Raw genomic sequence first — 71,405 nt, 5'->3', positions numbered from 1 at the left:
AAGTTTCTCAGACTCACAGACTCACATCTCAGCCTTGCCACCTGACATGTTATGACAGGCTTTTAACTTTGGAGCAGCGGTGCGTGGAAACATGTCAGTGGTTTGGAAGGAGGATGGCACAGGCTGCCAGATCCAGCTCCTGCCACAGGGGTGTCAGCCCCTCTGAACCCCACACCTATCCCAGCCATGGCTCCCGGGGAGGGAATGACCTGGGATGCTCCAAATGCCCTAGGCAGACCTGAGGCAAAGGTGTGACCTCCAAGTAAGAGACTGGGAGCTAAGAAGTGAAGCTGGGTGGCATTTTTCAAGGAATAGGTGTTTATAATTTGCAGGACCAAGGCTGTCTAAGAACCCAAAAAGAGGGCTGGAACTGAAAATTTCCGACTGGGATCAGCTAGTTAACAAGGGACAGCATGAGCTCTGCTGGTTTATCTGTGCCTATTGCTCCTGGTGCTGGAGGGGAAATACAAGATGATTCTGGAAAAATCCCAGAGATGAGCCTATGCTTCAGAAGGCTCAGCTGGCAAGAGATAAGGAGCAGGAGCTGGTGCAGATTTCATGGTTTCAATGACTTGTTCTGTGTTTACCCCCTCACTGCTCTTTATCCATTTAGGCACACCTGAGTGACACCAAAAAAAGCTTTCCACAAGGAGCTGTCCCTGCTTTCCCTGCTGTAGGTTTTTTGTGGATGTGTTGAGCTCTGAGGAGATGGTCACTGCTGACAGAGCTGGCTCCTGATCCATCCACTCTGACCCCATCCTGCCATTGCTTCATCACAAGAAGGGATTGAGCAGGTGAAAGCAGCCCTTTAACCAGCTCTGTGACCCCAGGGTGCACCTGGGGGATGACCCACCATGGTCCCTTCCTATTAGTGGCACCACATATTAGTGGTTAATCTTCTTTTTTCTTCTGCCTTCGGTCAGAGTTGGGATAGAAAGCACAAGAGACAGATTTTTGTGTTCCGACTCAGTTGTTTATTAATTCTTATCTATAGAACAGAGAGTTCTGTAGCACTTCTAGCTAACAAGCTAAAAGCGAGAAAATGGAGCTGCATCTTGCTCATTACAAGGTCTTTCAAGGCCTAACTATCCAATTAAAAACTCACACCTATATCATTTATACTTTTGACCCAATAACCAAACACCTGTGAGCCACACTGCAGTACTTTCTAACCAACCAAAAACTACTACCTGAAACCAAGAAGAAGAAGGATCAAGATGGAAGAAAAAGAACATCAAGAAGAAAGGAAGGAGGAAGAAGAAGGAAGAAATAGAACCTCCATCTTGTCCCATACCTATTACTATATTCTTAAACCCCAAATTCCAAACCCTTCACCATGTGATATTGCACACTTCTACTTAAACTACACACGAGTGACTGTAACTCCATCACTCAAATTTGGAAGCCTTCTCCAAGGCCTCAAGTCAAAAGCAATGTTCTCCTGGGGGTCAGTGTCAGCACAGAAATGTCAAAACTCCCAGGCTTCAGGGTTCCAACACCTTCCAACCTGTGGAAGAGACTTTCTTTGGTTCTCTGCATTAATGAGCACCCAGTTCTTCTGAAAAAATGGTATTAATTAGCCTGTTTGACATTTTAAACAACCTTTGCCTCGACCTGAGAGTACAACTCCAGTAATTACAGCAGGGCAGCACTGAGGGCAAGCAGTGTGACCCAGCCAGTGTCCTACAGCTGAGACCTCTTCATCCCTCTGCCACAACTGTCTCACCCCAATCTGAGAGAGCTGTCACAGGCCACATCCAGGCCAGGGTGTGCATTTGGCACAGCACCAGCACTGGATGACCCCCAGACAGGGCTCAGCCCCTGGGCATGGCCAGCACAGACGTGTTCCTGAGGAGCAGGATGGGCTGGGGGGAGCTGGGTGCTGCAAACTCCTCTGTCCGTGTGCAGCATGAGAAGAACTTGGTCATGGCCAAGTTTCAGTGATCAGCCACAGGAAAAACCTCACAGCCTTGTCACTGTCTGGATTTTCAGGAAGGAAGAACCCTTAACCCTGCCTGAAGATTGTTCCTCCTGGCGCAACTCAGAGAATTTCTTGGATGGAGTGAGCTCCAGAGCAGGGTTGATGCCAGCTTGCCTGTTGCTGGACCATTTCATGGGCAGATAAGATGCTGGAAAAATAAGAATTGGCTGAGCTGCCACCATCAGCACTGAGAGCATTGGTTGTCCTGCCCTCCCTGCCCCACTCATGCTCTGTAGGGTCCTTGCTATTCCTTCCCTTAGGAAGCATCCTTCACCTTGCTGGATGGCTCACGTGTCCTTGCATCAGGACAGTGGCTGGTGTTACCCAGGAGAAGAATTCATGCTGACAAAAAGGGGAAAAATGAATTCCTGCTCCTCCCAGTGTTCCCAAATCCATCCTGCAGCAAGGGCTGCATTGCTGCAACACTGCTGGCTTCCTCACAGCCACTGAGTTATCTTCAGGTTTAATTGTATTGTGGGCTTTTCTGTGATCCATTTGTTTTAATTGAATATTCCTTGGCTCTGGTTCAATTCTACACCAACCTCAGTCCCAAGAGAGGCCTTGGAGTCTTATAATGAGGTCAATAAGCTACTGTGAAATTCAGAGCAAATAGGGAAAAAAGAAAGACTCGGGATAGGTCACTCACAATTTTAAAGAGCAGGAGCCATCTCTCCCTGGCAGGCTGCCCTTTTCTCCCTGTAATCTGTCCCACAAATAGGATGGGAGATAACTCAGTGGCAGATTCCTCCCCTGGACTGATAAAAGGGGATTTAATTTGCCAGCGTGGTCTTGGCACTGCAGCACAATATTAGAATGATGACTCCCCTCATGCTCAAGGCACTTTCAAACCTTATTTATAAACTTTGAAAAAAGGACCTGAGGGTTCATTATCCTTTGGATGAAAAAGAAGAAAAACAGCACATATGTCTTGAAGTTTCTCTTATTTAATACCCACAATTAGTTTGTCTGATGCACTATCTTGCATCCAAAAAAAAAAAAAAAAAAGGTGTAATTTTCCTGAGGTTAGCCTCCTATTTTCAGAGGAAAAGAGAAAAGAAAAAGGAAATTATCACCTCTGTAGATGGGAAAGCAAAGGCAGAAAGAGGGCAGGAAAATGTTCTGTGGAGCTGGAAAAAGATCACATCACTGATTATCACAGCAGTAATTTGATCACAAGTCCTGTAACTTTGAGGGCGGACTAGCTAATGATGCAATTAGTAAGGAAAATATTCATATTGCTGCTTGAAATATGCTGGGCAAATCTGTCACTTATTTTGTTATATATCTGTATATCTACAGCAGGAGTCAAGTTCAGAAAATCCTTTTTGTCTACCCATTAAAAAAAAAACAAAAGCAACCTTCACTGGCTCTTTCCTTAAGTCCCAGCATTCAGGGCAGTGAAGGATAATGTTATCATTAGCACAGAAAAAAATTACACATCTTTTAGTCTTATTCCCTGAAAGAAAGCAATTGGCTCTTTATATAAAGGTTGCTCTGCCTCTCTTTTTATCAGATTCTCCTTAAAAACTCCTGCATCCTCTGCCCAGTGTTTACCACATTTGTTGGAAGCATTGAGCTCTCAGCAGTAATTACATCCATGAGTTTTGTGTCCTTTAGTTAGAAATAGGAAAGGAAGGAGACAGACCCTACTGGAAGGAGCAAGCCTTGGGAAAAGCCTTTGGAAATGAGGAAAGGGAGAGGGTCTGGATACATAAAAAAGTCCCAAAGACCTGAAACCAGAATTCCCCAGCACAGGATCCATGGGTGGTTGGTGCCCTGGCAATTGGCTGAGAAGGGTTCACCAGCAATTCCTGGGAATCATCTACTGGTGGGACATAACCTCCTACTTCTCCAACCATACCAATTTGAAGAACCCATTAGTGTTAAAAATTCTTCAAACTGAAAAAAAGACAAACAAAATCAACCTTTGGTGTGATTTTGATAGCTCCAATTTCAGAAATAGAAAGGGAGGGATTTTGTTAGTGTATCAATCTCCTTGAGGTCAGAGAGTTCTTCCTCTCTGTGTCCTGCAGGACAAGTGACTGGAGAGAGGCAAGGAGAGACTTTTATTTGTGATGTTTTGCATTTAACCTCAATTTGGAGGTGCTACAAAGTGAGACCTGAAGGGTGGTGGCTCTTTGGCTGTGACTGAAGCTCTCTGATGGCTCCTAAACCCCTCATCACTGGGGTTGTGAATTGGGTAAACAGGGAAACAAATGCCTGTGTGCTAATCCTGTTAGTGAGTGAGGCTTAGCCTGGGTATCTGTCAGCAGAAACCTCTTCCCCCAGGCCTTGGTAGCCTTGATTTCTTAGCCAAATCTTCCTGCTGTGCATGAATTATCCCATCACAGAATATCCTGAGTTGGAAGAGACTCACAGGGACCATCGAATGGCCCACAGGATCAAACCCACAACCCTGGCTTTATTAGCACCATGTTCCACCCAGCTGAGCCAGTCTCAGGGTCACCACTGAGCCCAGCAGCAGAGCAAGCTGTTCCCATGGTGCTGCCCAGACCAGCTCAAGGCAGTGATGGCACAGGCAGCCTCAGCTCACCGAGGCCACCGTGTCACCTGCCAGCCCAGCAAGGAGGACAGAGCTCACCATGTCCTCACCACAGCCCTGGCTGCCACAGGGGAGCCATGCCCTGCATGCCATGGTCTGCATGGCACAGAGAGGATGTGAAAACCCACGAGGAAACTGCCAGCTCCTCCCTGGAGTCTTCCCTGGAAGCCGGGCTGTTGGCAGCCAGACCTTGGGAATTTTCATTTGCTGCCCATCAGTTGCACTGTGTCATGCAGGAATTTAAATATACCTGTTTTGGGTTGATCCTGAGCAGAATCAGCAGGAGGAAAGGGAGAAGCCTGTGCTGCAGGGCAGCTGGTTCCAGGCAAAGCTGAATTGGTGAGCAGGCTTGTCTAACAGCATTTCATTTTCCACTGCTAGAGCTGCACGTCGACAGATTTTCCAATATCTTCCTAAATCCCAGTAGCCTGCTTGAAAGTGTTGTTTCTTTATCAGACCATTTATGGCCCTTCTGAAATGTGAGTTTCATTGGCTGCATCCAAACCTTGTGCTTGGAGAACATTCCTAATTAAAGCACATTGGGCCTTTGGGGAAGGAGGGGCTGCAAAGCATTTCCTAAATCACTTTCTACTGGAATTTCATTGTGAGAAAATACACCTGAAGGATGGTGCAGGGATTAAGATTGAGACAAATGTGAGTTTGGTGGGTCAGTTATACTTTGAGAGTATCAGAAACACGGGAAGCCCAAGTGATGAGCCCAGAGGGTTTGACATAGAGGTTTCACTCTCCCAGAAATACAAGTGCCTTAAAACTGCTGTTAATTTACTGACATCTTTTTATTTTAGAAATGCCTTAGAGCTGTTTTCTTCAATCATTTTGGAATGTGAGCTGAAACAAAGCCATCCAGGCTGAACCAGAGGGATAAACTTGCCATTTCCCCAGTGTAATAAACACCAGTTTATTACAGAAATGAAACCATCTCTCATCAGACAGGTCCTACAGATGTTGTGCCATAGACTTTCTGCTGCCTCCCACGCAAGAAACCATCAGGCAGGAAATAAGGACATGAAAAACAGGTTTCTGCAGCAGTAAAGCAGAGCTGGTTTGATGGCTGATGCAGGATGACGTGAGCACTGAGCTCCAAGGAGGAGAGTGTAGATGGATCTGAGTCACCTTCCTCCTGGCACCACCAGCCTTAGCTTAAACACAAAATACTTTGCAGTTGTTGTTTCTGCTGCTAAACTTCTTTCTCTGCAAAGATCTGAGCACGTTTGGTTTGTAAATGGTACCAGCTGGGTTTGGGCTGCTGCTGGGGAAGCAGTCCGGGTTCCTTGCCCAGGTGTGGGGAGAGGGCCTTGGCTCCATGAAATAATTGTGCAGTGCCCTGGAGCACCCTCTCCTGTGGAAAAGAAGTGTTGATAAAGCAACTCTGATCTCACTGGGCCAGCAGTGAAAGCCTGCCAGGAGGCTGGCTGTGGGAGCAGGGAGAGGATGAGGATGGGGACTGAAATATTCCCGTGTCTGCATCAATTTACCTGAAAAATGGGAGGGGCTCATACAGATGAGCTGCCCTGAGTGTTGGTGAGGTCTAGTTCAGGCTGAGTGCAGAACAGAGAGATAGCTGGAAGCCTTCTTGAATGGTCATTAGGGTTTAAAAACTCCCCAAGCCTCTCAGTTTGGTTGTTCAAATGTAGAGAATTTGCTGGGCAACACAAAGTTACAGGTTTATTGTGGTTTTGGATGAATTGAGTGACTAAAGTTCAAAGCAGGTGGTGTAACAAGGTGGAGGATCTCATGCTTATCTGCACCTGCTGTGCATTTGGCCCACTGCAGTAATGATGAAAAAGATGAAAGATGCTTTTTCCTGCTTTTCCTACCCCTGTGGCTTTGGAATGCTTTAGTAGATGTACAATGAACAGCTGCAAAGCAAAGCATGTTTTTACCTGCCAGCCACAGCAGCAAAGTTGTGAAGTTGATGTTTTATGAATGCCAAATTACCCCAAGCTGGGACAATCTGCAGGAGATACAAAACAGTGTAGAGCAGAAAGAAAAAACCACAAAGCTTGGGGGTGAAAAAAACAGTAATAACTTTTGGAGCCAGTCTGAGTCCTTCTCCAGTTTGTTTCTTAAATCTTGGCTTTCCTGGGATTGCCTGTGCCTCTGGTGACTGTAATGGGATGTATGTGGTGGGAAGGTTGCATTTCTGAAGGCTCCGTTTTATCCAGTTGATGAAAAATAAAAGATGAATCCTAACCAGGGGCAAGGAAAAGTTAATGGGAACGATGTGGTTTGTGTGCTACTCTGCCTGGTGACTGGAACTCCCACCCAGGGCTCTGTGCTGTGGTCACTTTACAGCAGGCACAGCGCTGAGCAGGCTGGTTATAGCCCTTTCTTTTCACAGGAGAGCTTGGCAAAGGATTGCCATCATAAAATGGGTGTTTCATCTCTGCTGAACATATCTGCTGACGAGAGAAAAGCAATGATGTGAGGTATCAACAGTTCTGGCAATGTGCCTCGTGCTTCTCCCATGTGACACCTTCTCCCATGCTTTTCCTCTCAGGAGGATGAAAAATGTGTCTGGGAGAGTATAGTTTTTATTTAGGCTTGAAATATGTGTTTCTGGAGCACATCCTCTTTGACTTCTCAGTTCTCATGAGGCAGAAAACTAAAAGTATCGCTGGCACATCTTCATTGCCTTGGGATTCCCAGCGGGGATCACAGAGCTTAACTGATTTTAAAGCCTAGTGCTTCCCAAAACGACACTTTTGGGCAGCCTTGGTATGGCACAAAGCTGCCAGTGCCATCTCCAGCTCTCAGAAATGAGCAGGCCACATAAATGACCTTTCTTTGCTGGGTCAGGGAGATGAGCTAGCATCTGCTTGAAAAGCTGGAAATGAGATTTCCAGCCTGTTGATATCCCAGCTTGGCCAGCTGCTTTCCAGAAGTCTGTTGGTGGGATATCTCATTTGTGTGCTATAGCTCATAACAGGAGTGAACCTTTCCCAATGTTTCTTTGTGCTGTCTCCTCAGACTCTTTTTGTTCATCTCACTGTTTGTATTTTAATTTCTAGCTCAGGGTTCAGGGGTAAGCAGATTCAGCACCTAATGAGGCAGGTTTGCTTTAGTCTGGTCAAACATCCAAGTACAACATCTTCCTTCCTTCACCCAACCCTAGAATAACAGTCAGGACTCACCAGACCTAAAAAAAAAAAAAATAACAATCTAGTGTCAGCTACCAGACACTTAGCTGGATTCAAGTGTTTGGCAGCATCATGCTCTGGGGATGCAGATCTGTCCCACTCCCTGAGCCCTGTGCCTCTCAGTCTGGCTGTTTGCTCTGGCAAACGTTAAGCTAATAATAAAAAAAAAATCCTTGCTTCTTAACAAGCCAAGAATGTGGCACCTAGATGGAAATTTAATGAGAGGATGTGAGGAGCAAAGCTGACAAAGCAGTGACCTCTCCTGTGAGGTGAGCCAGCCCCAGTCCATCCCGAGGCACTGGGATTAATGAACACCTTGGTTCCAGCCCAAAGCAAATGGGCATTAGTTCTATCACAGGGCTGGTTTATTGGGATGCCAATTTCACAGCACTGAAGTCTGGGCTCAAGAGAAGCCTTGAGCTGAGCCAGCACAAAGAATCATTGAATTATCTGCAACTTCTACCGCAAGCACGTCCCGGGGTCAGGGCTGGAGCGACCTATCTGAGCGTGGGGTTGGCCACCAGATATGATTAACAAATAAATTATTGAAGAGGCATGCGGGGTTTCTGTATTTGGTCTGGTTTAAAATGAAAAGTAATCTGCATAAATTATCCTGGCTGCATCCAAAGCAGTGTGGGCAGCAGGTGGAGGAAGGGGATTCTGGTGAGATCCCATCTGCAGTGCCCCATCCAGCTCTGGGGTCCTCAGCACAGGAAGGATATGCACATGGAGTGAGTGCAGAGCAGGGTGATGAGGGGGCTCAGAGGGATGGAGCACCTCTGCTCTGAAGGCAGGATGGCAGAGCTGGAGCTGTTCAGCCTGGAGAAGAGAAGGATCCAGGGACAACTCAGAACACCTTCCAGTACCTACAGGGGCTACGAAAGAGCTGGGGGGCATGCAGTGATAGGACAAGGAGGAATGACTTTAAACTGACAAAGGAAAGTTATAAATTAGCTTTTAGGAAGAAATTTTTCACTGTGAGTGTGGTGAGGCTCTAGAACATGTTCCTCAGAGAAGTCTGACCTTGGTCTCTGGTGTTCTTGCCTTCTTCTAGCCATTCAGTGGTAGCTGAGACTAACTTCTTAAAATAATGAAAAAACGTGAATCTATGAACTTGTTGCACATTGAATGTCGGCCTTTCAAGCCTACTTTTTTTTTTTTTAATATTAATGTGTAGAGCATGTTTGTCTGGCATTCACTTCCATTCCTAGGACATCCATACCAGAAAGGACCTTGTCAAAGACCTGCCTTTTTAGGGTCAGATGTTCTTAGGAGTTTAAGATTAGACTTTATTTACTGCAGACTGTACAGACCTCGCTGGGAGATGGCAGGAGATCAGACAAGAGTATCAGAACGATTCCCTTTGGCCTATTTGTCTCTTTGTACAAGCAGTGATTATCTTCTCTGTAAGCCCTCCTTGGCTTTAGGAAGGGTTTAAAAAGAAATAAATCTCCCAACATTTAAGTTAATGAAATTAATAATGTATTTAAGAAATAGAATTGCTTGACATAGGGTCAAGTGAGACAATATGGCAGGTCCTGGTGGATGGGGAGGGAGGGAGGCAGTGGGGATGCTCTGGCACTCCTGCCCAGGCAATGCCTGGCCACAACAACTGCTCCAGTATTTCTGAAAGGCACCCAAGTGTGTCCTGTACACAGCTCATGTTCTCAATGCCTAATTAAGCACGAGGTCCAAGGTTGTGTGGAGATGATCTACAGGTCTGTGTCTGAGCTGTACCACGTGCCCATTCCTGTTTTAGTTCCATAAATTAAGTCACTTTAGTTTTATACATGTTAGAGGAGGTAATTTAGGTGCAGCAGGTCTCTCTGGCAGGAGCCAGGGGACGGTTTTGGGTCTTGCAAAGATTAATCTGTTCTCTTTAAGTGCTAATCCTGACATGAGAATCCTAAACACCTTTCTATTACACCCCATTACCCAGATCCATAAATCTGGTCAGGAAAAATCGCCTTCCAGCAGTGGGAAGTGATTCATTTTTGGTGTGAGCAGAGTCCATGCAGGTTTGACATGAGGTTTTAGCAAGGTAGCAGGAATTAAAGGGCACATCTTGAGCTGATGAGACATTTGGTTATCAGGATGTTTAATGTCACAGTGTAAATAATCTCTTACCACTCCATTAAATGAGAGGTTTTCAGGGCATGCAGCTATTGTTAATGACTGCCTCCTAATCCTGACTTTCACAGTGTGCTAACTCAAGGTCTCCCAGTGCTTTTTGCAGAACACAACTATTTTCCAGTTAGGACTGCCCAGGGAAAGGGATGCTGGGCTGAAATGCACAATGAGAGCCCAGCAGGGGCAGTGAATCCTTAAGGCCATTGCTCAGGGGTGCTTATTTACCCAACTTGAAAATAAACCTGCTGCTGGGAGGAGGGGACAAACCTTTTTCCAGGTTTAACCAGAAAGGAAGAGGAATGCACATTGCTAAAAGACAGAAATGATTCCATAATTGACACAAAGCTGAGTCTAGAAGACCTTGACTTTTGGAAATACATTGAAGTGCTCCTCTAACAGCTTAATTTTAGACACTATCAGCACTCACTGTGAGGGTTTTTTTCTGTGGAGGGATTAAATAATTATGCAAAAACAAATTAAACCCAGCAAATATTTGCAGTGCTGTAATTCCTTGGGCAGTGCCACGACAGAAAGCAGTGCAACACTGGAGGAAAGCTGACAAATGATATTAATTTAAACTTACAATGAAAGAAAAACAAAACCCAAGCCCTCTTCATTTGATGCTTGGAAGGACTTCACACAGGGGGTCAAAACTGTCAGCACATCTTGAGGGAATTCTCTGCCATGCAGTGACAATTGTGGGGCCCTCTCTGATGAAAGAAGATGAGAAGTTTATCCCCTCGTTGCACTAAGCTGTGACACTGCTCTTCACCTTTCAACAAGTCCAGCTCTTGCTGATGTGTGATATTAGGGCTGTGAAGGTGACCTCCCCTGGCAGCAGTGCCAGGTGGATGCTCCTGAGCACTGGGCTCTGCAGGTTTGCACAAGAAACTGCTTACTCCTGAGCCTGGTTCCTGGCTGAGAGGTTTTATTTTGGATGTTTGTCAGTTAATTTCTGTGCTTCACGTATTTTAATTACTCAGACGATAAAGTAAATATTTTATGATGTTCTAATGTGAAAGCTAAAATCACTCCTTTAATGCAGAGGTAGCAGTAATTTGCCAGCCCAGTTGCTGAGGTCCATCCTGGGGCTTGTGTCAATGTCCTGTGAGGGGTTTTGTTTGCTGCTGGCCCTGCTGGCACAGAGACCTTGTCCTTTGAGGGGACATTTCAAGGAAAGGGAGGAAGAAGGGCTCAGAGTCCATCTTGGATGAAGGTGCTCTTTCATGGATGCCAAAAGAAAGGGAATTCATCTGCAAAGCCAGAGATTACCAAGGATGGGAAGGGATGATGATGATGATGATGATGATGAATGAAGATACAAACCTGCATATTTTCTGTGCTGTGATCCACAAGGAGTATCCTGGCTGATGCACAAAATGCTCACCAAATACAGAAATGAAGTTTATTCAGGCAGCTGTCTTTCCAGGGTGTCAGTCTGTCCAAAAGCTGTACCAAAGCTGCCTCTACCAACCAGTTATGCATTTTGTGGGGGTTTATAAGTAGAGTTTCCATTAAAGTTCAGCCCAGCATGCCTGGAGTCTGCAGTTCCTGACAGACAAACAGCTGTTCTCTGCTTCCACCACTCTGGCCAGGTCTTGCTTATCCATCCCCAGACACTCTGGAGGATATAAAACCTACATTTGTCTCCATGAAAATGTGCTGAGAGTGGTAAGAGGTTGCACTCCTGTTTTTTTCCAGCACAGGATGCAGAAGTGTCCTTTTGTGCTCTCCATAAACAGCAACAGTTGGAAGCTGCCAGGAGGATCTGGAAGCAACATAGCTGTGTTTGCTCCAGTCTTATTTATTTTCCTGAGGGATCTGCTTTTGGCTTTGCTAGAGATTGGTGTTAGGGCTACATGAATGTTCAAGCAACTTCAGCTCTTACAGCCTTTGGAAAGGATCTGGTTTTGGTAAGGACCTGCCTTGCTACAGCTATGAGCTCTCCATCCTTCCAGAGCAAACAAAATCCTGCTGGTCAGGGACAGACCTAGTGCCTTGTTTGTTCACTAGTGATGAAACAACTCTGCATAAATTCCCAAATCCCTCTGTAAACAGCTCCTTACTGAGGTCCTGTCCTTCAGGCTTTGGCTGTGAAGGGTATGAGAAAAGCAAGCAGCTCTGAAGGAGAAGTGTTGGATAAAGTAAATACACCTTCCAACCCAAACCATTCCATGATTCTTTGACCTGGAAGCAACGGTGCAACCTTTGTTGGAAAGAACAAAAGACACCTGAAGCTACTGAGACCTGTGTTTGTGAAAATGGTGTTTTATAGCAGACACAGGGATTTGATCAGACAAAGAGCAGGACAGCTAATCCAAGGGAAGGCAGCTGGGATAAGGATGTGGACAATCATATCTTATATCACTGGATCAGCAAGGATCTAAAATATAAAATCCACAGCAGTGTCTTACTGATCCCTGCAACTCAGGGGAGCTGAGCTTCCAGTGTGGACCCAACAGGACTTAAAGGGTGGCCTGCTTTTTATCCTAAGGATGTGTAACTCTGCACTGAGCAGGAGGCTGTCAGGACCCATTTCTTGGTGTGTGTGTTTGTTTGGATCAGACTAGAGGTGCCAGCATTGCGTGCCAGGCAGCAGGGATTAAGTTTCCATCCTGTGCTTATAATATATGTGTCAAAACTGGGGGGAAAAAAAAAATAAAAAAATATATATATATAGCTGGGACAAAGCACTGCTGACCAATTTCTCAGCCTTAGTGATGCTCATCTGGAGTGAACAGAAAGTCTAAAATCAATAAAAAGCCTTATTTAGAAAGCTGAGGCCAGATTAGGAAGAGCAAATGCTCTGCAAAAGGCAGAAAGGGGTAGACAGAGCAATTATGGAAGGCAGAAAATTACACTCAACCTTTAGAGACACAAATGGGGTGCTATGTCAGCGTTTTAATCATCCATCCTATTTTCAGCACTGTGTTTGGATTAAAACCTCCCTCAATAGCATGTCCTGGGTAAATAAAGCTAGGTCAGGGCCATATTTTCCTGCTCAGTGACTGAGATAAATATAGAAAGATGTTTTTCACCTTTTGAGGAAGCTTTTCCAAAGGAGGAGGAGTGAGAGCTCTGAGCCTGCTCGCAGGTAGTGTCTGTTGTGCACATTTCTCCCTCTGCCTTTCTTCCTTTCCTTTTTATTTTCCCTCCCCAAAGGATTTTTGAGCTTTTCTGTGTCATATACTCAGATGGGAGGCCTCCTTTCCTCAGGGGCAGGGGCAGGGCTGTGCTGCATCCTCCAGCTCTGGTGACAGGTTGGATAACTCATGGCAGCTCCCAGGAGGAAAAGGTGATGTGAGGCCTGTGGGCTTCTAAAGCCAGCAGCAAAACTCTTCTTCCCTTACCTCACAAAATGCCCTCAGCTTTCCACCTTGATTGAAAATAAATAAATAAATTAAAAAGGCAGAAATGTTCTGCTGTAATGTTGTGCTGTGCATTACAGTCAGGAAAAATATATAGGCTGGGAGAGGAGCCATCACCTTGCTAAAATCTGGTCTGTGCAAGTGAAAAGCAAAGCCCTGCATGTGTCAGTCTGGGTAAACTTCATCTGCTGCCTCAAAGTTTCAGACTGCCATTCCCTGGTTATTAGAGGTGTAAATCAAATAAAAATTGAGGATAGTGTAGAATAGTTTGGGTCAGAAATGAAGTTAAAGATGATCCAATTCCAACTCCCCAGCCATGGGCTGGGACACCTTTCCCTATCCCAGGCTGCTCAGAGCCCCATCCAGCCTGACCTTGAACATTCCCAGGGATGGGGCATCCAACTTCTCCAGGCAGCCTGTGCCAGTGCCTCAGCACCCTCACAGGGAAGAATTTCTTCCTAATATCTGATCTGACCTGGCTCTCTGTCAGTTTAAAGACATTCCCCCTTGTCCTATCACTTGTCAAAAGTCCTTCTTGTAGGCTCCCTTCAGGTACTGGAAGGTCACAGTCAGGTCACCCCTGAGCCTTCTCTTCTCCAGGCTGAACAAGCCCAAATCTCTCAGCCTTTCCCCATAGCAGAGCTGCTCCATCCCTCTGATCATCCTGGTGGCTTCCTCTGGCCTCACTCCAACAGCTCCATGTCCTTCCTGTGCTGGGGACACCAGATCTGGACACAGCACTGCAGGTGGGGTCACACTTGAGTGGGGCAGAGGGGCAGAATCCCCTCCCTCACCTGCTGCCCACAGGGATTTGGGCACAGCCCAAGGCAGAGGAGCTTTCTGGGCTCCCAGTGCCCATTTCCAGGTCATGTTGGGCTTCTCATCAACCAACAGCCCCAAGCCCTTCTCCTCAGGGCTGCTCTCAATCCATCCTCTGCCCAGCCTGTGTTTGTGCTGGGAACAAAGACAGCAGACCCAAATCAGCTGTCAGGGTGTCAAATCACTCTCATTTGCTTAACTGCAAATTAAGCAGTTCAGGGAGAGGTACTTTGGGGTTTAGCTGTGCACTGGGACATTACAGTGCTAAAGCAGTGCCCAGGGAGGGGGAGCAGCACTCCTCAGAGCTGCCTCAGGGAGAGCACCAGCAATGTCACCTCTTGAAAATTGCTTTTTTCTTTCATCTTCTCTAAAGCCCACCTGCATAAGCTCTGCTTACACGCAGTACAGCTGATGGAGCTAACCATGGCAATGCAGTAAAATGGGAAAACACAGCTAAAGCAGAGGACCTTCCTTTTGTAGCCCTCACTGGGGCCCCATCTTGGCATATGCTCTGCCATGTTTTGAGTAGCAAGAGGTTTCATTCAAACATTTATTGCCTACAGTGTAAATTTTCTCTGACTGCTGCAGATATTTTTGAGACAAACAAAATAGAAGAGGATTTTGTTCAAATTAATTCCCCCAAGTGACTCAAGCAGTCACTCAAATCAGGATCAGTTTAATATTTTTATTTAAATGGCCATGAAAACTTTTGAGAAATGAGCATTTAGGAAATGAAGAGCAATTTGTCTTGAATATCTCAAAGTCTAAGTTACAAAATTAGTATCATCCAGTTCTTGATAAGCAGCTGCTAAATGCAGTAAAACCACTGGGACCCAGGACTCCACAGAATCGATTTGTATTTTCTAGTCATCCTCAGCTTCTCTCTGCTTTGTGCAACTCCAGATAAGAACCTTAAGAGTTGTGGTTGTCCAAAGTACATTTTGGGTGCCGTCAGTATTTGAAAGTTTTCTTTTATACATATAAATTCAGATTTTAAAAAACTAAAATTATTGTCTTTTGACCATGTTTTTCTGGAGCCCTGATTCATGAGCTATGTAAGAATTCAGTGTAAAGATGTTCTTCCTGTGCCAGTTTTGGCTGTTTTTTCCCCCCTACAACAGAGTCCACACACTTTGCAGCTGCAACTACAGCCTGTCACATGGTGGTGGCTTTTGGGGACATGGAGAACAGCAGGAACATGAGCAAACAGTGTTCTGATATTGAGAGCCTTTCAGACCAAGTTTCCTCTCCAGCCCCTCAAGGTGAGTTGTGTGGGCACCTGAACAGGTCTGGGACTTATATTTCCTATTTAGGTAGCAAAGGTTAGGCTGAGGTTGGTGGCTTGTCCCCTGGGAAAACCTGTTAAAATTCTTAGAACAGCATCTTCAGCTAATTAATTGTAATTACAATGGAACCAGACCCCTGTCTGCTTTTTAAACCAGGCAGGAGTTCCCAGGAGTGGCTTTGTAGCCACGTGCCTCCTCCTAGCTAGCAATAAACCACATGGCCAGACTTGGAGAAAAATTTGGATTTCTCTTAGCTGAAGAACTGTAGTGTGAAGCTTTCTCTGCCTTCAGGATCCTCCCTGTGTCCTGGTACAGGAATATAACCTTCAGTGAGTCACCTTAGAGAAGGTGAATTGGGCTGATGGACAGAGCAAAGCCTGAGGATGAGACTGGGTCAGGATCAGGGGCAGCAGGTACAAGTCCATTTTGGTGTTAATGCCTTCCTGTCTGGGAGTTTAATGATGAAAGAAATGAAATATTCAGGAAAACTAGTGTGAGCTGTGGTGGACCACTGAAGTGAGCTGTTGCTTTGCTGTCCCACATTGTCAAAGTTAAGGAAACTGAGTCACTGCTGTGCTCCTGAGCAAGGCATTCCCATCCAGCTGACCACTGCAGCACCTTCCTGCCTCCCTGATGCTGCCCAGACAGCACCATCCCACATTCCTGCTCACACCATAATGGGAATTGGGAACTCGCTGTGGGAGGCATCATGTGTTTGCTCATGAGCTGCTTTAGTAACAGTACTTTTATTTTCAGATAATGTGTCCTAAATATTCAGTACACACATTCCTGCCATGAAAGACAACAGCAACAAAAAAATCTGAACAGCTGTTCCTTTGTTGTTCAGCAAAAAAAAAAGAAAACCGAACTACAAAGCAGCACTCCAAGGTCATGTTATTCCTTTACAGGGGGGGAAATGAAGAGGCTTGAAACATTTTAGCGAGCTTGAGAATTTACTGTGGTGAGTTTTGGGATAACTTTGCTGCCTTGAGATGAGAGTCTTGCTGAAGGACATCTAGCTGCACTATTGCTGCTTGAACTTCTCCATAGGAACCCAGGAGCTACAACCTGGTCCTCCAAAATGCAGAATGTCCTACAGTTATAGAGGATCCCAGAGGAGATCCCAGGAAAGGAGGGAACATCCTCTATCCCCTCTCTGGATACAAGAATAAGGCTTGTCTTAATATCACTCCTTTAAAAATCATTCCCAACCTGTTTTTCATACAAAGCAATTCCGCCTCTTTACCTGATCTGTGCTAAGAGGAAAATTCAGCCTCTTGATTATGGGAGCAGTGGTGTGTGCACATTGAGATGTGCCATTCCTCAGACAGATGAGAGGTCCAGAAATGCTTCCCAGGTGCTTTAAAAATCTATCAGCTTTCCAGTTCCAATTCTGAGAGCTGCTGAAGGGAGAAACTGCTCCAAGCAGTAGATCACCAAGGTGACATGTGCAGCTGTGGATTGAGTCAGCTCATCAGATGTTTCCTTGCAGCAGAGTGGGGAAGATGAAATCTGCTGTTTAAGAGGTGACATGCAATCCTTCGATGTCAGTCTGCTCAAGGGAGATGCCCAAGAGGTTCAGTGCCCTGGCATATCTCAGTTTGCTTGACCTGCACCTGCTTCTGGAAGGGAAGGATCCAAGTCTGCTGCTGCTTCTGCAGCAAACAAATGGTGCTCTCCCCAGCTGATAATTTCCTTGCCATAGCTGATTATGTGTCCTGTTGCTTTGTTTTTTCATAAAATTAGGGTATCAGGCTGCTTCTCAATCATTTTTATGCTATGTGCTTGCTGCCAACACTTCTGGCTCATCAGGAAGCCAGCCCTCCTAATACTCATTAGTGACAGGGAGAAAACCTCTCTGCCACTTCAGGCTTCTGTAGTCACCACAGCCAGAGAAAAATATACTAATTATTTGGTTTGGAGGAATCTGAAATTCCCCTTGGGTAGATGAAAAGTTCAGTGGTTTGTTGAGATGAGAGCAAAGGTTGCTTTTGAGGTATAGGCAGCTCTGAAGTTGCAACAAGCTCTGAACTGCAAACCTCAGTGTTTAAAAGAGACATCCCACCAAGTGTGGATGTTGACCATCCAAGGAACATTAAGGGCAAGAGATGTGCTGTGGTTCAATGCAGAAGAATCACAAGACACTGACTTTTGCCCATGTGTTACTTAATAATCTGTCTCCTTTAGGGCTCCTGGGCAGAAGAAGACAAATATATATGGATTTGTAAGAATTTCTGGGTGAAGATTACCCATATATGAACCCAGGAGGCGGGGTCCTCCTTTTTGAGCTTCATTCTCTCTGCTGCCCAAATGGTGACACTTTGCACAGTGGAGCTGTGGTTTGTACAGAGATGGGGTCTCATTTCTGAACCCACTTGGGCAGAGAGGCTCTTGCTGGAGTGGGCCTAATTGCTGAAAAGATCCTCAGGGTTTACATTTGGAACAGTGCCTCGGGAACTGACGGGGATCGGCAGAGCTTCACAGGAAAATCTGCCCAGCACCCGTTTGCATTTGTCTGCCTTCAGCAAAAGCTATCAAGTTAATGCTAATTTAAATTCTCACTTAGGCATCTGTAGGTATAATTGCATAAAGCACTGTGCATTAAATTACATCCACACATGGATTTGGATTCAGAGTCTTCAGCAAGACTGCATATGTTAGCCTATTTCCAAAATGCATTGGCCACTGAAGACCCCATGCTACTATGCACCCCCTTTTTGCTTGGTAATATAATGATCTAACCTTACCCTGGGTTAATTATACCCTGGTACCAGTTCAATTCCCACAGCTCTCCCATGCCATTGGGAAGCATCACCCTTAATATTTTATGAATCTTTTTACTGATGCCTCCCAAGTCCATGGATTGCACAAGTTGGTCAGGGTGGGTAAATAAAAACCACAAATTCAACAGAAGCTTAAATCTCAGTTGCAACATGCTGTAATGAATCACTGCAGCTGTGTAATGCCTGGAACCAGGCAGGATCCTGAAAGCAAAGCCTGCCTGAAACCTGCATGGGAAGCAGAGCTAGAGGGTAAGTCCCACCTTCATATACCTTGCTCATAGGATGCCACAATTTTTGTTTTTTTTTTCTTTAGTTTTATTTCACAAAGTACAATCTTTAAAGTGTGCCTTTAGAGAGAAACAATTCAAAACAATTGGAGCTGCCAGGGAGGACCTGGTGTGAGTGTGTCCCTTGATGGCACCAGCAGCATTCCTGTCCCCCCACCAAGGGGTGAGGAGCCCTGTCCTATGACACGGTTGAGTCTCAGGGGGATTTGTGTCTGCTGGGCCAATTTGCAAGGGGGAAGGTTGCTGTTGTCATTGGAAACTTCACAACTTTGCCCTTGGAAAATTGCTAATACCTAGTTTTGGGTGTCACATAACTTCAGTGGCCTTCTGCTCAGCCTGTGCATGCTGCTCTCAGCGCTGAGCTGTCTTAACACTGCATTAATGTTTTCTCCTCTTTGTGCATGGGTAGAATTGAAATCCCTCTTGGGGAGGAAGCTTATTCCAAATAAATTCCTAAACAATCAGCTGAGAAAAAAAACCTGAAATGTTCTTTCACTTGATTTACTGCTTCCTGCCAAATGCATATGCATGCCAGGTCTTGAGCCTGGTACTGGAGCTGAGCCTTGAAGAAGGAATTGTCTATACAAGGCTTCTCCTTCAGTTTTGGGATCCAGTGCTGATTTCAACCAAGTCTGGTGAAAGAAGTGATCATAAATAGGCCATGTTTCTGTGTGGCTGGTGAGAAATAAAGAGCAGGTTTGGCCCAAGGCAGGTGCTGTGGTCAGATCCTGTCTGCTTGGCATGGAATTTTGGGCTCTCTGGGGACCCTCTTATGTGGGGCAGGAGTTCATGTTGCCAGCATCTCCAGCTGGGCTTCATTCCCAGATCCTCCATTAATGAATTTTGAGGGTTATTGGCTTCACTGGCCAAAGATGCTCTGCTAAGGCACCTTCTCCTTCAATTCTTTCAGGTTCTATCAGGATTCACAGCCTTTTATATTTTTAAACCCTTTGACATTTGAAACTCTGTTTCCCTGCAAGGCCTTCTCCTAAATCCCAGCTCCCTAGAAGGCCCAAGGGGACAGTGCTGGCCAAGGGTGTAGCTGTTCTGGGTTTGTGGGTAGTGTCTTGTAGTGAACAGTGTGTCCAGAGATGCTCTGCTGGTTCTGCCTATCACTTTGATGGGGGAGGAGTGAACTGGGAGTGATAAATCACAATCATCACTTCTAAATGCTGCTTGGGATGTAAACATTGTGTATAAACCCTCCTAAACGATGTTAAATTTGTCTGCTACCTGTCTTCCCTCCCATCCTACTGCTGCTGCTCTAAGTATGATCTCTTAGCAGCTCAGTCTTGTTTTGTGTTTTGTTTGATATTTATGGCCACTTTCCCCAGATCTCTGGGGGTTCTTTTTAAAATTTTGATGTAGATTTTTTTATTGGTTTTAAAAAAAAACCTGAAATACACACACATGCACAAAAAAAAAAAAAAAAGCAGATGACCATGGCTCAGCCCTGAGTGGTAGAGGAAGAGCAACAAGAAGACTGGTTTGTGGTGCTGGAGAAAGTCATTGAAAGATTTAAAGGAGCATCCCATTTTTACAGATGGATTTTCATTTTCTATTTTTTTAATGAGTTAAGATCTGGTCAAGAATTTTTTTAATGGGAGGATCTGGAAAGAGCGCAAGTCCCTCATCCCATCTTGGATGTCTTGTTCTTAAAAATGTATTATTTCAACTCTTGGAGAGTATAGTTCTAGGTTTATCCTCACATTCTCCAGTCTTGGTGGCTCTGTTGTTTTTTTATTTGCCTCCCTTTCTCCTCCCTTTTCCCTGCCCTCACTGCCCTGATGGCTGCAGGGGACACGGTTCAGGCGCTCATCACAGCACTGTGAGCTCTTCACAGAGTTAAAACTGGCCAGGCCTTTCACCCTCCTCTGAGAGCAGTGATGCAGGGCTGGGGTTTTTCTGCTGCTCTGCTTTGATGTTCAGTACACGAGGCAGAACCCCAAGCACTTGCTCACCATGCTCAGCCCAAGCCGCAGTGGAGCGCACTGACAGCGGCCGCGCTGTGACAACCAAAACCAATCTGAGACAAGGAAGGGGTTTAACACCTCCTGCCGCTGAGCTGAGCCCAGCCTGGGCCCAGCTTAATCCCTGATCTGTGTAAAGCCCTGCTCTGTGCTTTCCAGAGCCAGGGACAGCTGGAGAGGTTGCTCTCCACGAGCACAGGATGGCAGCTGTGCGCTAAAACTCGCTGAGCTGCCTCAAGTGATGGGGTGGTGAGGGATTTAAAAGAAAAACCATTACATTGTCTGTGTCAGTCTTCCTGAAATAAATCAGGGCATGCTCATTTAAGCTGGCTGTTGGTGATTTGTGGCTTTTTTTTTTTTTAATAAAAGCCAAATGCTTTCACTTTATAAATAAATATGCTATGGAGAGGGCTTCAAAGGAAAGATGATTAGTTACCATCCAACTGTTGCTAAATTCATCGGTGGATGGTTCATATACTGCATTTTTTAATGTCACTGATACCTGATACAGGCCATTCCCAAGATGTCTGATAATTATTTATCAGCCATCTGCATCAGCAACATCTGCATGACCAATGACAGCCCCAAAAGCAGGAAGGAGAGAAAGGGGTTAAGCTGTAGGCAGGAAAGGGAAGGAGAAACCAAGCAGCAAACAATTGGCACCTGGGCTCCATTGAAGACTAAAAGTGGAAAAAAATGGCTTAATTGAAAAATCTGCCTATTGTGTGTGACTGCAGCCTCCAAGAGGAAACAAACAAACCCATTCAAAGGAAGGGGGGGAAAAAAAAGCAAAGAATTAAAAAATCCTGTGCTGTTGTGCACACTTGGGGGGTTTAACTCTTCCCAGTCTGGGGCAGAAATATTTTTATAACCAAACCATCTCTCTTGTTAAAGCATTTAGTTGGATTGAGTAATTTAAGTCCTCCTAGCATCTTCCATCACTAGCTGGAACTACTGGAGACTCCCAAGGTAATGTTGGATATATTGAAAACCCTGGTTGTGGTGGGATGAGTGGAGGGATGATCCTTGATTTCTATTTGTTTTCATGGGTACCATAAAAATAAGGATCTCAGTTTTTCCTCTCACTTCAGTGTTGTTTGAGAGGCCTCTGTAAGTTTCCTAGACATACTTGCAATATATTTCTACTTTAATTTTAGTCATAACTTCTCTGGAGTTCACTGGCTGCAGTAAGACAATTGGGGCTTTTTTTACCTTCTCAAACCTAGCTTTCTTTATTTTTCATCTCAGCAGTGAGCTGCAGAGAACCCCTGAAAACAGTCTGGGGACTCTCATATATTACTCCTGAACCTGATCCATAATGAGGAGGGCTCACAGCACCAAGCTTGGGGCTCTCTGGTGTGTGGCACACATCCTTTTATTGGATTATCAGTGAGGAATGGCCCCTTATTTACACAGGGTTCACCAGAATTGCTGTTTTGATAAATATTGGGTAAGATGGCCCAGTCCCAGCTTCTCTGGACAAGCAGCTTTTGAACTTTTGTGCCTAATAGTGCTGGGTGGATGCAAGGTGTAATTTTACTGAATTATCATATCCATTCTTATTTTGCTGAGCACACTGGTGCTTCGACCCAATTGTCTGCCATAAGAAATGCCACAGGCACTAAAAAGTGCCTCAAACCCATACCTGTGCCCCAAAAATATATTTACAACTCTGACTAGGGTTGGTGGTGCTTCTGCTAAATCCTTTTGTTAACATAGAACCCCTGCTGGTTTGAGCACTCCCTAGAAGCTCTGGATCTCAGGTTTGATTTATGTTTTGGGTTTTTGAAAATATTTTACACAGTATCATTGTATCTTGGAGCTATCTACAGTGCACCAAAGCTGCAGTACCTTGTGCATATTTTCCTTCTCTTTCTGGTGTAGCAAACCCTTAATTGTGCTATAAAGAATGGCAAAGGTCAAACAGCAGAGTCTTCTCCTACCCCCAATGGTCTGCAGCTTAGGATGGTGACTGGAAGTTCCCCAGGAGGTTTCTGCTGGGGTTTCTCCTGCTCTGGGTGATGTCCTGATGGCTGGGCTGGGTTGCTGGGGCTTTCTGTCCTTTAAGCAGGCTTCTAAAGATGCCCTGCTTGTTTACCTGGAGATGTCCATACCGTTGAGATGCAGGTGTGGGAGCAGGGAATGAGCACAAAGGAGGTCTGGAGAGAGAATAAATACCTTTCCACACAAAGGAGCTTGGCTAACTAGATGAGTGCCCGTTCAGAGAGCTAGTTGCTGGCAGTCCTGTTCCAAGGGGACTTTTTCTCATCTACCTGTAACAGAAGCACAGGCACCAGAAGTTTGACTCACTGCATTACAGAGATAAATCCCTGCAGGTGATCAGAGGGCCCTTTGCAGTCCAGCCCCAGGGCCTGCTCTCACATTAGCATCTTTCATATTGTTAACAAAAATATTAGTGCCAGAGTGTCAGGAGTTCAGCTGTCTGGCTAAAAGCAGCCTGCAGAGCCGTGGTGTATCCCTGCTTTTTTACTTTGAGACTTCCAGAAGCATGGAATCATCAAAGCACAGCCAGCAGAGGTGGCAGAGCAAGGGTGTCATGGAGCTGGTGTCTCCAAAATTGAGGATTTAATGCCCGTTTGTGTCACACACAGAGTGGGCTCAAAATCAGGTCTGTAACTACCTATCTCCATTGTGAAGCTGGTCCATGTCTGAATAATGTGGAAGAATCCTGAGTGTGGGAGTGCAGGAGGGGCAGGGGCTGCAGTGCCTGGGCACAGCTGGGAAGGGGAGAAGGGTTTAGTTGTTGGCTGTAGCATCCACCTTCCCTATGCTTCACTCTGCCTCTACCTTCAGTCCTTTACCAGCCAAGGTTTTACCTTGATCTTCTAGAAAGGCACCCCGTCGGCAGGATGATGGTATTAGAAAAGGCTTTTAGCTAATTATATTTGAGCTTAAAGAGAAAAAGAGCTCCATAAATTCACATCAGCTCTGGCATCAGCCACAGCTCGCCCCTGGTGCCACATCCCGGAGCAGCTCCAGCAGGGAACAGCCACCTCCTCAAGGAATAGAGCAGGAATGAGCTCAGTGTGGAGGCAGCAATGCCAGCACAGCAGCTGATTAATATTTCAGAGGACACAAGTGAGCAGTGACTTGGTGGCAGATTATGCCAGCAGTGTCCTGTGAGCTCCTGTGATATTTGTGCTTCCTTCGCTAATCCTGCTCCTCTCAACACCAAATAAATGGAAAAATATGTCCATTTGCTATCACACTTATTTGCATTAAAAGTAAGGGGTTCTCTGTTACAAGGCAAGGTTAGGCACAGTGTGAGGCCTGAGCATGTACTATTAAATCCATCTATTTGGTTACAGCTCTAGAAAGCAACATGAAGAGAATTAGGGTTGAGCTTATAGGTAAAGCACGCCACAGAGATGCTCCAGCCCCAAGAAAACACACACTCAGGAAGTAGAATTCAAACCTAAATTTAAGCTGCATTTTAAAGAGAAGCCCAAAGTTGTTAAGATGTAAAAATGCAAAAATAAGCACCCAAGCCACCTTAATTCTTCTCTGAATTAATGTTACGAGTGGAAATGTTAATTTGGGATTTTTCTCTTTCATTAGTTAGTCTCCAACCAAATTGACTTAGTCATGGTTACTTGTCTAATTAGTGATGAAGGAAGAATTAGGGCCGTTGGCTTCAATCAGGAAATTAAAATAAAAGTGGTCCCCACCCTGAAATATATGAGAACCAGCTCTCTTTCCAGACTGTGGGCCCTGCTCTCTCTTACTTATTCCTCTCCCCAACATTATATTACCCTTGATGCTCTCTTTCTCTTTTATGATACTTTCTGGCATGCTAGTACTTATTGAAGAAAAAAAATGAAAAATTCATACACAGAGGATTCTGAGACATAAAATTGTTATGGATAACAGTGCAATAGTTGTCTCTTCTTTTTTCCTGCTTCTGGCACTTTTATAGTATGCCTTGGTTTACGGAGCTGTTTTGTCTTTAGCACATAGAGCAGACAGGCAGAAGACTTATGCTGCCTGCATTGCTTCCCAGGGCGTTTCAATTTGCTCTGCTGTCCTCTCAGTGTGAAATGAAGGTCTGTTTGCTCTGCAAGGCCACTGTCTGGAGCGTGTCACGGCAAGGTGACCAGCCCTAGCCCTCCCCAGGCATTCTGCCAGAGGGCCAGGCCATGCTGTCTGCAGTGGAATCAGAGCTGAGGGCAAAGATATTCATTTGGTGGGGCTTAAGAAGCAGGCAAGTCTGCAGTTTCCCATCTGCTGGAGTGAGACAATCGAGCTTCAAAAGCCTTTTGCTTCCCATATTCTCATATTTATATAATTTAAGCTGCTGTGTGAGTAGAACAGCCTCTTGATGGTCAGAGAGCTGATCCGATTGGCTTTTGGACCAGCCACAGTCAAGCACAAGGTGAGTGTTCAAAATTTGCTTGGCACAAGAAAACAGGAGTTTCTTTCTCCCTTGCAGTTCATGCCTATCCCTGGAAGTGCTCAAGGCTAGGTTGGATTGGGATCTGAGCAGCCTGGTCTAGCAGAAGGTGTCCCTGCCCATGGCAGCAGGATTGGAACCAGATGATCTTTCAGGTTCCTTCCAAATCAACCCAGTTCATGGCTCTGTGCTCCCTGCACCGAAGGCAGGAATGCAGCTCTCTTCCCTCAGCCCCAAGAGGTTCATAGCCTAAACTGTTTCACCTTTCTGTCAGCCCTCATGAGATTCCCAAGTGCTTGTGCAGTCTGAGTGCTGCTCCTGAGTCTTAGTGAGCACCTCCTGAGTGCTGGCATCCTTGGGCAGGGAGGTCCTGGCTCTTCTCCCCAGCTCAGCTGTTTGTGGGTCTCCTCCAACTCAGAATATTCTAAAATTCTGAGCTCTCCTCTTGCCTCTTCTTGAATGCAGCTCAATCCAGGGCCATTTAAAAACACTTCCTTTATGCTGGAAGAGGGAGTGAGCAACTGATGTCTTCACCTGCTCTGTGCTGCTCAGGGCTGTGCTCTCCCATTGTAGTTGATAAGGTTTGAGGAACAACTCAGACCTCAGTGCAGGAAAATGGGCAGCCTTTGCCTTTGACCTTTCATTGTTCTCCTCAAGGAGCTAACAGCTGTGGGAATGAACAAGTTGGGCTGTAGTGTTTCGACAGCTGCTGTTGACAGGGCTAATAAATGTGATTTTTAACTGCTTCCTGGGAAAAGCCCAAATGTGTCTCATACAGGAGGTGATGCACAAACTGTGGTTTCCTTGAAAAACCCATGACCATAAGATGGAAGTTAAACTTAACAATGTGATGTGAGACAGAAGAGTTTTATTAGTGGTTTAAGTGCAAAGCTTGGATACAGAATTAAGTAGAGCACTATTAGAGTAGCTCCCTGCAACTGGTTACTGAAATAAAGATACCCAAGAGCAAAAGCAGAAATAGATAATATTTAGGTACTCAATAAGTTCTGAGCAAGAATATAGTGTTTTAATTCTGAAATAAGAAAACTAGTGTCAGTTCATCCTTCTTAAGGTACAAGCTGCTGGAACTATTGGTTTCATGAGACTCTCAGCTTTCCTATTCCTATAGTGTTTTGTTGTTTGTTTTTTTTAAAGACTTGCAAGTTTCAGAATTTGTAGGAAGAAAGCTGCAAATGCAACCCAAACGTATGCTTGGAAGTCTGGAGCATGTCAGAACAAATCAAAGGCAACTCAATTGGTTATTTCCATTTAAGTCGCAGCACTTTCGGAGGCTTGTTTTGGCACAATCAATTAGCTCCTCTGTGCTTTTTCACCTTCCACTGAAGCAGTGGGAGCTTTACAAGTACTGTTTTATAATCCTCAAACAACCTACTAATGCTTTCGTTTCCCATCAATTTGTTGCCAGGCACAAAGGGGTTTAATAACAAAATGATTGATGACTCTATTTAAGCAGCACATTAGCCTAATGACGTATGGAAGTGTAGCAGAGTTGTTAGCTCGTGTACAAATGTGCTCCTCAAAGAGACCAATCTGCTGCTCATGGACAATCATCAGGCACAGGGCAAGCCTTGCTCCATGCCCATGGCCATTCCCAGCATCCTGGGGGACACCTGGAGGGTAGGTGGCAGCGGGATGTCCACATTAAAGGGGATAAACTGCACGTAGCTCACGCTGCCAGGGCAGCCTGGGTTGTTCCTTCCTTCTATAAGAAGCTGCTCCATCTCGCAGCTCATGAGGTTGCACCTTTACTGCCATTACACAAATTATATTGTGATTATTTTTATTTTTTTTCCCCAGAACAGGTGAATCTTTATCTAATCCAGCGGTTTTCTTCAAAGCCACAGTAATTAAGAGGCAAAAGCTCAGTGGAAGCATTTGGGAATCTGGCCAGCACACACTCTCCAGCAAGTGCTGTGCATTCTGTGTGTGACCCAGTGTTTTCACACCACCCAGCTCCTAAGGACTGGGATAAACTGATTTGCTGCAGCTTCATTCTGCTTAAGCCCTGCAGAGCATCCACTTTACATCTAGGAATCAAATCCTGCATTTTTTTTTTTCACTCCCAAAGGCTCAAGCTGGAAATCTCATGAAGGGTGAGCAATACATGAAAACAAAGTGTTGAGACCTAACACCAGCATGACAGCAGCCACAGGGTTTTGCAGTAGGATGTGCTCTGCTCAAGAGCATGGCTTAGTGTTGAGGCTGTGCTTTGCTTGGCAGCACCGTGGACATCTGGCTGTCATAACCATCACCAGGCAGCAGCCATCAGCACATGGCTTCACCCTCCAGGAGGCTTTGCATTTCCTTCTGGTCCCAGGCCCACAGCCATCACCTAGGAAGCAGCAGGACCTTGGTGCCGTCTTTCACCCTTCTCAGAATAGGAGTTGGTTTGATGATCCTTGTGGGTCCCTTCCAGCTCAGGATATTCCTTGATCCTATGGTAACTTCCACAGCAGCAAGTCCTTTAACAAAGGACTTGGCCAACAGGACCATGCCTTTACTGTAGATATATAATGGATTGTCTCAGGGATATCAGGATTTGCATGGCATGCTCAGGCTCATATACAAAGCAACTGGGATGGCAAAGCTGCTGCTGAGCCCTGTGTCTGCTGTCTTTAATGGGAGATGTTTCATTAAAGACTCCCAGCTCTAGTGGAGTTAATCTTCCCCTGAACCAGAACTCACCTGACCTTCACCTGAAACCTCTGGTACTTTTCCATTATCAAGCACTTAGAGAAAATCAGTTTTCTTAGCCAGTGCATTTATTAAGATTATGCAGTCTGCATCTCTATTTTAGAAAAGGTTTTCAATAGACATTTATTTTTCTTCATTCCTTCTAATGAGGATTTGGCCAAGGAAAGCTCCAGCTCCCTTTCAAATGCTCCTTGTCCTTGGGTGACCAGCTAGGAAATACTTCACCAGTGATCTGTCTTCACCCTAAATGCCTCACTGCAGGATGAAAGGGTCCTTCCTGGTACTGATCCCCATGTATCCTGACAGGTCCATCCAGCCTGGATACCTGATGACAAATGAAGTATGACTGATATTCCCTTCATACCCAGCAGCCACTAACCCTGCTGGAGTTGTTCTGTCACACTGAAGACTATGGGAAGGACAGTCTGCAAGTCCTTTATACCTAAAACACAGCTATTTATAGCCTGAATACTGTGCAGGAATGATGGGAAGTGAATCATTAAAGATGTTTTGATTACGTGAATAAAACTCAGTTTCAAGTTTATCCTAACGATGAAAATATTCTTTCCTGGAGATGCACATGCTGTCTACTGCCACACTGGCAGCTGTGTGGAGTAGGGTTTTGCCCTTTTCTGATCTGGCTAATTTAGGAGAAGAAAATTAGTGATCTGGTGGGAGACCTCTAAGCCAAATTTGGCAGGAGGGAGTCACTCTTTACGTCACGGATTTTTCTAGCTGAATTCATAGCAAACCCACATATCTGGCTGTCCAGGGAGGAAGTCAATCCCCAGCTGGCTGGAGTTGTTATCCACAGGCAGAGGCAGATTATAATGGCAAGGCTCCAGCACTTACTTCCCTCAGATCTGCTTTCTGCCCTGCTCCCACCATCTTCTATCATCTTTCACCTCAGTTTCCCACCTGCAGTCTGGACCTGGTGACTGTGCAGCAGATGCACAGCTGATGGTGTTCATTACTATTATTTATTGCACTCCTTGAATTAAATTAATAAGACCCTACTATGACAAGAGACCAAAAATAGGCTGCTTCAACACCTACCAGGACCAATATTTGTGGAGAAATCTTGAAGAAGCAAAAGAGATACATAAGATTGTCAGAGGAGCTTCTCCTTTGCCTACAACCTATAAATAGCCTGACACTGGGAGCTAACAAGGGAGTTTTAATTAAATAGAATTGTTTATAAAATCATCAAGAACATAAGTTTGGGCATGCTGATGCTCTCTGTTATTTTCTGCCGTTATCCTGGATCTCAGTCATCTTTAAGCTGTAAAAATATTAAGATTCTTCTGACAGAAACAAGGAAAGACAGATAACAAATTTTCTCTATGTTCCAGGTGGGAAACACTACATTATGCATATATAGTGGGAAAATAGCTTGAAATGCAGGCCCTGTCATGCCAGGAAAACATTTGTGAGGAGTTATGTCCATCGTGGTTTCAGCTAGGGCAGAGTTAATTTCTTCTCAGGTAGGTCCAAGGTACAAATCAATGGCATTTCTATATATGAGGAAATATTTCTATTGAATATAAGTTTGGGATTTTTTGCCACATTTCTGTGGGGCCAGAGAGTGAGTAGTCCAGTTCCATGCTTAGAAAAGCTGTTCTGGTGGTAACATTCTTCTACCCGCCTGCAAGAAAAAAAAAAATCCATTTTTTATTACTAGGAGAATTGAAAATCAATGTCAGCTTTTACTGTCTGGGGCTCAGCTACAGCAAATGTGGGCCAAAATCTCTGCAGGTGTAAAACAGTACAGCTGCTCCAGCTGAGCCAGATGGGGTTCATTGCTTATTTGATCAAATTAAAGGATATTTGCATCTCACACCAAATCTGACAAAGAGATTTGCAAACAGGAGCACTAAGGATGATAAAAGTAATGCATACACCCACTTATTATTAAATAATAAATAAGGCTTGCATTGTCAGCACAGTACCCCCGGGCTGAAGCTGACCCCAAGACCTGTCCTGCTCCCAGTGAGATAAAATAGAGCTGAAAATTGTGTGATGTGGGCAGTGATCACCCTAAAAACTGAGAAGGGGCCCCATTGTTTGCACCAGTAAAGAGCCTGCCCCATCTCTTCCAGTGGCTTCCAGTCCTGTAAAACCATGGGAGCACACTGACTATGGGGACCAGGCACTGCAAGGGATGGGAGACTGTCCTGACTGAGGAGGGATGTCCCCTGTGGGTACCAGTCCAGCCAGAGACCGTGGGGATCCTTATTCCCACAGTTTCTCATGTACCTGCAGTAAACCAGCTCAATTTCTTCTACTATACCCAGATAAGCAAACTGGACTTTTCATCCTATCCTTGGAACACCAAATAAAAATTGCAATATATCTGTCTGCAGGTGATGAGTGCAATTATATACCCCCTGCTGGTTCTGTGTTTTGTCTTTTTTTTTTTTTTTCCCTCTACAGCAAAAAGCATCTTTCACTGCAGAAAAGCTTGTCCTTCATTTAGGGAAGCCAGCAGCTGTCAGGAGAGGAAAGCTGAAGATTGACAGAGGAAAGACACAGCAAAAGTGCTCCCAGAACATTGTACAAAAAAGATAATCTTAAGATGTTGACCTCTTGCAGAAGTGTGTATAATCAAAGGAAAAAACAGCAATATAATGTCCTGGTTATTCCCTAAATGGAAGAACTGTATACGCTGCAATGTATCCTGTCTGAGAGCCTGCAGTTATATTTTTCTTATGATTTTTCCTTCAGAACAAGAAATCTGGCACGTTTAGAGGTTGGTACCCTTATTTCTGAATCTCCTGCTCTTCTTTACTCTCATCTCCCTGGCTATATTCTGGTCTGATTTTATCAAATTACTTTGGGTTGATAATTTGCAAGGGAATGGTGCAGTTGTATTAAAATTCTGACCATGAGAAACCACACAGGGTATCATTTCAAACCAAATAAATTAAAATAATAATAATTTGTTCCATCTCCTCTCCTTGAGTTCTTATAGTCTTTGAATTGTTCCTCCTTTAATATTCTGTCTATAATCCTGTTTTCTTCCAGACCCTGCTGTTCAGCTGTTACTGAAATTTCGTCTTCAAAAACACCGAGCGGGGAAATGTTGATTTGTTTTGATCTCAGGGGAAATAATGTAACTCGGCGACAAGCCCACCAGCAGCAGCTCTTAATACACAGCAAGACAACTCGCAGAGAAATCACCTTGCTCTTGGGCTGCACACACATATTTAATTGCATTTAATTCTTGAGTGCTGGCGCAACTCGCTTCAGCTCCATAAATAATTGGGAGTTTTGGTTCACTCGCTGAACCAGAGGAGACTGGAGGGGAAAAAAAAAATCCGCATAAACCATTCGGTTTCATTTTCAGCTTTGTTAATCCCCTTTGTTGCGTGGCCTTTTAAAACTAATGTTGTGGGTTTTATTATGAAATGGACAGAAAGGTGGTCACCCTTCTTCCTCCCACATACTGGTGCTGCTATGGCAGGACCATTACCCTCAAAGCATTTCCCATCCAGTGGCTTTCCAAACCAGGAGGAGAGAAGAGAGGAATGGAGAGTGGAGGACAGGTCAGCAGCTTCAGGGACCACGGAGGAGCTTGCTGCAAAATGAGGGCAAGAGGTTAGGATAGAGTTAGGATACTAAAACAAATGATATTAACAGATGAACTCTGTGGTGTGAGAATAAGATAACCAATACAAGAATAAAAATACAATCAAGAAAGACATTGAGGACGTGTTGAGAGTGTTCAGAGAAGGGCAACAAAGTTGGTGAAGGGTTTGGAGCAGAAATCTTGTGAGGAGGAGCTGAGGGAGGTGAGGATGTTCAGACCCTGGAGAAAAGAATGCCCAGGGGAGACCTTATCACTCTCTACAACTGCCTGAAAATGAGTCTGCCTCTTCTCCCAGGTAACAAGAGGAAATGACCTCAGGTTGTACCAGGGGAGGATAAGATTGGATATCAGGAAACATTTCTTCACCAAAAGGTTTGCTAAGCATGGAACACACTACCCAGGGGAGCGGTGGAGCCACCATTCCTGGAGGGATTTAAAAGACATGTAGATGTGGAGCTTGGGAACACAGGTTAGTGGTGGACTTGGCCATTTTAGATTAGTGGCTGGACTTTATGATCATAAAGGTCTTTTCCAACCTAAATGATTCATGATTCTGTGAATAAAAAATGCCTTGCTTTTAATTAACGGTTTTTTTCAAGTAATGCAAAAAATCTTTAAAAATCCATCCTAGATCACCATCTCTTTTTAAATTTTTTTTTAATTAGGAGTTTTTGCTATACTAATCATTGCATTTGTCCATGTCCATCAAATCAAATCAAACTAATGACAGCCAGATGGTCACAGCTCTCAAGATGCCTCACTCAGGGCAAATCCATCCCTCTTGCACAGAATCAAGGAGCAGAGGGAGCCTGTTCTCTTTCTCCAGGCACCAAAAGGATGGGATTAAAAATACACACTCAGCAGGAGGCAAAGCCAGTGAATATCACAGCCACCAGCTCTCCCCATGGAGCTGAAGTTGGACTACCCACCCCATTAATACACTGTCATCAAAAAACACTCAAAGGGATGGATGGGGAAGGGTGAGTGGATATTTCTGCTGGACAAAGAAAGAACATGTGATCTCATGTCACTTTGTAGGAGGTTAAGATTCATCCATGCCCTCTCCCACATGCTGTGTGCACCCTCTTGCACACCCTCTGCTTTCTGCTTGGTTCATAACCTGTGTGTACAAAATTACCAAGGGTGAGATTTCTGTGCGAGCCTTTTGCTCTGCAATAACAGATTTGATCTGTTGTTTCTGGCAGCTCCTGATAATACAGGGGTATTCATAATTACAGCACTGTATTTAAGAAGAGGTGGGTCCAACTTGTTGTGATCACTTTGAATGATACTTGAAAATTATTACAGGGTGTACCCATTGTAAGTTGGGATAATTAAGGCTGCTGCTATTAACACTCTGCCCTTCCCTATTGCTGGTTTAATTTCCTCAAAGAGTTTTACATGCTACTCCTCATCCTGCCTTGAGGTTTTGCAGTAAAATTCAATAATCATTTTCCTTTCTACATTTTCTATTAAGCACCAGCTTATTTCATCATCAGAGCTCAGAAGCAAGTTAAGCCTCCATGGGTTGGACCAGCCAGAAACTGGGGGAACTTGTGCAGCTCTTTCATCACAACCCAAAAAAAAGCTGCTTGCAGAGACCCTCCCAGTGATTAATAATATTTCCCAGGACTTTGAGGCAGGCTTGAACAGCCACAGATTTTGGGAGGTGAAACTCATCAAGGATTGGAGTAGATATTTTAATTCTCTGTGTTCCCAAGGTCAGGGGAGAAACCACATGTGTGCTGCAGCCCACCCATATCTAGAAAACCTCAGGTTCCCATCTTCCCCATTTCGATGGACAATCCTGCTAGAAAGGAAAAAAAAAAAGAAAAAACATGATCACAGATTGTAGTTTCTTAATCGTGGCAACAACAAAAAAAAAGTGTCTGATCTTTTTATTTATATTTTTTACTGATGGAAGCAGAAGCTTGTTCATCTGGCATTCAGATAATGGTGTCTTCTCTAGTTTGGATGGCTGAGACAAAGTTTCAAGTTGGGGGAAGCTTTCCTCCATGCTTTTTAGTCTCTGGGGACATAAAGACTCCCTCTGAGGCAACCTTTGACCTCTGTCTCCAACAAACAATGCTGAAAAGCAGCTTTTTTGGGTCTTGGACCCTTTGACTTTCACTAAACACCTTAGTCTGGCATGTTTGAGAAGTGCAGATTCTCCTGAAACTACTACAGGGACTTTAGCTCTTTCTCAAGCTCTCCAGCTTTGGCTGAAGACAGCAGGACTCAATCTTCATGCTGTCTAAAAACAACTGCCAGCAAGGCTGTGATGGGATTTTCTCTGTGGCCAGACTATGCTGACTATCTCCATTAGCAGCCAGCACTGGGACAGCACCCATCAGGCTTTTTTCCATGTCTGAAACTGTTCCACAAGTCACAGTGGCCAACACTTTCACACCCAAACACCAAAAAAAGTGGCAATGCACTCACCAAAAAGAGAGGCAGCACCTCTGGCTGCCACAGGTATCACCAGCCCTCCTGAGGCAGATGATAAAAGGTCCAAAAGCACCTGGACTGTTGCACCTGGAGCCTAGGGATGACAAATTCCAGCTATAAAGGCTGCAGGAGAAGCACAAGCTCTTATAATGGAGTCTAGGAGCTTGATACAGAAACTGTGTCTGATGGAAAAGGCCTTGTGAGAACTGACTGTGCTGTTGAAAGTAAGTGATTTTTTTGGGGATGGGGAAAGAGCTGAGTGTGTGTAGTGAGAGAGGCTGGACAGTCCTTGATAGGAGATGTCAGCACTCCCATAGGAGTCAACATCCTTCTGCTAATATAACACTTTCCTCCCTTGTGATAGACACTGGTACCCACTTATCCATAGATTTTCATTTTGCAAAGGTTAATGGCCATTTGGTTAAGCCTGAAAGGGTTTCTGCCCCACTCTTGGCAGGAGGGCAAGAGCAGGAAAGATGAGGAAAATCATCTGTGTCAGTACACTAGACTGGAAATCAGCTTCTTCTAGCTGCACTTTCACAGCCTGAGCGGCCTGGCCTTACGAGTCAAGGGGCAGACAAAATTCAACACCACCTGCTATTAGTTAGTCAATACTTAACCAAAAAATTGGGGTCAGCAGCCTCAATGAGCTACAGCTGGAGCTGGAGATAAAGTATTTGGCTTTGAGAGGCACTCAGTGCCTGAATCAACCCAGGGGATGTTATAACCCCACCGGGGATATTTAGGATGCACTGAGCTGATCCCCCTGGCTCTGCTTTATGCAAATATCCAGTGGCCTTGGGATGTTGATGCATCTCCCTCCAGCTGGCCCCAGTTTGGGTGCCCAGTTTCTAGCCCATATAGCTGCAAAACACCTGGGTGCTTTGCCACGTGCTGCAAGGATCTCACCCTGCCTGCCAAAAGCTTCCAGCAGCTGCACAGGCTGATTTTACAAGTCAGGTGTTTGCCTTTGACAGGCAACTTTTCATATCTTTATGACTAGACATTATTATATTGTTCTTTCATTTGATAACTGCTCCAGTAATGGCTTCCATTTGCAGTAAATCTCGTGTGCTGTCTTTTTCCCCACTATTAAACATAAGATGATAACCTTTGTGGCAGGCTGTGCACAGAAATTCAGCGAAGCTTTAAGAGGTTGGGGAGGAGGGGAGATGTGGAGGGGAAACGTGGTCAGCGTTAGCAAAGTGTCTGGTAGGAAGATGCTTTTGGAGGAACTAATTATGCCCTGGAGCACTTGGAAGAACCTACCCAGCATGCAAGTTCAACCGGAAAATGAATATTTAAACGGCTTTTCAAGTTAGCAAGTCTTTGGAAAGCAGTGCTCAATACCTGGAAAATAGACCCGTGGCACAAGAACAGATGAGTCTGAATGTGACTCAGTGCAAATACTTGGCTTTTCTTACCACCACCACGGAGCAGAACTTATCCCAGTTAAATGGCTCTGGAAACACCAGCTAAAACCCTTTAATCAGCTCTCCCCAGCACGCAGCTGGCTGAGTTTTACCAGCCCTTGGTTTGCCATAGGCAATGCTGGATCTTGTCCAGAAACCTGGGCTGGGGCAAGGCAAGACCCCAAAGGTCTTCCCTGCTCCTGGGCTATGGCTCACCTTCCTCAAGACCTGTTTTATACAGGTTCTATAAATACATTCTATATATACAGTCACCCTGGAGGGTGAGAGCACAAGCAGAGATCAAACACTCAGCAGCACCATGAGCTTGGCACTTTCACTCCTCTGTTGGAAGATGGTTTTGGTGTCCTGGTGCTGCAGCTCTGGCCAGGTCTGCCTTATCTGGTGGCTCATTTGCTCTGGAGTTGAGCTGAAACTTGTCAGCAGACCTGGAACTAAAGACACCCCTGAGGTGTGTTTAACCCAGACAGGGTGGTGGTGATGGTAATTCCATGTTGATACTGGTATTAAACCAAGGCCTGGGGCTCTTTGGGGGAAGATAGGTAGTCATGGTCCAAACCACTGGGCACGGCCAGAAAAACAGAAAAAGGGAGGAGCCAATAAAAAAAAAATATTGAGTGGAGCCCCCAGTTTGGGACCCCCTGACTGCCTCTCAGTCAGAAGTGTATGTGCAGAAAAATCATAGAACCACAGAAAGGCTTGAGTTGGAAAGGACCTTAAAGATTATCTGGTTCCATAACTTCACCTTTTAACCCGTGGTGCATGCTGGAATTAAATCCAGAATATGTTTTCCTCTACAGGATTTCAAATTCAGGCTGCAGAATAACCTCCTCTCACCTGGAAGAAAAGGCTTCTCCCCACAACTTGCCCATCTAAATTATCCCCATTGCAAAAGGGCTTTTTAGCTTCAGTCTGCAAAAAGGATGGAAAATTGCAGTGTTTTCCTCCAGCGTGTTTAAGTTCACTTCAGACAACGATTATTTTGTTGGCTTCCCAAGTCCCAATTAAATGATCATTTACACACTGTAATTTAAAGTGTGTTCTTTGCTGGTAAAATCCATAACAGCTATAAAGTGAGTATATGTGTGTGTGTGTGTGTGTGTGTTGCTCTTTGGTTTCTTCTCAGTTTTAATAGCTAAAATATTAAAATGGGAAAAGCAAAGTGCTGATTATCCACAGATAAGCCTAATTTCACATTGTGAAGGTATCTGCTAGAATAATGTGTATATAATATAGGCAATGATTGTTCACGGGAGACTAAAGCTGGAACACAGCACCAATTCCAGAAATAATTGTTTCTTCAGAGAGAAAATAATACAAAAAAACCCCAAACCCAAACTTGCCCTAGAGCTTCAAGCAAAGCCTTTTGCTATGCTTTTAAAAATAAATGCTAGCAATGCATTTTAATTTCCCACGTGGCTACATGCACTAGCATTATGAGAAATACTTTATTTATGAAGCTCCTGGATAATCCTGGGTGCTGATCCTGAAAATGCTCCATCCCTCTTCATTATTTTTTCAGCAGCTCAAAAAAAAAAACCCTGTTTTGGGGTTGGGTTTTTTGGTTGTTTTTTTGTGTTTTGTTTTTTTTAATCTGGCCACCCTATAATCAGCAGGATGGGAACAGCTTCTGCAAGGAAGGATGTATGGCACTAACCTCTTTTTGTGAGGTTATTTGGGGAAAAAACAAATAAACGTGAGGGGGAAAAGGTGGATGTTTCTTCCCTCTGGCTGCCTGAGGAGTTTCTCCTGTAAGCTGTTGGGTTTGGGGGTTGTTTAGTTTTTGTTTTGTTTGTTTGGGGGGTTTTGGTCGGGTTGGGGTTTTTTTTTGGTTTTTTTTTTTTCTTGGAGGTTGTGAATAACAGTGAATGAACAAACCCAAAGATTTGAGCTACCAATTATTTTTCCTTGTAACTTTTAATCTAACAAAGCTGCTCTCTAAAGGGAAGGGTGAGCTCTCTTCTTCAGAAATGTTGAGGCATATACACAAACACATCACTTTTCTTGTCAGAGGGCAAATCCTCAAACAGGCTGGTTGTGATAAGCCATAAATATGCTTGAACTTTAATGCGATTCCCAATTAAAAAAAAATTAATTTGTTTTGTTCTTTAAAAAATGTTGTTAGTATTATTCATTTTCGTGCTGGGCAGTGCTTTGCCTATTAAATAAACAGTTTTTTCCACTTCTCTCTGAAAAAATATTTCCCCGAACCAGTTGAGAGAAGGACTGCTCAAATCTGTTTCCAAGAGGGACCCAATTCAGAAATTTCCTCCCAAATTTTCCCTAAACCAGATCAGTTATCTCCCAGTTTACTTCATCTCATATATGCAGCGTGAATATGCTTCACTTCAGGCACTAACAGAATTTTTAATTAAAAAAAAAAAAAGGGGATTTAGACTTTTTTTTTTTAAAGGTGTAATTAGGTTGTCTCCCAACTTAGCTCGGAGGTGAAATGATAAATCTGGGCTGTATGAATATGCTACAACTTGGGGCAGCAATGTGACTTCTAACAGGGCACAAAACAAAATAAAAAGACAAAAAATAACAATAATTTTCAAAAAAAGGTGTCGTTGGTTTCCCAACTTAATTGGGATCCTGTGGTGGGGTGTGGGGAGTGATTCCAGCCCCCTGGGCACTTCGGGGCCGCATTTTTGGGGACGAACCCGAATCCCGGCGGGGCGGCGCGCGGCGGGGGCGGGGCCGCGAGGAGGGAGGGGGCGGGGCCAGGAGGAGGGAGGGGGCGGGGCCAGGGAGGGGCGGGGCCGTGCCGCGCGCGCGCGCGCCCTTCTGCGGGGCGGGGCCGCGCGCGCGCGCCGGCGCGAGGAGGGGCCGCGCGCGCCGCCCCGGGAGCGCCCTCAGGTCAGTGCGGGGCGGGGGGCGCGCGGGGCCGCCCCGTGAGGGGGGACACCCGTGAGGGGGGACATCTGCGAGGGGACACCTGCGCCTCTCCGGGATGTGGCGGCGGATCCCGCCCCCCTCCCGGGCTGCGGCGGTGCCGGCGGGGAATGGGCTCCCCGCGCCCCGCGGAGGCGCCGCCGTGAGGGGCGGGAGCGGGGCGGAGCGGCCGCACCTGAGCGCCGGCAGCGCCGCGGAGCGCGGGCGGTCCGTGAGGGAGGGGAGCGGAGCGGAGCCCCCCGAGCACGGCCCTTGCCTGGTCGGAGTGGCGGTGCGTGTCCGCAGGCGGGTGTCGGTGTCCCCTCGGTCGCCCTTTGTGCAGCAGCAGCAGCAGAACAGGGGTGGTGGGTTGGCGGCCGTGCCGGTAGTGACCCCATGGAGCTGTGCCCCGGCCGGAGCCTCCACCGGCAGGCAGCCCGAAAGTTGGGCTTTGCGGCTTTTCTCCTGCTTGAAGTAAAGCTTCTTTTGTAAAAGAAGTACTTCAGGCATTAATTCGGCAGAGTTCCCGGAGGCACAATTAATAGTTTCACCTGATTTGGTATAAATTCCTACTCTCTTGCCCACGCTGTTGGCCGAACTTCCTGATGTACCTGTCTCTGAAGGTTCTCTGGTTTCACCTCAACGCCCACACCTTCACAATTCTCCATTTTCCTGTTTGTTTGGAGAAAGCCACCTGTGAACTTGGAGGTTTATAAATTCAATTCGTTGTGGTGCTCCCTGAGTGTTGAAGCATTTTAAAACAGGAGGGAGTAGTGTGATTTTGTGAGTTCGAGGAAAAGTTTGAAGTTTAGATGCTTGAGAGTTCCTAAGCTGTGGTTACTAACATGCCTAATTCAACAGGCTGTCTCATCTGAGAAGTGCTGGTGCAGGTTTTTTGCCTTGTAGTTAGTCCTCACTGTACTTTGTTTTCAGCATATGATGAGTGTGTTACATTTTACTCTGCCCTGGGTTATTTTTTTTTTTTTTTTTTAATTTATTTTTGGTAGAGATGTGGTGCTGGGTTATAAGTTGCTTAAACTTTTATGCCAGAGTTGGGCTCAAAATAGCTTTTATTTTAGTGGGAGAGAATTGGTCTCACCATTTCCTACAGAATGTGTGTGCAGGATGTCACAGTGCATAGTGTCTGGGGTTTACTGCGTAATTTAGCTTTGCAAACCAAATCTCTTGGGGCCTTCGTTTGAAGTAAGTTCTGCAGGATTGCCAAAGTTGAATGTCGACTGCAGTACTTTTTTTTTTTTTTTTCTTTCCCCTTTTAAATCCTTCCAGTAAGTACACTGCAGCTAACTGCACAATAACTTCCCTTGTGTTTCCCTGCCAGTGATCCTCAGCTCTGCCCCAGAGGAAACACCTTCCAGAAGCAACATGGGATTCATTTAGCTTGTCCTTTAAGGCTGGGGGAAAACAATGCAAGTTGCAATAGAAACTTTTGTGTTTTGGCCACTTGCTTGTTAGAGCTTGTGAGCAAATTTTATTTTTTTTTCTAAATTTACCAAACGGTTACAATGAAAGTGGCAGTGCTAGGGTAGGCTCACTTAAAACGGAGGTCTGATGATGGTAGGCCGTGTGTTATGTTGTCAGAAGAGATTTAGATCACCTGTTGTAGAAACTTGTGCAAGTAGGTTTTGCAGCAGAGTATTGTTTATGCCCAGCATTAGCTTTCTCTAATAATTCAAAATGATTCTGCCCCGATACTGTCTCTGATAACTCCTCAGGCTTGGCTGGCTGCTCTGTTTTACAAATGTTCAGGTGCCTGAGCTGGTGTGGAAGCTCTGTTTTGTGAGGCACTTAAATGAGTGGTAAAGCAGCAGTTTCTATCTCAAAGGGCTGATAGATGAGGTAAAAGAGGGAAGTAAGATATGGGAATCTCAGAAGAAAAAGATTACAAGATTATTGTGGGGGAAGTTGTCATTGGTGGTGTTTTCTGCCATGAAGTTGAATTCCAATACCCTGCCTTGGTTACAAAAACACTTTTTATGTGTGTGTCAGGAAACTGGGGGGGGGGAGTTTAAGTAAGACATCACTTCGTACAAATTTGCAAACTTCCCATTTTTGTGGCCTGGCTCATCTGTTCTGTGATCCTGCTGTCCTTTCTGAGTTTGGTATCCCAGCAAGCTGCTGGGAAAACCAAGTGACTGCCACGTCTGGGAAGCGTTTGCATTTTAAAGCACCGGGGAGCTGGTTGGCAGCCTGTGAGTATCTGCTCTCTGTCCTGGCTGTGTGGGGTGAAGACTGGCAACAAACAGATTTGGAAGCTCTCTTGAGACATCACCTTGTCCAGCCCTGTCACCTGTACCCGAAGATTACCTGATATCCTGAATAAATATTTCACTAGAGGATCATGTGCCACTTCAATACCAGGCTGTTGATAACATCCTTTTGTGACAGGATATTTATGTACCGGGTTACACTCCGTAACCACCCCAGCTACGCTTTCTCCTCTTCAGATCCAAAGCAATTTAAAGGAGCAATTTTCTTTCAAAACTACATTCTCTGGAAGCAGAGCTGTCCTGTGTCTATGTTCAGTTGCAAGGGTTTTCTGAGAGTATGAAAAGAAAGCAGCTCTTCAGGCAGGTGCCACGTTTGCTTGTCTGAGAGATGTGAGGATTCCTTAGAGCTCTTTGCCTTTTCCCTTTACATTTCTACGAGACCAAAGTGATACTATCCCATGTATGCCAAGAAAAAGTAAAGGTTTTTTCATCCTATATAAAAGTTCATAATACATAAAACTAATGAGTTTATGCTTATCTTGTACAGTTCTTTAATGATGCTGTTCTGTTTGATTACTTGCCCCTTCCTTAGTTTCTTTCTCTGCTGCAGTTGATGTTTCACAAAGTTACTGTGAGGAAGAACATTTAGAATATCCTAGCACTGATAGACAAATACATCATAAGGCACAAAAATACATTCTGAAAACAGAATTTGAGCAGTATGTATGTGTTTTTCTTGAAAATTCATGGTGGTGCAGTAGCTGCAATTCACTTGTAAAGAGGAGGAGAAGCTGATGGAAATACCGCTGAGGAAGGCAAGTGTGGGTGAACTATTTGCAGCAACAGAAAATAAATCTGATTTTCTAAAGCAGTGGATAGAAAAAATTGGTGGCATCTTTATGTCCATGTGGATTCAAAGAGGCTGTGTGTGCTGGGAGAGCCTGGAATCAGTTAAGGACAAGTAACCAGATCCACGCTTCTAATGTGTGGCAAAGAGAGACTCATTCAGGACAGTGCAGTTTAATGGATGTCATGCCTGGTTCCAGTCCTTGAGCTATTTGGTTTAGGCTCAGGTTAGCAGCAATCGGTCTCATATCTAAAAGTTGGGGTTAATAGACAATTGTAAAATCACTGCAAGAGTTTGTTATTCATTGGTTTTAATTCTCACAAGTGAGAACCTTCCTCTCTGAGGAAGGGCCTGTTTACATTTTTCAGACTTGCTGTGTGTAGGGGAACAAAGGTATTTGGGAACTGCTGATGTGAAGGAGGAGGACCAGGCAGCTTACAGCCTGCCCTTCAGAGAGCCCCTATTAATTTAACTATTCAGTTTGAAAATAATGGTTTGTGAGCCAAGTTAAAATTAGTAAAAGGTTTGTCTACAGAGGCGAGATCTGTCTGCGAGATTGGAAGTTCTGTCTGTAGTCATCTGATCTGACCTCTCCCTTGGTGCAGGCAGCATGTGAGTGCTGATTGTAGTGGTGGTTTTTCTGAAGTGCACTAAGATCACTAGCTTCTTTCTCACAGGGCACTGAAGGATCATTAAATGCTAATGACTTTTGATTACTGTTGACCTTGGTCAATTTAGAATTAGTGACCTAGAGACGAAAACCACTGTATCTCATTACCAATTTCCTGAGCTATCTGATCTTTCATTTGTAAGTCAGTTTTGGTAAGAGGCAGAGTAGAATTAAAGTTGACCTTTGCCTTAGAAAAAGGGTTGAGTGCTTTCAGGTTTGCAATACCATGTTTATAAATAAATTAATAAATAAATAGCAGCCACTAAGAAAGAACTTATTTTTTGACCCCAAAGACTGTCAAGAGTAAAGCTCCTAGTGAAATGAAATGGACAAGCTCGAGTAGCTACGATGGGGAACAAATGCATAATTTGTCTCTTTTAAATTAGTAGCAAAACAGTTTATCTCCTGTAACCTTGAACTGAATTATCATTTCTGTGAGGTTTTCTCTTCACAGAATTCATTTACAATTCTTGGTTTTACTTTGAACTATCAAGAAAAAAGTTAATGCCCATAGAATGCATTGCAAATTTTGCTCTGTAATATTTTCTTCCTGCAGCTCCCAAACTATGATACTGGGGAATATGTCTTAGCAGGTTTATAAAATCATATATTTTATGTTGTAATGAAGCATTTGACATTATTTTGTACCATATGCCCAGGAGAGAATGTCTGCAAGGTAATTCACTGTAATGGGATCAAGTATATTGTTCACTGCAGGTTGTTTAAATGTAGGCTTTCCTTGCTCCAGTTGTGGTTTATATGGACTGTCATTCCTGCAGCGGGCATGGTCTTCAAATCAGAATGAAAACACAAGAAAATTTTGAGCAATTTTTTTTTCTCTGATAGATTAGCTGTATTTATTTTGGTCCGTCAAGGAACAAAACCTTTAAAAGAAAAAACCCAGCACAGCAAAGTGTTTGATGCATAAATATTAGAGTTACTCAACCTCTCACTGAAGTTAAATTGCAGGCTTTAAGCAGCTGAACAAGAAAAGTAACAGGAAAAAATGAATATAGGCAGTGTTGCAGCTCATGTAGGAACAGGTTCATGGAGTGACTTGAAATCCATACAAAGAAAGTGGACATTTATTTGCAAGTGAACAGGAATAGATATTAATCTTAAATGTTTGATTGCTTTGTCTCAAAATGGATATTGCTTAAAAAAAAAAGATATATTTTACAGTTTAATGACATTATAAAGATTTAATAGAAAGGCTGCTTTGGTAGAGAGATTAAAAACAAATGACGTATAGCCTGTATGCTAGCAAATACTACAGGAGCAAAAAATAGTTGTGAATACTCATTCTTTAGGTTTCTATTTTATGTAAGTTGGTGTTTACCTTTTGATTAGGCTGCTCTGGACTTTCTACTTTTGTTTTCTTTAAAGCATTAAGGGCATTTAGGAAAAAAAGTAATAGCTATCTTAGTGGATAATATGCAAAGTGTTTAAATGCTCATAAACACTAAGCAGTTACTATTTAGTAACAAGTATGTTGCTAGTGTAGCATGAGTTCTATAGAAAAATACAATTTAACTATTTTGGGCTTTGTTTTGAAGCTTCTAGTCTTGGTTCAAGGTGTAATTCTACTCTAGTACTATTCTACTCTTTCACAGCTCTTGGCTATTCTGGAATGTAAATGCTATTTCTTTAGCATCTATTTTGGCTTCTTTGAGAGTCTTTACAATTTTGCCTATCTTTCTTCCTGCTTTTGGTTGTCTTTATTTTTTTTTTCCATAGAAGACCTCACAGAGTAAGACTTCATTGCCTGCTTTTCCATGCAGCAGGCAGAAGTAGATGCCATGTTGGTTTCTTCCTGTGCTGCCAATAAGAAACTTAGGAGAGAGGAGATTGGAAGTTTTTTGTCCACTGCAATGCATTTTTTCTCTTGAGGAAATGAAGGGTAGAGCTATCAGTCCCTTCTTCAAATTTGTTTTTACAAACAGAAGGGTTGGAATGGTGACTGGAAAGGACTCTTCCAAGTGACTAAATAATTCATAGATAGGTAAACACAACAAGGCACTGCAGCTGTGTGGGTTGGGTTTATTGAGGTTTTCTGTTTGTTTAGTTACTTTTTGAACATGTGTATTCCATTTTTAAATGAGTGCTTAAAGTTAACTCAAATTCAATGAAAGCTAGCAGTGGACAGACAGGTAGATTTGTTAAACAGTAACATTGTGTATTTATTTTGCTTAATCAAGGTGTGCCATCTGAAATTTGTTTCTTTGTAAAGGGAAAATCAGAATTCAAATAATGTTAATAATGCATAGGCATAGTAACTGCCAAAGAAGACGTTTGGCAACTTTACAGAAAAAGAAATGTATGCATTTCCTCATTGCTTACTGAGAGTTCTTTCCTGTATTCATGATGTGGTTGTAACAATTGGGAATTTTGATAAAAGCTTGGTTTTTTAATAGAAAATGTCTAGCTCATGTTACTACATGAGGAACAGGCCTGTAAATGAGAGATGTACAAAACATCTTAGACCCTTTAACTTGAAATATTTCTCGTCTGACTACTTTGCTTGTAAAATAAAAATTAATGTGCCTTTGAAGAACTGTATTTCCCTTTTTCTCAGTTGTATGTATCAAGTTTGGTTCTGTTAATATATAATTAATGAAGAAAAATGAGACTTGCTGAAGAAGATTAGGAGCATGTTGTAATAAGATTTCAGACGTGGATAGATCTATGGGTGAGAGAAGGCAATTGCCTTGATCCTCTTGTTGGGGACAGACTGATCTAAATTGGAGATTTTGACTGGTCTTTCAACAGGCAGCAGTTCATGGATTGTTTTTACTGACTGTCAGTGTATTGATTTCTAAATTCATTAACAGTGTTTCTATAGTAAAAGAACGAAAGACTCTTATATGAAAATAAATGGAAGCTGCTGCCAAAACAGAAAGAATAGGGAGTGAGACTAGCACTAATTCTTTAGGGGTTGTTTTTCCCATTTCACATCCATCTAATGAGTAGTTTATGAGACTTAGTTCCTGAGGTGATGAGGTGCAGTGAAAGGTGGTGTGAACCTGTAAGAGCTTTGTAGTTTTTCATAGGAATTCTATGAAAATCTAAATCTGTTTGAATTCGGTGGTATTTTCCAATTGGAGCAGACTGAGTTTTGGTGGGTGGCTTAAGAGCAGGCAAAGATGGCAGTTTGGCATTTTATTTACTGGGCCAGATTTTTATCCTATCATGCAGATACTTCTCATCTACTGGGGTCTGTCTCACTTCTGAGTTTGGGCAGAACATGCTTCAGCTGCAGCTTCTCTCTCCTTTCCCAGAAAGCACAACGTGCTGTGCATGTGTGGTGTGTTCCAGAACTCAAAGGTTGGTGGATTCCTGTGGATTCACATTCATGATCTGTCTTTCAAACATTGACTTAACTGGTCAGTCTGTCCCTCGTTGTCTTCATCTCCTGTAGCCTCCCAGTGACCTTATCTGGTCTGTATGTAGAATCTTTGGATTCGTTCTGGTCATTGGTTTTAAGAAATGTGCAGAGACCTTGATTTTTATATACTTGGGGAGTCTATAAAATGGATTTGTGGAGCAACAATCAAATCTCCCAACCCCTGCTCTCTTTTTCCTTCTGCCAACTGCAATGCTGAGAACCAGATTTACTGGAGTCTGTGGTTTTCTGTATCTTTAAGAGGTTTTTTTAAGATTTCTTTGTTTTGAAATGTTTGTCCTGTGCAGTGCAAAAGGATTATTTTTGTAACTGGAAGGGCTGGAAATTTACATAAGGAGAAGAAAAAAAAGCCTTACACAAACTCAACAAAGTCAAATTCTATGCTGGGAATACCTGCTGTGTTCCTGTTATAAACTCAGCTGTGAGCAGTTTTAAGATCCCATCTGTGGGATGAGTTTCTTCTCTTTTACCCCTTCTTTTCCCTCTCTACAGTTCAATATGGTTTAGGTTTTTAGTTTCCCTTTCTAATCAATCTGTTGCAGATAAGAAAGAAAATCGGGGAGGAGAAAGAAAAGGTTGCTAGAAATAATTTCTTTGGAAATTACATAACCTCCCTTCACTGTATTTAGGAACGTGTCTCTGCCTTTCAGGCATAACCCACCACCTTCCTTTAAAGCAGCAGTCAAAGAGATCTTGCACTGAGATGTTGGATTGTGACATGTAGCAGCTGAGGCATGGACACGTCTCCCTCTGTTTTCCCCTTCCACGAGCAGTGCCTGCAGCCAGAGAGGACGGATGTGTCTGGGAATGGCATCATCCCCAAGCACTGCAGCAAAGCTCCAGATGGCCGGGGCGTGCAGTGAGTGCTTCGTGTGGAGCATCTCCCAAGGAGACCTGGTAATCTTCGAGATACCTGCACACTCTCAGCTTCAAGACATTCTGAGTGTGTGTTACCCAAGCAGTTGGGATGGAGGTGGAATAAATAGCCTGAGTAATATTTCTCTTTGAGTCAGTGGCAGATTTCTTCCAGGGGCTTCAACAAAATTTCTTCACCAACCTTTTATCACTTTAATTTCCCTGCTGTACTCTTGTCCAGCAAAACTAATTAAGGCAAAACGTGGCTAAATTAGCTTTGAAAGCAGAGGGGTTTTTTTCCTGTAAAACTGAAAGTAATTATGAAATCATATTTAAATTATCTGCTCCCCAGTATTTTAAGGTGTGATATGTTGACACCTCATACCAAGCGTTTTTTTATTTTCCTGCTTTTGTTTTTAAGTGGCTATGCTTATTTGGTGTTTTTTCTATACGCTTGACCTGTTGTTAAAGAAATTTGATCTAAATTTAAGTTCTGAGTAAACTAATGGCTAAAAATTAGACTTCTTTCCTATTTAAATGGTTTGGTTGGCATAGCTTATATCCTGTTTATTTTAGAAAGTATTTGCGAATAAAATCGGACTGTATTTGCATCTCAGGGAGTGATTTTTGCCCAAGACACTCTAAATCATTCAGACCTTTCCATTTAATGCTTTGAAATATTGATTAAATACATTCATTCCTGTTTGCTTTAATATGATTGCACATCTAGAAGTTTTCTTCTGATGTGGTGCAGCCATGTCTGGTGTAAGCTGGCTTAATTAGCACTGCTTAGTGATTGGAACCCCTGTCAAAGGCTGTTATGTTGTCTGGAAGCAGAAGGAGTTAAAGCTGAAGCTGTGACCTCATCCCTGTTCGTGTTACACGGGAGTAGGAGCTGCGCTGAAGGGGATTGTTTGGCTGCGTCGCTGTCTGTGCTGCTGCTGCTGCTTGATGGCTTTAATTCGGTTCTGCTCTCTGTCGCACGCTCGCTGAACAACTCCTACAGTAGGGATTTGTGGGAATGCTAGAGGCAGAGGAAGCTGTGCTAATATCGAATGCCCGTGGAAACGGCTCCCACGGCAATAGACTCAGATAGATCTTTCTACCCGATTTCAACTTCTTGCTGCTTCGCCTGTGAAAATCGAAGCGGCACCGAGGAGAGCTCACACACGCACGCACACACACAGCACGCACGGAGGAGCACGCACGCACTCCCGGCCAGCCGCGTGTGCCGTGTATTCCCGAATTGCCGCCGGCTGCGTGGGAGCTGCGGGAGCGCTGCTGCGGCTTTAACGTGGGAGCGGCGCAGGCTACAATAGGTGTCACTGTGTGCGAGCCCAATCGCGCTCGGGGGCTGCAGCCATTGGCTCCGGCCGCACGGCTGCCAGTCCCGCTCCGCTCCCATCCCTTCCCTTCCTTTCCCGCACAACTTCGGCTCGCCGGCAGCCTGGCACTGCCACCGTGCGCTCCTCCTGCCCTCTGCCCGCGTGTAGCGCTGCCGGGCGGTTCCTGATCGGGAAAGCTGGAAAGAAAGCAAGCTGGCAGGAATGATGGGGATGTATTTAACGATTCAAGTATTGGATCAAACTTAAAGTCAGTTTCTTACTCGGTGCGCTGGAAAGGTCACCTTGTCTTGCTGGAGAAGGAGCAAACTCTCAGCACTGCTGCTTCCACCTACATTCCTAAATGTTCCTAGCTAGTTAGGCTGTCGGGCTTTACACACGGGTATACTCATGGTAGATGAGAAAGGAAAGAACATGAAATGTCTCACCTTCTTCTTGATGCTTCCAGAGACGGTCAAGAACAGGTCTAAGAAGAGCTCTAAGAAAGGAAATAGCAGCAGCGGTAGCAACAGCAAATTGCCTCCAGTTTGCTATGAAATTATTACCTTGAAGACCAAAAAGAAGAAGAAGATGGCTGCTGATATTTTTCCCCGAAAGAAACCAGCTAACACTAATACCACTGCTGTCCAGCAGTACCATCAGCAAAATCTCAATAACAACAACACTATTCCTGCACCTAATTGGCAAGGACTTTATCCAACCATCAGAGAGAGGTAAGTTCAGGGCAGTTCTTTTGGTGTTTGAATGGAGAGGTGAAAAGTAGCAAAATGTCAAGAATGCATTTATTTGCTGAAGAAAACACAGTTATATTTTATTTGTTTTGGCTTTTTTCCTCCCTCTATGTGTGTGTGAAATAAGAATTTTGGTCATGGAAAAGTATTTTAATATCTCTTTTCCAGTCAGTGCATCTGTTTGAGTTAATAAAAATGTTACTGAAAGCTGCAGCATACCCATAAAGATTTCCTTTTAGATCTCAGTGGGGATTTTTCAGTGATACATGCTCTGGACTTTGATTTCCACTTCTTGGAAAGTTCTCAGAAGTTTGGGGGTTTATTTTATTGCACACACACTTTTTCCTCCTCAGTATTTTCTCTGGGATATTTGTGCAGTGATGTGTAAAGTAGCTCGAAGCAAAGCGTGACCTGCTTCTCTTTGCTAACAAGGAACTTGACGTTGTTAAAAAATCAAATTTCTTGGGTCTGGGGCATGCAGAGAGAGTTCCTGAGTGCCACAAATTAACATGCACTACCTCTGTTTGTAGAAATGCAGTGATGTTCAACAATGACTTGATGGCAGATGTTCATTTTGTGGTCGGGCCACCAGGTGGGACCCAGCGGCTGCCAGGACACAAAGTAAGCAACAGCTGCACGATCCGCTGGGGTGGGGAGAGCTGGGGAGAGCTCCCACGGTTACAGAGGGACAGAGCGTGGGAGGCTCAGCTCTTCTGGGACAGGCAGCAGCCTGTGCTTGAAAAGGCCACATGCAGTGGGATAATCTGCCCCTGGCTCTTCTTCGTGTTTCTGGTTAAGCAGCACATTTGTTGGGCTAAGGCAGTAAAGTTAGGAATACTGCCTTGTGCTGCTGATTAATACTGCTCTTGAGATTTCCTAGAAATAGTTAACTTCTGTGGTGGACATGAGCGTTTTCCAGTAGCTAATGCATCTATGCCCAGGAGAGTAGAATACAAGGAAAACGTGTAATTTGTTCTTAACTTGGACTTCATTTCTTACTGAAGTGTGTCTGTAGAGCCTGTCAGTGCAGCCCAGTACGCTCAGAGTGGCTCTCCCACATTGTTTGTGTTGGCAGTGTTTTCAGTTCAAAGCATGAAATAAGATTTCCCTTTCTCAACAGTATGTCCTGGCTGTTGGGAGCTCTGTATTCCATGCGATGTTTTACGGAGAGCTGGCTGAGGACAAAGATGAAATCCGTATACCAGATGTTGAGCCTGCTGCTTTTCTTGCAATGCTGAAGTAAGCATCGTTCATCTGCTGGATATTTGTTCCTGTCTGATGTATACATATGCTGCCAATGTCACAGCTGAAGTATTAGACTTGCATGTAAACAGAAAGAAAGCAGTCACTTGAAGTGTTCCTCTTTTTGTGTTTTAAACTTTCCCCTCATTTTGCTCTCCCCCCTACTTCCAGGCACACATGAAACTAATGTAGGCAGTTGTAAATAATGACTTTGACAGGGGATCTTTGGGCACATTGTGTACTGTAATGCCTATCGATCTGATTTGTCACTACACGTTACACAAAGGAGTGGAGTTACTAAAAAGATTTGTCAGCTGTAACAAAAAACCCCAAACCAACTGTTCTACTTTGCAAGCATAGAGAAAAGTTAAATATGCATGCACAAAGCCCCCCCCAGACCCAGTAATTTGCTGGGTTTGTAAATAGACATCGTTCCAGCTCTTTTATAAACCTGAAGTATGCAGGTTTTGTCTTAGAAAAATGACCCTAAGTTATTCAGTATAGCCTCTGAAAAATAAATTTCTCCTCATGTATCATATTGATGTGTTTGGAAAGTAATAAAAAGGCTGTTTACGTGAATAGGGGGTTTTATCTAACAAGAAAAACTAGTCAGTTTACATGATCATTATTTTTCTTCCTGCAAACTGCATAAGAAATACTCTGTTTTCCTAAGTGGGCATAATGAAGCAGCTTCCCTGCTGAATTGTCCTTGAATGTATCTATAAACTCTGATTATCAAAGAGAAATGCCCTGTCACAGAAATGCTATAACTTTTGAGATTTTGGGTTTTTTTCCTTCAGCTTAAATAAATGCCACTGCTTTCCTATTCAGAAAATACAGCAGTATCTGATAGTGAACCCTTTAATATGCTGCAGGTTTTCTTGCATGTAATGATATAATCACTAGCTAGCAATTTATTGTATTTCATAGGCTGTTTCGATTAGCTTGTGATTACAGAACAGTTTCTTTTTCATTTTTAACATTTCACTGGCACCATAGATGAACATTCAAAGTTGCATATAGAGTTTTTATAGGTTATCATCAGCATCAGGAATGTTCTGTGCCAATATCCGTAACTGCCAGGAGAGCTCCACAGATGTTCTGTAGACTTGGAATATAAAGTAAGATATGACATTATGTAGGGAGGTGTGTTATGGATCTTTGCTTTGGGGCTTTTTGATTTTGTGGCAGAGCTCAGACTTGTGCTTTAGTTCTATGCTGAATTTTGCAAATCACAAATACAAATTCTTGGATTCTTCTAGCCCTCCTTTCTTTTTGAACAGCTAATCTATTCCACTGTGGCTAAACATTATGTGCCATATAGGAACTGAATGCTTTCTGAATTTATCATTAAGAAATGTGTGCAGAAAGCAAGCCTTAGAAAACAGAGTATCAATACTGACATCTAGGTCTTGTCATATTATTTAGCCCATGGCAATTTAGGAAACTAACTATGAGAGCATGGCCAGAACCATGGGAATCTTCACCTTCTCAGCTTTACTTGAAAAAACCCAAAAGACCTGAAAAAGTTTTTGATCTGTGTGGCTGTTGAGGTCACCTTGCCAGTGCTGCGTTCCCTGATGCAGCGTGCCTGAGGCTGCGGACACCGGCATGGTGCTCAGCAGTGCAGCATCCCCTAATCACAGGATCCACTGCATGGGGAGCTCAGGGGGAGCCACCGTCCCCTTCACTCCTCTCACTCTGGGAAACCATCCCTGTGAGTGCTTCCTGCAACTGCTGTGAGCCATGCATGGATGGCACAAGGCTCGGTTGCTACAGAGGGAAAGACTTTAGCTATGCCAAAGCAGCCTCTCCTTCATACACTGCTTTCTGCATCATAAACTTTGTCAGAAAATACATTTAGCTTGGGTTTTTTGGTTTTTGGCATCTTGCTGGTTTTATTTTTTTCCCCTGGGCCAATGAATTCTGATGGCATAAATGTTTTTTGTGTTTTATTACACAGCAGGCATTCTGACAACAAAAAAGGTATTGCCAGGTATAACATAGGAAATACCACAACTGGTAGATATTAGTTATTCTCCCAGTAAAACTGCTTTGACTGTTCTGTACAGTTTTAAAAACAGGGTTAAACTCATAGTCTGGCTGCCAAACTGAATTGGTGCATTAATGTATTATATCTTATCTCAGTCTCGACTGTTCAAGTTAGAACTGTGATCTCATCTCATCCCAGGCTGAATGTGTTACTAAACCATCAAACCCTGTGGTCTGGCAGAATCCTGTGTTTGAGAACAGGGTGAAACTGGAATATCAATACTTGCAGACCAGAGCTGAGGTGCATTGGCAGAGTGAGAGGTGTGGAGTATTGCTGACAGCCGATCTGTGCTGTGTCTGCTGTACATCAATTATATTAGTTCTGTATTTTCAGGAGTATTAAAATAGCAACTTTTGTACTATTTCGATTTAAAACAGATGTCATCATTCTCTGCTGTACTAGCAGGCAAAGAGAAGTAATAGAGGGGAGGAAAGAGTTGGAGAGCAACAAGAAGAATCATAAAAACAAATTAATTGAAAATGGAATTTTTTGGGCAGTAAGGGAGCTAAGCCTGTTACCATTGATATACAGATGGATTCTTTGGTTTCACAAATAAGCTGAAACCAAGTAGTAAAGCTAAAATAGCCATGGCTCTATGTAAGTTTTCTTTTTCTCTGTAACCTCTTAGGTTTTATATTGCTGGAGCAGTATCTCCTCTGTGCATGTTTTCCAAGTGTTGCATGGAGGATGCTATTTTACAGCTGCAAAAATACAAATAGTTATTTACAACTATAATCAGATCAGTGTAGATACTAGTTCCTCTTTATAGGCACATCTGTTCTGCAGAAAACTCATTGTGTAGGGAAACCTGCTAACTTGAAAATTTTAATTAGTACAGGGTTGCATACAACTTTAGCTTTTCTGGAGGAAGACACTTTTATCAGCCATAACCATCAAGACTTGCTTATCCCTGTGAAGAGTGAAATTGCATTTGGCATGGTTTTAGCACATTGCATTCACCAGCTGCAAATGGGGCCCTGAAGCATGAGATATTGAAAAGAACAAACTGTACAATGCTTCATTTCTCTGAGCAATGAATCCCAGCAGTTTAGTCACATAAATAGAATTTCACCTTCATCTCTTTCACCACACTACCATAGCAGTAAAGCTTTTTTCATCCTTATGCAGTGAGACTGAGTGAAAATGCTGTGCTATTTGAGTTAGGATGTTTTGAGCATTAAAAACCTGAAAATCTTCCATTTCTGATATGCTTTGTCACCCTTTGAAAAAACCAACCAAGAACACGAGCCCAAGCGAAAAAGCCACCTCCAAAAAAACCCCAACCCAGTAGTTACAGAAGTGGATAGCAGCTGATATAGTTGAATAGCATTTCTCCTCTTAGATTGCTTAGTTACTCTCTACAAACTTGTTGCCGTTCCTGTGTTTGTGCATTCACCACAGTTGATAAGTAAGCCGTGGTTCATCATCAGGGGACAGGCAGTCCAGGGACTCTTGATAACACGTGGTCCAGACTCCTGTGGTAGCTGAATGAGGCAGCCCTGCAGGAGCTCCTGCCTGACAGCCAAGGCCTCGGTGGAAGGAGCACAGAGCTGCAGGGGCCACGGTTTTTAACCTTTTTTGTCTCGTAGCATGCATTCCAAATGGAAAGTTGAATTCACCTTAAGTTTAAGCTCATTGTCTTCCCTGGTCTTAACATAAGTGCTGAATTATTTTTGTACTTTCTTTCTGGGCTTAATCAATACTCCCCAAAGCGCTGCTTGGTTTCAATGTGGAGCCATTTAAATATTCTTTGCTTATGATTTTGGATGAGTTTGTTGTTGCATTAAATAGCAGTGTTACCCCCGTGTGCTTTGTTTCAGGTACATCTATTGTGACGAGATCGATCTGGCTGCGGACACCGTCCTGGCCACTCTTTATGCTGCCAAGAAGTACATTGTCCCTCACCTGGCCCGCGCCTGCGTCAACTTCCTCGAGACAAGCCTGAGTGCAAAGAATGCCTGCGTGCTGCTCTCCCAGAGCTGCTTGTTCGAGGAACCTGACCTGACCCAGCGCTGCTGGGAAGTGATTGATGCCCAAGCCGAGCTCGCTTTGAAGTCTGAGGGCTTCTGTGACATTGATTTTCAGACACTTGAAAGCATTCTCCGAAGGGAGACTCTGAATGCCAAAGAAATTGTTGTTTTCGAGGCAGCTCTGAACTGGGCTGAAGTGGAGTGCCAGCGACAGGAGCTGACGGCCACCATAGAGAACAAGCGCAAGGTGCTGGGCAAGGCTCTCTACCTGATCCGCATCCCCACCATGGCCCTCGACGACTTCGCCAACGGCGCCGCCCAGTCCGGGATCCTGACCCTCAACGAAACCAACGACATCTTCCTGTGGTACACGGCCGCCAAAAAGCCGGAGCTGCAGTTTGTCAGCAAGCCCCGGAAGGGCCTGGTCCCGCAGCGCTGCCACCGCTTCCAGTCGTGCGCCTACCGCAGCAACCAGTGGCGCTACCGGGGCCGCTGCGACAGCATCCAGTTCGCTGTCGACAAGAGAGTGTTCATTGCCGGCTTCGGCCTCTACGGCTCCAGCTGCGGCTCGGCAGAGTACAGCGCCAAGATTGAACTGAAGAGACAAGGAGTTATCCTGGGCCAGAACTTGAGTAAATACTTCTCGGATGGGTCTAGTAACACTTTCCCCGTGTGGTTTGAATACCCGGTGCAGATCGAGCCTGACACCTTTTACACAGCGAGCGTGATCCTGGATGGCAACGAACTCAGCTATTTTGGACAAGAAGGAATGACAGAAGTTCAGTGTGGGAAGGTGACTGTGCAGTTTCAGTGCTCCTCGGACAGTACAAATGGCACAGGGGTACAGGGAGGACAAATTCCTGAACTCATATTTTACGCTTGAATGGGAGTGTGTGGATACATTTTGCTCTGAAGAGCCTGTCTGGCTCAGGCCTACTGACACTTAGCTTTTTATCTGCAGATATGTGATCAGTACAGGGAATATGTAACTAAACTCTGTGGGCGAGTTCCTCGCTTGCTGTACTTGTAGCATCGTTGGTGATTAAGTGTAATATTTAAACTGGAAGCTCTTAGAAACAAGTGAGTTTTAAAGGCTTTGTAAGAGGGGTGCCTGTTTGCTGGTGATGCTGACCCTTTCTTTGATGCACTTGTGAATCACCAGAGGACGTCTCCCTCTTGTATCTCACTAAACGCTGTCTTCGTTGATCCATTTTCTCTTTCTCCATTTTCTGCTTTCTGCTTGTATTGGGGAGGTAGGGATAGAAAATGAAGAGCCTTGTTTTATAGCGCTGTCTGCTCTGCAAACTTTAGAGATTCCAGTAAACCAAGCTGCTTTTGACTGTGGGGGCTGAAACAAGTCCTTCAGTTATAAGCAGAAAAAGCTCAAGTTTAACCCTTCATCCTGTGAGATTCTCCTGCAGCCAACTGTTTGGGATGGCTCCAGGGGAAGATGGGGAGAAGGAAGCATCTTTCAGGAAACTCCACGGCATACTGACCACATCCCTAGTGCATGGATGTGTTCACAGTGAGGAAGGGATGTGGGCTTGGCAAATTAACCTTGGAGTTCATTTTCTAGGAATCTCACCTTGAAGGCAAGGAAGTACTTGCACGTGTTCAAATTGTGTATGCAGCTCTTGAAACTCTACTCCTGTGGCCCAGGTTTTGCTACATTAGAGTTGATCTGCTCTTTAAATGCTATTTCTTTGAACCCGTGCTAAATAAATGGGAATCATCTGATGCAGGATAAATTTTTGTTTGCTTTGGGTAGGTTTTTTCTTCTTCCTAAACGTGGTAGAGGCAGATTTTAGAGGAACAAAAGAATGTATCAATCTTGAGTTGTTTTTTTTTTCTGTTATACAAGTTTTTTTTCCTTTTTATTACCAGTTGAAATTTAGACAAAGACAGAAGATTCCCAGCTGGGATCATATTACACTTAGTGTATACCATCAGATAGCAGTGAGGGGGAGGAGGTCTCCTCTGATGGGTTATTGTTGGAGCTCTTGCAACTGCTTATGGCTACACATCAGTCAGAGGATGATGTGGTAAAGAACCCTTTCCTTGCCTGAGTTTTTTCCCCCAAAACTTCCTATTGCATGTCTGTATCATTGTTGCAAAAGTATGAGGGATACTCCTTGTATCAGGGAAGGAAACCAGTGTAAGTGAGAACTACAGGTACTATTGAAACGTGAGAAAATCCTTCATGACTGCACTGGGACAATTGTTCCTCAAAGGCTGCACTGCCCATTGTAGAGCATCTCATTCTTGCTTCACCTCCGAAGTGGGTTCAGTTTGTTGCGTACCTTTTAACAAAATGAGAGGACCAAATGATTCTTTAGACTGGCTGAAGATTAATGTTACAGTGTATTAACACATTAGTGTAGCATAACCCTAAATTCACTTGTCACTTCTGTAATAAAAATGTTTTTCTCATATGATTTCTTACCAGTTTAATACTGTTACTCTAAGTGATGCTTGATGGTTGGAATCCTGGCCACTGGCCATCGGAAATTGCCAAAATACATCTTTGCAGTGTCCAAAATACCACCTGAAGTAAGGAAAACTGGAGTGTAGTCATCAAACAATTCATAGCCAAAACCCAAATCTTCTCTCTAGGTAATAAAAAGAGATCCAGGTAGAAAAGTACCCTGCAGGATTTATGCCTTTTATCCATCTTAGCGTTTAATGTTTTGTATACATGCATACATGTGTGTGTAAGCAGCACTCTTTCTGAAATGTAAATACCCTCAAAATACATAGAAAAATGTTTTGTTTTTTGTAACAGATGTACATAATCCAGACTGTTCGTGAAATCTAAACAGAATGCTCCATGGAAAACTCCCAGGGAGAGATTTAAAAAAACCTGCAGTTATTTATATTTGGATCTGCAGCTGAAAATAGACAAGAGTATAAATGGAGTGGAGAAAGAGTTGCTGAAGGATCATAAAAATGAATCTGAGATTGTGATGAGGTAACGGTCACTTACTTATAGACAACATCTAAGCAGCAGTTCCATTTATTTAGATACATTTCAAAGCAGAGAAAGATGCTAATCAGCTGATTAAGTTTTCATACAGCAAGTGGCTGATGCAGATGTAATTACTCCAAGTGATGAACAGATTGACAGGTTGTTTGTGGCAGCGAGCTGCATTCTGATTTGTTTGGTAAAAAAAACATGTGCCACAGCTGGTGGGACAAGTCAGAGAGTACTGCATTGGTTTAACCAGTCTGGGGCTCTCACTTTTAATTTATTATTTTTTTTTACTTACCTGCAAATAAAGGTGATTTATCTGCTGCATTCACTGGCTGGAAGAGTTGTACAGAGATCAGAACACTCTGTAGATGTAATATGTAGAAAATGAGCTGTTACTTAGTTATTGTTCTTATTTGATTCTTTTGTGAAGCCTTTTTGACGAAGTAGGATGAAAGCAATCTCTAGCTTAATTCCTCTGAGTCCATTCCAGGTTTTAGGAGCTGGTGCAGGGAAAGGTTTCCAGTGCAGGTGATCAAACAGAGGCACCCAAAACACCTTTTGATGCTCACAGCACAACTTGCTTCTGAGCACTTCGTGATGCTAACGAGTACCAGGATGTAAGAATGTGACCAATGCCACTCACCTTGGGACATCAGGGCACTTCAGTAGATGTCTGAATGTGGATTTGGTTGGTTTAGCAGCAGCACCCAAACCTGAATACATTGATTGACGTTTTGCAAGCATCAGCCATTTCAGCCTGGAATGTAAACATAATGTCGATAGAGATCACCTCGCAGATTCTGTCTAAACTGTTCCTGGCTGTCTCTGCTACTTGTACCGTTGATTTGCTGGTGAGAGGAATCTGTGATAAGAGAGTATAATGTAATATACTTTCTGCATATCTAAAATAGTATTTAAGTAAACATTTTAATTTCTACACACTTATTGCACTGAACTGTTTTGGGTTTTGGTTTTTTGGTTTTTTTTTTTTGTTGTGATAAACTCGGCTCACTTCAGGTCCCAGCACCCATTTGTGCTGAAGCAGTGTTTGACCTTAGCAGGCTTACAGCATTATTTATAAAGGACAGATATATATAAATATATGAAGTACCTCATGTTGAATGTTATTGTACTGTATCTTTAATGTCACAGTGCAGATCTTGTTGGACTCATGAATGTGTATAATCACGTTAAACATAAAAATAAAAATGATTCTTAAATGGTTGTTTCCTGCAGCATCTTTGAAGCATGAGATGTGAAAGCCCTTACTTAGTTATCTCTTTTAACAGTTCCTATTGTTGTACAGTTGTGCAGGGATATTTGTTGAGCTTATGCATTCAGAGATCTTTTGATCCCCAAAGAAGCAAAAGTCTAAGGAAAAAACAAGGAAGAACAATGAAAATGTTAATCAGTTACATTGTAAAAAGGTTGACGATTAAGCTAATGAGCTAGAGTGAATGAATTCATTTATGTGCTTTATGAAAGACCTTGTCTACTAGCATTAATATTTTCATGTTCTATTAATATTATTAAGCATGTGGAGATGAAGGGGGAGGGTCTCTTGTTTATTCTAAAAGACAGTTGGCACAGGAAAGGCCATGCTTTTCAGTCTCTGATGTATCAGAAAGGACATGGTTAGTGCCAAGAGGCTGTTCTCTGCTGAAAAGTTAATTACATAATATTATTCAGAATTCTGAGTATTAACAATTTTCTTCCAGGAGATTTAAGACTTCATTTTAAATGACTTCACTGACTTTTAAGGTCAGTCAAGCTGAAGCCTCACTTCCATGATGTCCACCTCCAAGATCTTCATATATTACTGGCTAATAATAAAAAATACACTCAGAGATATGGAAATTTGAGGTAGTCTACCCCAGAAAAAAATCAATACCTTCCGAGTTCATCCAAAATTCTGATTGAAGCTTGTTTACAGGCATCAAATTTGCCTCTTTGGGTAAGTTGTCTTTCTAGAATTCTTACTTCAGTACTTGGCACCACACTGCTCCATTCTTGATCCAAGTTCTCTTACGTGCCCAGCACTTCTCATTAGGAGCTGTCCTATGCCCTGTGCTGTACTAGTGACACCAGCTCTTAAATGTGTGGTAGATATCAGTGTGATACCACACTGGCAGCAGCAGCCTGCTTTGGTGCAGCAGAGGAGATTGGTGCTGCTGGCAGCCTCGGATGCTTTGGTAAACAGCCCAGAACTAAGTGGAAAAGATGAATAAAGGATGGGCTATCTCATCCAAAGGACATTCTCCTTTGCCTCTGCCTGAAATATGACAGGAATGATAGGACACTTGCTTTGGAAATTGATTTTAGGGAGAGCAGTGTCAGTCTACCGCACCGTGTTTAGTGAGGCAGAGAATCACGTGTGTATTTGTGCCAGCAAAAAAAAAAAAAAAAAAAAGTCTGAAGAGGAAGGAAAAAGTGCTAGGATGTTTCTGGGCTTGGGAGGAATTAGACCCTAAGAGGTGCACTCAGTTGTTTGTGTTGCAGGTAATATCCTGTTTGGTGGAGAAACTCCTCAGGAGCACATGGCTGCTGCTTCTCATGAGGGCAAGATCTTGTCTAAAACAGGCTTTGAATACTCAGCTTTCAAGTGCAGGAACCTAGTATTTCCTGGCCTAGCAAGAGTAGCTGTCCTGCAGCTCAGGACAAGCTTAAGGAAGCTGAGAGAGCCTTTGGGACTTCCCAGTGGAAGCTGAGGTCCTGGCTCAGGGTGAGACAGGATGGTCAGCTGAGCCCAGCAGCACAATTTGGCCACGGTAAAAAGCAGTGAATTTGAAAGCCAGCCTGTCCTTGCAAGCTTGCAAGGAATCAGTGGAAGCAGGAGGAGTACCTGCTCATCTCCTGAAGACAATGCAATTAGCTGCTTTCTCAGATGGCAGTGTGACCATGTTCAAAATAAAATTAAGAAAAGGCTTTTTGGCATACTACTCTGTTTCTAGAAGTCTGGATTTATTTTTTGCCCAAGACTTCCTCATAAAATGAGGCCCTGGCCCAATTGAAATCAGTAGGAGTTGCCCTAGTGACCTCAATAAACCCAGGATTTTCATTTGTAGTGTTCATTTTGCATGATTATTCCTAAAACACAACATAAAACTGCCAAAGAAAGGGAAATTAATTTTGAAATCCGACTGTAATCTGATTATCTAAAATAAAGGTAGAAATGTTTCTATTAAATTTTACAGAACTCCTGCTCATCAGATTTTGTGTGCCTGCCCCCAAGCTTTTCTGCTAGAATGCTTTATGTTCAGCCATGAATCTATAGACAAAACAGTAAATTTGTACAAGGCTTTATGTATATTTTTACAATCCGTGTATAGAATTCATAGCACATAAGATGCATAGCACAGATAAAGTACTTTTAAGATTAGAAAGGGTGTGTAAATTGCCCGTAGTCCATCCACCATGAAGAAAAAACAAAACCAGCTTTTTTGCTTGAAGGCACTGGTATTTTGAAAGAGCTTCTTGAAGTCTGTGTGCTTGTTGATAGCATCAGAAATACATTTATATTAAGCCTTTAATTGTAGCATTTAAAGATCAGCTTTCTAATTGTTTTCTATAGACAAAGATAACATAGTTGGCCTTCAGGGATCTTTCACCCTGGTCCAGTGGGGTTTACATTCGAACAGATAGAAGCAAGTGCAATTTTCTAGATCTCATTTTCAAGCTTCACAGGGATGTTAAGTGCTGCTTGGGGAACACCAGCGTTTCAAAAACAGCCTTGGCTGGTTTTAGCCTGACAACAACCAGGGCCTTGCATGGAGAGGAAACTGAGTGGGGCTGCTGTGGTTGTGTAGAGAGGAAGGATTTCCACTTCCCTGAGGGCAAAACACCTCGTGCTGGCAGCAACCACGTGCTGAGCATGGTGTCAAATATTTGACACCTGTGAGGGATTGGAAGCATGATGTGCCCTGGGGACCCCCTGAGTGAAAGCAGTGGTGGAGGCTCCCAGACACGGGGCTGTGGTGAGCGAGGTGATTTTGTGAGCCAAAGAACTGGGATCCTGTATCACAACATCCTCGCTGATGGAGGGTTATGGCTAGGCTGATGAATGGCATGTGGTTGTAATTTTTCACAGCTGAGAAGCCCATTTTGTTTTCTTGTTGTTCTGGGAGATTCTCCAGCTTTTCTCTCCGCTGAGCTGCCTATTCCCACTCTGTGCCAGAGGCTTCCATGTGCTCAAAGCCTAGAGATTCTCTTTTTGCTGAGACTGGGGGCACTGGAAACACCTGGGGGAAAAAGACTGACTGAGGGAGGGTAGGACACCCCAGTGTTTGGGTGCATTGATTGCAAGCTGCCCTGGATGTGCTGAATGCTGGCCTGGCATGGCAGGAGAGGCAGGATAATTCTTTTTTATTTCAGTTTTCTCTAGCCAATTGCTTGTTGTGCTTAAAAGGGAAAATGAACACGAATTCACTTTTTTGGTAGGGTATAAGGGTTGTGATTCTGCAAAGGCTAATTTATGCCTCTGCCTTTCCAGAGTCAATAGTCCCAGTGGGCTCAGGGCAGGTGTTGGGAGACAAGGCTCACATCTACCTTAAAAACATACATGGAACCATCTCTTTCTATAATGCCCTGTTTGTAGGCAGTTGTGATGCTATAAAATAAATTCACAGAGAGCTGGAGCCTGGCATGTCTGACTTGTTTTTGTAGTGGCATTTTTTATGAATAAAAGAATGGCAGAAATGTATTTAGCTTAGAAATACTAAATCCTGCAGAACTTCCAGAGTACAGGAGTAGCACAACAGAAAGGCACTTCCAGATGTGAGGTTATGGTCCCTTGGTTGCAGCCTTAGGCTAAGGTGTGACGTGTTCTTGCCTTTGTTCTTACCCACCAGGGCATGCTAGGAGTGGTACTCATCAGACACCACGAGTGCTGAGGGAGAAATGTGCTGAGGTTGAGAAATGAAGGGCAGAGATCTGGAATATAGAGGGAAAGTATCTAATCAGAAATAACAGCTCTCATCAGGCACAGACAATAGAGAGTAAACTGGCTCCAGGAGAGCTATTCAGGCATCGTGGAAGCCAAATCAACAGACAGAAGGTAAGAATACAGTCATGACAACTATTTAAATGATTTTCAAAAGTTGATTATGTTCAAGACTTCCCCAGACCCTACAAAGGGGGAATTTGTTTTGCTGCCTTAGAATACAGTCCATGCATGTTTTCACCTTTGGTCCTCCATGCTTCATTCAGCAGTTCCTTTACAATATATGCTACATAACATGTTTTTCCTCCTCACTGCCTGGGGATGAGCAGGTTGGTTGACCCTGCTTAGGTAAATAATTTCCAAGTGTAGTGTGTAATTGTCCTATTGAGTACTCTCCTTCACCCCTCTACACAGGATCTTTGTTGGTTCATAATAAGATGGCAAAGGGCAGGAATCCTGAGACACAGCTGGGAGAGGAAGCCTTTCCAGTGGAAGTGTTTCCAGGATGGCAGCAGCAGGGTGCTGTGCTCCCTTATCAAACACTTGTCCTGACTTGGTGTGGGGTCACCATGCTGCCTTTGTGGCAAATTAGTTGGGACACACAGGATGGCCTCTGCAAGCACTGGGATTTCTGTGTCACCCTTCTGCCAGCTGCAGGGGGATGGATGATCCCAGATCTGGCACAACGCCTGCCGAGGGTTTGGACAAATGTGAACTGACAGAGGGAGTTCATACCAGGTCAGCATTTCACGGCATTTCTCAGAGGGTATTAGGAGCTTTAAAAATCACTGAAGTGCAACATGAGACATTTAGAAGTTGGGGTTCCTACCAGCTCATTTTTCACCCCATTTTACAGGCAGAACTGTCCAGCAGAGCTGTCACTGTGATCACAGGTATCACTGGCTCTGCAGCCCTGGGAAAAGGCAGAGGCTCACAAAACTGGAGCTCCAGAAGCAGGTTGTGGAATGGTCAGGAATATCAGCTAGGAGCTACTGTGTTGTTCTGATTTTCCAGTAGCACGGTCTGTGCTGGCAGATTTGTTGCCACTGGTTGAAGGTGCATTTTTGTGTAATGAAATACATCTCCTGACATTAACAGGACTGGAGCAAACACCTACCATTTCCTATCTAGGAAATCTGGCATTCTGCACTCCATGTCTGCCTTTGAAAGAAAAATGAGAGTTTATTTTCAGCACTGCCAAAAAAGTGATATTAATTAAAATAAAGCTTGGAATGAAATGTGAGTGTGACTTGATCTAGGAGCAGCCTTACAGAATGAGATTTAAAAATATGCAGCACAGGAAGAAACTCATGCATTGAGTCACAGGGGGACTGATGAATTAGTAAGGATAGTCTATCCATAATTTCAATGAGCTGGGACAGACAGGAGAGGAAGCAGCACACAGAAAAAGCAATACCAGCATCTCAGGCTGAGATCAGGAGCCTTCAAAGGAAAAAAATTCAGCCAAGTTAAGGAAAATCTCTTACCTTTGGTTTCTGCCATTTGTCATGCATCTCGAGTGATTGTGTAGATGACATGAATTTGCTGAGCTCCTGTTAGGACACCATAGTTAGAGAAATTACTTACACCAGAAGGCCAGAATGAGGTCTTTCAAAGGTCATTATCAGAACCGGTTTCTCATCAATACACTACTTGATTGGAGAAAAAGACTCAAAATTGCAGGGCTTTGATTGCTGGGAGGGAGGCTTTTAACTGCTTCCTGCTGTTCTGTCATTTTATGCTAACCCCAAATGGCCCCTTTAAATTGATGTCCTGTTTCCCATTCACTGCCCACAAATCACTCTTCTCCTGTTAATATAGGAAACGTTTGCACATGAGAGGAATTGGAGTGGCGAAACAGTAAATATTAAAGCCAGTAAAGAACTCAAAAGTATTTATCCAGTGACCAAAGTATTGATTTCCCCCACTTCATAATATTCAGTTGTGAACTTTATTAAAAAATACAGAATCTCGTGTCTACCTTAAGAGAATCTCTGCACAAATATCATTCCCAAGCCGTGGGTTGTGAGTCAGTGTGATTTCTGTGTGACAGCTAATTTCTTGCAGCTAATCAGAGGCTAAAACAAAGGCTGGGAGAGATGCAGCTGCTCAGGCAGTGGGGTGTCACCGCTGACGCCGTGTGACACCAGGCGCAATGAAAACAGCACAGCACCTCTGTTTTCCCGGGACAGCAACGCTGTGAGTGCCTGGGAGCTCTTTGGACTCCAGAGGAGCTGAGCCCCACAAAGGTTTTCCTTGACTTTGATGGATATCTGAGCTTACATGGCCTCACAGATTGGCACGTGCATCCACTCTCCCATCCAGAGCTGACTCGTGCCTCAGGTCCTTCCACTGACAGCATTTGACTGAAGCCCACTTTTCCTGACAGGTTAAACTAGAATGCTGACAGTGCACGGGGGTGGTACGTGGTCCCCTCTACACCTGCCCTGCTGCACAGCAGAGGGCAGCTGGATAATGAATCCTAAAACAAGACTTGGTATCACAGGAATACCCCAATAATGGTCTCAAAGCACTTTGACATAACTGGAGAGGACAGAATGAGTGAGCACCTGTGGTGCTCATTGTGAGCAAACAAAAAAAAAATTACCTTTCTTCTGCTGTTCCCTTCCAAATCCCTATTTCCCCCGCTGCAAAAAGGGGAGGATGAAATCCCACCCCTCAGCAGTGCTTTGGTACCTGCTGATCAAACCTGCTCCAAAGGCAGCAAGAGTCAGGATGGGTGCAGCAAAGCCCTTCTCTCCTCAGGAGCCAAGGATTCTCAATATCCTTAAATGTCACTAAATGGGGAAAAGTAACACTGCTGAAACCCACAATCAAAGGGGCCTCAGATGTAAATCCTTTCTAGAATCTTTATAATCTTCAACTGCTTTAGTTCCAACAGATCTTCCCATATAATGAGCCACCAGCCAAAAGGTAAATATAAATGGAAAATATTCCCTAAGCAAACATGTTATTGGCTTTTAAAACAAGTCAATTTAAATAATGTGAAAATTTATTAAAGAAACAGAATCTATTCTGCTTTATGTTTAAAGATGAATTAATGCAAATATCACAGGTTTATCCTGCATTATTCCCTCGGGAGGAGTCACTGGGGAAGCAATTTGTTTCTCGTTAGCTAAGGCAGGGAGCTTTGAAGTTACTGAGTTGTCTGTCTCTGCAAGTAGCCCATTTAATCTTGAGGAAAAGTGTCAAATTCAAGTTGGAGTCAGTTGTGTGCATTGTTTAAAGCCTTGGCAGGAAGAGGCTTGTGGCATGCCACCAACCAGCAGTATGAGGGGCAGTGGAAGTAGCACAAAGAATTCCTGGAAGAAAATTTTTATTGGCTGTTAACAATGGAAATGGAGCCCTGGACAGTGAGTGTCAGAGAGCTTCTATTTCCTTTTTTTTTTTCTTTTCTTTGCAATTGACTTATAGTCTAAGGGCTCTCTTCATTTGCTTTTTGGTGAGTGTGATTTCTGTGAGGACTAGTCGCCACCAGAAGTAGGTTTGTTTTTCCAGACAATCCTCAGTTTTAGGGATGTTCACACACTCCTGTTCCTTTTACTGAGCTCATGAAATTGTCTCTGGAGCAGTGCTGTGACTGGATTAGGTAAATTAGCTAGAAATAATTTCTTTTAAATTCAACCTGGAATATTGTGCTCTGTTTGTTGATACAACTGTGTGGGCAATGGGTTGTGAGTGGTTAGATGGTGGAAGCACACACCTCTGACAGGCTGTTTCCCTGCACAGAAAAAATTTAAAAGCTGTTGTCTGAAACTCCAGAGCCATCGAGTTCATAACAGACTCCACCTTCGTCTCAGAATTGTTTTTCAGAAGTCAATTTTTTTGCTCTTTAATTACAAATCAGACCCTCAGCTATCATCCAGCACAGCTCCAGTGAGCTGGTACACATGAGCTCCCGTGTCAATTCTTAGCCTGAAGGTTCCAGCCTTGGGTTATCAGCTGCAAAGAAAATCTCTGCGATGTTAACAGCCTATAAAGCAATTTAGGAAGGTCAGTATGCATCTGAAGACAGCTCAAAACAATAGCCAGAGGGGGAATATAAAATGTTTGCTACAACTGGATTGGCACTGAAATCTTCTGATGCAAAATTCATAGCCAACATGAATTAATTTGCTCCTGATCACTTCTTACAAAAACTCTGGCTTCTCCCAGCTTCCCCTAATGACTTCTATTAGACAGCTGTGGGTTTGCAAAGCAAACTGCAGCAACAGAATAGACATTAATGTTCTGAAACAGCACTAAAATCTGTGAATGGAATTATCTTTGAAACTTACGGTGGTTGCCAGCTTATACTGAATCAGGCTTGTCATGTTTTTATGGACTATACTTAATCTGTGAGCATCTTTCATCTCCCTATCACCTGTGTGTGAGGGAAGTATTACAGATGAAGAAATGAGGCACAGGACACCTGAGAGAGGCATGGAAATTGTTCTGCTCTCAAGAAGGCACCATCTCACCTTTTCATGTTAGTTGGATCAGCTGCAAGATCTCCGATTGGTTTTCCTGATATGCCACAGAATCACAGAACCATGGAATGCAGAGTTGGAAGGGACCTCAAAGACCATCCAGTTCCAATCTCCCAAAGGTGGGTAGGGACATCTTCCCTTATCCCAGGTTGCTCAGAGCCCCATCCAGCCTGACCTTGAACACTTCCAGGGATGGGGCAGCCACAGCTTCTCTGGGCACCCTGTGCCAGTGCCTGACTACTCTCATAGGGAAGAATTCATTCCCAATATCCAATAGAAACCTGTTCTATGTCAGTTTGGGTCCATTGCCCCTTGTCCTGTCACTCCATGCTCTAGTGATCAGTCCCTCTCCATCTTCCCTGTAGCCTCCCTTCAGGTACTGGAAGGTCACAGTCAGGTCATCCCTGAGCCTTCTCTTCTCCAGGCTGAACAACCCCAAATCTCTCAGCCTTTCCCCATAGCAGAGCTGCTCCATCCCTCTGATCATGCTGGTGGCTTCCTCTGGCCTCACTCCAACAGCTCCATGTCCTTCCTGTGCTGGGGACACCAGATCTGGACACAGCACTGCAGGTGGGGTCACACTTGAGTGGGGCAGAGGGGCAGAATCCCCTCCCTCACCTGCTGCCCACAGAATTCAGCTCGTGCTCCCTCTGGGGCCCAGGCAGTGAGTGGGATGTGCAGTGTTTCTCCTGGCTTGGACCAGCACCTCTGCAGGAGAGGGGAGCAGGGCTGTCCCTGCTCCAAAGGGTGAGCAGAGGTCTGCAAGTTGTAGCTGTAGCTAACTAAATGCTCTGTAAAGCCATTTTATGTAATGGCTTGGAATTTATATCTTTGCTTATGAAACAGGAGCTGGTGGCTGTTTTAACAACCAGCATGCAGTGTAAATGCTACACTGAGCTGAATCCTTTCCTCAGATAGTCTGTGCAGGCTGGTGAAGTCAAGGAGAGCTGGGCTGGTATCCAAGGACAGACGCTGGTTGCTTGTCTACTTAGGATACATCGAAAGCATTAGTAATGAGATGTGAGAAGAATAAATAAGCCTGTTTGCCACGTGGAACAGAGCTGCCTTACAGAGGGTGAGCTGAAAAATGACTAGTTAAGGGCTGCAGCCAATCGCCCCTCCCAAAAACTGCAGGCTGTCCTGTCATCTCTTCCCACATCAACCCAGGAAATGCCCTGGGAAAAAGCCCTAGGAAATGCCTTGAAAGGACAACTCTGCAGTAAGAAGGTCTTGTCCAATGCACTCTGCTGGAAAGGTCCCTTTTGTCTGAGAAGCCAAAGGCATGAATGGTGATATTTTCCAGGGAATTTCAGAGATTCCATGCTGATGTGCAGGACAGGAGCAAAAGGAAGACGTTTTCAGGCTAATTGTGATCGATCAATGCAGAGGATGATCACCTGCCAACAGGATTAGGATAGGATACATTATATCATACAGAATCTTGTACTCCAGAAATCAGATGTGAAACAAGTTTCGGGTCTTGTTCAGGGCTGAGAATGGTCAGCAAAGCCTTGGATCGTGGAATTTAATATGAATTGTCACAAGCAAGAGAAGGCTAATTCAGGTTTAGGACTACGTGCAGCATGGATTTTGTAGCTGCAGTTTTACCCTTTAATAGTTAGAGAGCTGTTATATAAATAGTATAAACCAGGCACTGTGCAGACGGGGTGGGAAAAGAGAGTTTATTTCTGTAGTCTAAAAGAGATTCCTTAAAAAGGGGGATCATGGGAAGAGAAGGGAAGGAAAGAGCACGGTCCAGGGCCACAGATGGGTGGAAGGCCTTGTTAGCCAAAGCAGCATCTTCCCCAAGTAAGGATTTCACAGCAGAATTAAAAATACATCAAGTCTAAGATCTTAATAAGGGGTTTCTAAAGAAGATATGTGGGAAATGGAGCACAACAAAGCAGGCAGATCCTGCTGGCCCAGGTGGCTGCAAGCCAGGAGCAGGGGGAGTGTGGGTCTGTACTTGTACAAATAAAGGAACAATTGAGAAGGGCAAGGTGTAATTCATGAAGCAGCCAGCATTTGTTTAATGTTTCTCAGGATTTAAAGCTAATCACAAGCTAAGTTTACCCTTCTGATTCCTCCTCCCACCCCACACCTCCAGGATCTTCTAATTTATAGCCTTCCGGATTTCTGCACTTTTCCTGAGTGTGATGCACAGGAATGGATCAGTCTCATATCTCAGTGGCTGCAGAAGCCTGACAGTGTTTTCACACTGCTTCTCCCTCCAATAAATCAAAGCATTGAGAACTGAGGGCTGCATTTCCAATAGAAGTCCATCCTACGGTAGGGATGGATGGCTGCTTCTGCATTTTTACAGCTGTGAACCCCCTGGATGGCATTCCTGCTGACTGGAGTGCCTTGCAGCAGTTATATAATTGCAAGTCAAAATTTCCCTGCTTTGCCAAATTGCTGAACCAGAAGGGTTTGCTTACTGAAGGGCTGGAGGGAAGGAGCTGGAAGGGAGACAGAGGCGAGAGGCTGCATAAACTGTTGGGCTGTGATCAGCATTTTGATCATTTTAGGAATTTGTCAGAGGGAGGAGGGAAAGTTGTGTGGTGAGAGATGGGTGAATAATTAATCACATAATTTAGTCAATGAATTTTGCTGATGGAGGATTATCTACAAATGGATTCCTGTGTGTGTCAAATGTTATTCAACAGCTCTTTTCAGTGAATAATTTTTGAGTTGTAGCTGTATCTTGAGGAGTTCATTGAGGTATTTGATAATCAAATACCGAGAAATAAGTGAGAGTGCTCGCACACCAAAAACTAATCACTGAAATGGTGCTTGTATAGTCTCATTGAATTTTTAAGGTGTAAGGGAAAGTTTGTTTGATTTGAACTTTCATCACTGCCTAGTCTCTGAAGAGGTCACTTTAAATCTTGTAAGCCATGAAATCTGAGGCATTTGGAGTGAATTACCCAGTTCTGAGGATCTCAATACCTCTCTGCCTGTACATGATTGTACTCAGGAAACACTCATCTACAAATCTCGTACAAACAACTAAGCCTATTTCTTTGACTTATTACTCCCCTTCTTCCTTCTCATCCCTTCATTAAACTGCTGTGCTCTTCCCACAGTACATTAGAGATTACTGAAACAGGGCAGTTTCCTGTAAAATATTTACAATAGAGCCTAAGCATCATTCTAAAATTCAAATACCTCAGTAGTGATCTGTAGTATTTATTTCTGAGGAAGATGCTGATATTTAACCTCCACTCCTTGAATAACCTTGGGCAGATCAATTACTTGGAGAAGTTTTGTTATCCTCATTTTACAGCTAAAGCCTGTTTAGATGATAAAAATCTCTTGCAGTCACGAAGCAAAGATCTGAGAGCTGCATCCCCAAACCTGTAGTAGTAGTAGGTAGGAAAATGCTCCAAGGGACCACAGAATCCAGTGTCATGACAAGATACAGAATATAGTAAACTGTAGATGCTGTTGATGAAGTAAAACTGCAAGTCAAAAAACCAAAAAAAATATCTAAGAGTACACATTGTTTAGTTAAAACACTTTAATGGATAAGACGTGGATTTTTAAGCATCAGCTCTTGTGGTGAGAGAACAGTTGCATTTTCACCTGTTTAATTTAAATGGATGTCCACAAGAAAACTCAGGACAGCCCAAAGGAACTCAAGCCAGGGCAAAAAAATTGTCCTGCATTCCTAATTAGGAAAATAGACAGCACATAATTTGGGAAGGCAGTAGTTTCAAATAAAATAGAACTTTATATTCTAATTCTATATTGCCACATGGTTTTATCCAGCAGAGTCACACTCCAAGCAGCACAGCTGTCCTTTCAGAGAGACATGTGCTGTGCATGTGTTTGCAGCTCACAAGGAGATTGCTAATGTGCGTTTTTCTGTTTGTTTCAATGCTTTCTCTTAGGAGGTGGTGCTCCTGACAGTTTGATTACTTGGAATCTGAGGTGAAAATGCCCAACCAAAGAGATCAGTTGAGAGAGAAAAAACAGTAGCACATTAGAATAAGAAAATCAGGATTTTTGTGAAGGACACAATTGCGTGTTCGCGTGTTGCTGAAACCCAGAGGTATTTCTAATAACCCTTTAAACCTCATCTTTTTCTAATAATCTTCATAATCCTCACCTAGGATTGCCAGGGAGTAATTTGTGACTGCAGTCTGTATGACAGGGAGCAAAGCAAAGCTGCTTGACAGAACATCAAAGGTTTGTGCCACTGAAGTTTTATGCAGCCATTGCTAAATCCTTCATGCTTGAAACAATGATGAAAAATGATTGCCAGCTATGAAACCAAAATTATATCAATCTGCTTCAGGGTTGTGGGGCGTTTTTTCTTCATTTGAAAACATGACCCAGCCCAGCACAGTTCACTTACCAACCTAGAGTGTTCTGTCATTGTAAAAGAATAGAACTGAGTCAGGAGGGGTGAACTTATTTCATGCTTCACAAATGTATGTTGGGGGGTGGGAAGGAGAAAATGCTGAAAATAAAATCAAGCAGGTCAGTGCTCAAATACCTCATTCTGATTGTCTTTATATAACATATGTAACAAACAGTGTAGTTGCCCTCTGAATTTCCAAGGGGAATATTCAATACAGAGTAGCTGAAATGGAAACTCAGTATTACTGGAGGCTCTAGTTTCCCAGCAGTATCACTGCAGGTGATTTTTCTGGCTGTAAATCAAGTGATCCTTAAAGCTGAATGCTGAGAAGCAGAAGTTTGGGAGTGATTTGGCTTGTCATCTCTATCAAAACCTGGTCTTAACGAGGATCTTTTTAGCTACTTCTACACCTGCTTTTCCCTGTGCAGAGGCCTCCATGATGCACCAACACCAGGGCACCAAGTTGAGAGCAGGAGGAGATGAGAGGTTTAAAGCATCATTGGCATCCCCTCTGTTGGGAATGCCCACAGAGCCCGGAGTGCCTGCACTCCATCTGTGCCCTGCTGCCCCTGGCACCACTTCTGGGGCTGCTGGAGCAGCCCTGTGGCACACCCTGTGGATCTACAGGGGGACAGGGCAGCCTGATGCCAGCCTGGCAGGACTGATGCACATTGTGCTGCTGTGGCTGTGCAGGAGAGCTGAATCACTCAGCACCCTGCTGCTCTGTGAGGCTACTCACTGAAGAAAAAATTTATTCCTTTCACCAGTCATGGCAAGGGGGCTTTGTCTGGATGACATCCACTCTGCATTGCAGGTGATTATTTTAGGGTTATTTTTGGAGGGAAAGAGGAGAGACACAGCCTGGCTGCTGCTGTTCTCAGTCATGAGGGAGAGATGCCATCAGTGTGGTCCCTCTGCACGGGCTCTGTCACTGATCAGCCAGAAGCTGATGGGAGTCAGATTCTCCCCTCCAAAGTTTTATTTTCTTCTCACGGGCAAGTATTGCTGTTCTTCTCAGCCACTTGCTTTGCAAAGTTGTGTTCTAATATCCTGATTATAATTTGAAGCTGATTAGCAAACGTGCACAGAGTCAGCCTTGAACATATGGGAACTTTTCTGAGATTGTTAGCTCTGAAGAGATGCTGCTCAGTGATTAGTCACAAAGACTGAGATATAAATTGATACTTCTCTCTCTTCTCTCTGCCTCTGCTCTTGCTGCATATTCTCTGTAACACCTCTGACAGAGGAGTTGGAGGTCAGACAAAGAAAGAAATGAAATACAGTCTAGCAAAAAAAAAAAAAAATCATAAAGATAAATGGTACCATTCAAATGTGATGCACTTGGAAGCGTGCTGCATGGCATGAAGTGCTGCATGTTGATGAGCTGTGTCACCTCACTTGTCTGCAATGCTTCTCATTCTTCTTCCATTGCTTTGCTGTGGAGCCAGTCACAAAGATGACACTAAGCCATTGCATCCTGAA

General features: G+C 43.9%; 1 protein-coding gene across 5 annotated transcripts; it reads left to right on the top strand.

The window, feature by feature from the left end:
* The first annotated feature begins 37,738 nt into the window (after nt 1-37,738).
* Nucleotides 37,739-57,348, top strand: BTBD3 (BTB domain containing 3). 5 transcript variants are annotated; one of them, XM_088162790.1, is made up of 6 exons: nt 37,761-37,800; nt 45,614-45,860; nt 47,610-47,874; nt 48,423-48,513; nt 49,013-49,131; nt 53,008-57,348. In XM_088162790.1, the coding sequence occupies exons 3-6, from the start codon at nt 47,732-47,734 to the stop codon at nt 54,038-54,040; spliced, it is 1,386 nt and encodes a 461-aa protein (XP_088018916.1). In that variant the 5' UTR covers nt 37,761-37,800; nt 45,614-45,860; nt 47,610-47,731; the 3' UTR covers nt 54,041-57,348. The 5 variants fall into 5 exon arrangements, with proteins under 5 accessions (XP_014750526.1, XP_088018916.1, XP_088018915.1 ...); XM_088162789.1 differs by lacking the exon at nt 37,761-37,800 and adding an exon at nt 39,038-44,884; XM_014895040.2 differs by lacking the exon at nt 45,614-45,860 and having other exon boundaries at nt 37,739-37,800.
* The last annotated feature ends 14,057 nt before the right edge of the window (nt 57,349-71,405 follow it).

The sequence above is a fragment of the Sturnus vulgaris genome, chromosome 3, assembly GCF_052056855.1.
Source record: "Sturnus vulgaris isolate bStuVul1 chromosome 3, bStuVul1.hap1, whole genome shotgun sequence".
NCBI lineage: Eukaryota > Metazoa > Chordata > Aves > Passeriformes > Sturnidae > Sturnus > Sturnus vulgaris.
This window is presented reverse-complemented; position numbering and strand designations above follow the sequence as displayed.

What these genes read in the sequence shown, in the direction of transcription:
- BTBD3 (XM_014895038.2), top strand. Translation starts at nt 47,552, where the DNA reads ATGGTAGATGAGAAAGGAAAGAACATGAAATGTCTCACCTTCTTCTTG. An exon ending in TATCCAACCATCAGAGAGAG is followed by an intron (nt 47,875 to 48,422) that starts GTAAGTTCAGGG and finishes CTCTGTTTGTAG; the next exon opens with AAATGCAGTGATGTTCAACA. An exon ending in AGCGGCTGCCAGGACACAAA is followed by an intron (nt 48,514 to 49,012) that starts GTAAGCAACAGC and finishes CTTTCTCAACAG; the next exon opens with TATGTCCTGGCTGTTGGGAG.